Source organism: Xenopus laevis, chromosome 2L (assembly GCF_017654675.1).
Source record: "Xenopus laevis strain J_2021 chromosome 2L, Xenopus_laevis_v10.1, whole genome shotgun sequence".
Taxonomy (NCBI): Eukaryota; Metazoa; Chordata; class Amphibia; order Anura; family Pipidae; genus Xenopus; species Xenopus laevis.
Genome location: NC_054373.1, coordinates 150068914 through 150130144, shown reverse-complemented (window position 1 = coordinate 150130144; position 61231 = coordinate 150068914). Strand labels below are relative to the sequence as shown.

The following is a 61231-nucleotide window of genomic DNA, read 5'->3' as shown; positions in this document are numbered from 1 at the left end:
CTTCGATCTCTGCCTGTCTACGGATTCTTCTCTACTCTAACACGGCCTGCTACCACCACCTGTGAGCTCCTGCTGTACACTAAAGCAGTTTTAACTGCTAAGCTCTTCTCCAGTGGCTCCTACCCTCCTGGCATTCCTGACAGAATCACCAAGCCAGAATGGAGCCATCAGAAGAGTTGCCAACTCTAGTCGATCTGTCTCAACAGATTGCTGCTCTGACCCACGTTGTGAGGGATCTTCGGGGAGACTATCAGAATGTCCAAGAACAACTTCAAGACATTCGGATGTCCACTGCTGCCTCGCCTCCTTCCTCTTCAGGACAGTCGGATTCGGGAACTGCAGCTGCTAGTGCATCACATGGGGAACCCAAGGTAGCGATGCCCGACAAGTTTTCTGGCGATCCTAAGACTTTTAGAACTTTTATTAATGGTTGTCGCCTCCTCTTTACCCTCAAGCCCCACTCTCATGCCACAGATCAAATCCGAGTGGGGGTTATGATTTCCCTTTTGCAAGGACAACCACAAGCCTGGGCCCATCGTTTGTTGGAACAGAATAGCCCTCTTCTTGCCTCCACTGATTCCTTTATCCAGGCGTTATCCAAGATCTATGAGGATCCTCGTCAAGCTAGATGGGCACTCTTTTTCTCTCGTTTCCAATTTCATATAACTTACAAACCTGGGGCCAAAAATGCAAAGGCTGATGCCCTGTCCAGAGTTTTTCCGGTGGAGAAGGTGTCCATGGTTCCTGATACAATTCTTCAGTCTGGACATTTTTTACTTCTGCAGTCTTCTTTTATTGATCGTCTAAAGAAGGTTCCTCAAGCTCCAACAGATTATCCTGGTGTTGAAGATATTTTTGCTCAAGATGATTTACTTTTGAGGAACAATATGTTGGTGGTTCCACCAAATCTTCGGGTGGAGGCCTTGAGAATAGTTCACGATCATCCTTTAGCTGGGCACACTGGTATTCGAAAGACCTTAGAATTGGCCAGACGTCTTTTTTGGTGGCCCTCGTTAATAAAAGAATGCACTGCTTATGTGCGATCGTGTGAGTCCTGTGCTAGATCCAAGTCTTCTTGCAACAAACCTGTGGGTCTTCTCCGTCCCTTACCCCTTCCTGAGAGACCTTGGAGTTCTATTTCCATGGATTTTATCGTTGAACTGCCTCCATCCAATGGGTGTAATACTATTTTTGTGGTTGTCGATCGCCTTACCAAGATGGCACATTTTATCCCTCTTCCCCGGCTCCCCTCTGCTGCCATGACTGCGGATGTGTTCATTAAAGAAATAGTTAAATTACATGGTCTTCCTAAAGAAATTATTTCTGATCGTGGTACCCAATTCACATCTAGGTTTTGGACTGTGTTGTGTAAATCCCTTGGTATCTCTTTGTCTCGCTCTTCAGCCTATCACCCACAGACCAATGGGCAGACCGAGAGGACTAATCAGACGCTGGAGCAATACATTCGTACTTTTTCTTCCTATTTGCAGGACAATTGGGTGTCACTTCTTCCATGTGCTGAGTTCTGTTATAATAATTCTATGCACTCTTCTACTGGCCAGACTCCTTTCTTTTCTAATCTGGGTTTTCATCCTATCATGTTTCCAGATGTCCTTTCTGAGGTGACCCTTCCTGCATTACAAGATCGTTTGGAGTTTCTTAAACAAAATACGTCTTTTTTGAAGGAACAGATAAGTAAGGCTCAACAAAATTTCAAAACTTTCGCAGACAGAAAACGAGGGAAGGATCCTGAATTCAAGAGTGGTGACAAGGTTTGGCTCTCTTCTTTGAATCTTCGGCTCGCTACTCCTTCCAAGAAGTTGGCTCCAAAGTTTCTGGGTCCATTCGTTATCAAGAGGGTCATTAATCCTGTGTCCTTTGAATTAGAACTTCCTGACTCTCTTAAAGTATATCCTGTGTTTCATGCTGCTCTGCTTAAAAAATTTGTGCCTAACATCTTTCCAGGTCGTGTGTCTCCACCTCCTCCAGTTATCTCTTGTCAAGGCGAGGCTGAGTTTGAAGTGGAAAAGATCTTGGACTCCAGAGTTCGTGGCAGAAGGTTGCAGTACCTCGTCAAGTGGAAAGGTTTTCCAAATGAAGAGAATTCCTGGGAACCAAAGAACAATGTTCATGCTCCGAGGTTAACCACAGCCTTTCATAGGAAATATCCTGACAAGCCTGCTTTTGACGTCCTGAGGCCGCCCCTCAGGGGGGGGCAATGTAAGGTACCTTTGGTCGCAGCTCAGTCTTCTCGTGGGCGCAGGCGCAGGGGTGTGCAGGGTTCTGCGCATCCTTGGCGTCTCTTTCCGGCGCCCGCGTCTTTGCGCGGGCGCGCGTCCGTTCATTCGGGCGCGCGCGCGTCGCGACGGTCGCGGGCGCGCTAAAGTTGACGCACGGCGTCCTGACGCTGCGTCCTTACGTTTGGCGCCAATCTGTCCCTATTTATCCTATCGAAAAAAGCAAACAGCGCTTGGTGATTATTTTCCTTGCTCCTGAACCTTTGCTGTTGTACCTCTCTTTGAACTTGATTCCTGGATTTTGACCTCGGCCCGTTTCTGACCACCGCTTGACTTCTGCCTGCCTATCGACCCTGCTTGTTTTGACTACCGCTTGTACTCCGCCTGCCTTCTGACCTCGGCCTGTTTCTGGTTTGCTTGAACTCCGCCTGCCCTTCGATCTCTGCCTGTCTACGGATTCTTCTCTACTCTAACACGGCCTGCTACCACCACCTGTGAGCTCCTGCTGTACACTAAAGCAGTTTTAACTGCTAAGCTCTTCTCCAGTGGCTCCTACCCTCCTGGCATTCCTGACATCATCTGGAGTATGCAGTGCAGTTTTGGACTCCAGTCCTTAAAGGGATACTGTCATGGGAAAAAACTTTTTTTTCAAAATGAATCAGTAAATAGTGCTGCTCCAGCAGAATTCTGCACTGAAATCCATTTCTCAAAAGAGCAAACAGATTTTTTTATATTCAATTTTGAAATCTGACATGGGGCTAGACATATTGTCAATTTCCCAGCTGCCCCAAGTCATGTGACTTGTGCTCTGGTAAACTTCAATCACTCTTTACTGCTGTACTGCAAGTTGGAGTGATATCACCCCCTCCATTTTTCTCCCCAGCAACCAAACAAAAGAACAATGGGAAGGTAACCAGATAACAGCTCCCTAACACAAGATAACAGCTGCCTGGTAGATCTAAGAACAGCACTCAATAGTAAAAACCCATGTCCCACTGAGACACGTTCAGTTACATTGAGAAGGAAAAACAGCAGCCTGCCAGAAAGCATTTCTCTCCTAAAGTGCAGGCACAAGTCACATGACATGTCTTTTTTCAACCCGATTTAACTATGTAACTATAGTTATTGCAGATGAAAACAATGATGGCAGGTGTCCCTATTGCCCATCTGAAAAATATGCTCTGTACTACTATTGCAACCCCATTCATTTGTATAAAAGACAATTTTACTAAGAATATACTGCTTTTGCTCACAGCTTTTTAAGGTAATATCGGTGTATGTATTATTCCCTTAAATTCCATTTGAATCTGTCATCCATAGCATGCATAAGCATAAGGAAAATGAGCATGTCTCCTCTCCACCCAGCACCACAAGGCAGGTAAGATTACAGGTTCATATGGTTGATTAACATGCCTTGATTCATAGTCAACCTTTCCATTCATAGAAGCTTCAATTTGGAGACAGCATTAGAGGGTTTAGTGGTTCCTATGATATAATTAAGCAGCCAGAATATGGTAATTTGCCTGATAGATATGTTTAAGGCCAGATCAGGATTAAGGATTTCTGCAAACAGATAAACATCTTACTAACAGTGTTACTGGAGACAGCTGGATACCTGGGTAATTACAGTATGTGCCCTTTGCTTTCACTAACACATTAGTATTGCTATTCTGTGTGTCAGAGCAAGCAATGAAAATAACAACTACATGCGATGGACTCATGCACTAGCAAATACATTTTCTGGTTGTCCAAGGATTATCAGAAACATTACATTATTAATTTCTTACTATACGCTTATATAAATCACAAGTTCCTGTACATGTGAATACATAGTCTGTTCTTCTTTATAACATATATTGCTACTGATGCTGGGTCTCATATTTTACTAGTACCTATAATTCAGAAGATAAATCTGATTTATTTTTTTAATTCACATACAGTTATGGGATCTATTATCTGGAGAAATCTATTATCCAGAAAGCTCTGAATTATGGAAGGCCATCTCCCATAGACTCCATTTTATCAAAATAATCAACATTTTTAAAAATGATTTCCTTTTACTCTGTAATAATAAAACAGTACCTTGTACTTCATCCAAACTTAATTATAATTAATCCTTATTGGAAACAAAACCAGTATATTAGGTTTATTTAATGATTTTCTAGGACACTTGCGGTATGAAGATCCAAACTACACAAAAAGCCATTATACGGAAACCCCAGGTCCCAAGCATTCTGGATAACAGGTGCCATGCCTGTACAGTATATGCACAAAATGTATATCTGGAGTATCAGGGCCAGAGATTGAGTCAGAATCAGACTGGTGCATTGGCGGCCCACCATCATACTTAGGTTCCAAACTTCAGGGCCCCCTGAGCGGATGCGCAAACGCCGTGCCGCACATATTTCTCTTTTAGGGCCGGCAAATGGGGGGGGGGGTCGAGTCTGGGCCTGGATTGTCTGGGCCATTGCAACACATTAAGACTGGGAGCCAAGGCTTATTTAAAAAAATTTAAAGCAACAGGAATACTTTTGGCGTAAAAGCGCTTAGTTTTTTGGCAGAACAATATGTGCCTGGCTTCTAGCCAATCACATTTTTGTGCCTAGTTTCTGGCAGAATACCCCTTCATAGGTGCCTGACTTCTGGCAAAGTGCCCCTTCTGTATCCTTCTTGCTTTTGACCAAACATCCTCTTTGCATGCGCCTGACTTCAGATCAAAGGTGCCATTTGTATGAGTTTTGGCCAAAGGCCCTATATTTATGTATACAGCTTCTAACCAAATTACCCCTCTTTATGTGCCTTTTTCTGTATGTGCCTGGCCTCTGCCAAATGTCCCTTCTTGAAAAATGCCACCTCTGTATGTACCTGGCTCCTAGCCAAATGCCCCCTTTGTAGGTGCCTGACTTTTGGCTGTATGTCTCTGGTCAAAAGCTCTCACTGTATGTGCTCCTCTAAATGAACCCATCTACGTGTTTTTGGCTACAATGTCTAACAGGTGTTTGAAGACTGAAGGTGCGTGTGTTTGAAGAGATTTGTTAAATGAGAATTGATTAATGATCATGGCTTTGTGGTAGCCAACCTATTACCTCATCTAATGAATCACTCATCAACCCTGCCCTTGGTGGACAATTACATATGTTGACTAACCTGCCAAACTTATGTTGACTAATGTCTTTGGATTTCCCATGATATGTTATTTTATATGTTAAACATGTCACCTCTAATGCATTTAGGCATATTTGTACTGTATCGCTTGTCTTTTATATATTTATGGGCTCTGAAACTCTTTCCTGAAAGGTGTTCTTAGCAATCATACTAAACAAATCACTTGACTAAGAACTATGCACTGCTTATTATACCTTTGATCCAGTACTATACCCATAACTGTCAGGAAAAAGAACTTTTGTTGCTATATCTGTATATAATATACAAAAGCCATGAATATCTTGTAAATTATATCCTTATAAACGGTGAGTTCTGATGTCATCAGTTATAAACGGTGAGTTCTGATGTCATTTCTGTCACATGACTCACTAAAACTTGTGTATTATAATAAATAAAGTACCCCCTGCTGGAAAATATGAGGATATTATAAGTTACCTCGGAGTTCCATGACCTGTATAAAAACACTCGGCCTTCGGCCTCGTGTTTTTATATGGTCATGAAACTCCTCGGTAACTTATAATATCCTTATATTTTACAATAGGGGGTACTTTATTCACTATATAATACACAAAAGCCATGAATATCTTATATTATTATATCCTTATAAACGGTGAGTTCTGATGTCATCAGTTATAAACGTGAGTTCTGATGTCATTTCTGTCACATGACTCACTGAAATTTGTGTATTATAATAAATAAAGTACCCCCAGTTGTAAAATATGAGGATATTAGAAGTTACCTCGGAGTTCCATGACCTGTATAAAAACACTCGGCCTTCGGCCTCGTTTTTTTATATGGTCATGAAACTCCTCGTTAACTTCTAATATCCTTATATTTTACAAGAGGGGGTACTTTATTCACTATATACTGTATGCTTCTATAACCATACCAATTGTTTCTTTTTATTTGTATCTATTTATTTAAAGGGAATGTTCATCTTAAAACTAACTTTTAGTATGATGTAGAGAGTGATATTCTGAGACTATTTGCTATTGGTTTTCATTATTTATTATTTGTGGTTTTTGAGTTTGGAATCTCAGCAATCTGGTTGCTTGGGCCCAAATTACCCTAGCAACCATGCATTTATTTGAATAAGAGACAGGAATATGAATAGGAGAGGGCCTGAATAGAAAGATGAGTAAAAAAAAATTACAATAACTATAGATTTGTAAGCCTTACAGAACATTTGATTTTAGATAGAAAGCCATTGAAAAATGGAAACAGTCAGACGAATAAGGAAATAATTAAAATGCAATTTAATTCAAAATCTATAAAAAAGAAAAACTGAAGGCCAATTGAAAAGTTGCTTAGGATTAGCCATTCTATAGCATACTTAAAGTTAATTTAAAATTCCTCTTTTATTTTGATTATGTTTTTATTTTACTTTAGCCATTCTAAAATGTCAGTATTTTATAAGATAACATTTTATCTAACTGATATAGTTTTGTTTGCACAGAAAATGTACAGATTCATAAGCAGGTCTTTTATTTGTATGTTTGCTGGCAGCTTTATATTAAGCATGCTTCATATTATACCCCTGGGATTTATAATTAGAGGTCCAATTAAAAATGTTTTCTTAAAAGCAGAGATCCTGGTTTAATTACAATCTGTGTTCAGCACCAACCGGTCTGCTGAGTTCAATGGAGCCTGAGATAATACATATTTATCAACTGCTCCAATAGTTATGTTCATGAAACTACTTGTATTCTGAAAATTAGTATGTTTTCTACAGATCGTGCAGAATTTCAGTGCAGACTAAGTGATTGCCCTTAGTTATGTCATTGGGCAGTTTTATTTTCTGGTATTACTATATATCTAGGCATTCTGTTCTGTACACTGTTTCCACAAACCACATGTGTACAGGGCTGCAGTTTTGCACTCCTAGCTTCCTTGAAATTTCATCTATTAAGTGCTCAAGTTTCTAAGGCATACATGAGTACCAGTAGAGGATTCTATAAAGTTGCACTTATATTTGTTCTAGTTGGGATTTCCTGGGTATTTGTTGTTTCTTTATTGCCCTATTACGTTTGACATTTTGTAGTTCTTGTCTTGTGCTACTGTGTTTTTCTGTGCTTTTTTCAGTTCTGTAGGGTCACTGAGAAGCACCCTGCCTGGCCTTTGCATAATGTGGCACTTGGCTTAAAGGCTTTCCATTGGTTAGCAGCTTGAGTTTCCTGAAGTGCTAAGTTTGGTGCAGACTTCACACTTTGCACATTGCCCAGTGGTGGTCCAGCATGCGCATGTTGGAGCCGTCCTGTGCATCTCAATGTTTTAACACGTCCCACATGCATATGTCATGACACCAGGAGTTCTTACACATGCACTGAGCTAATTTAAGGACAGAAAAATCTTTGCTACTTTTTGTTTTTAAATTTGAAAATAAGTTTTAGTGGTGCTCATAGGCAAACTATACCCCCAAAATGCATTCTTAACCAACAGATCATATATTTATTTATTTATTTATATCATATTACATAGCTAGCCTATTGAAAAATCTTACCAAACTGCAATATAGATATCAGTAAATATTGCTCTTTTACATCTTTTACCTTGAGCCACCATTTTATGATATTCTCTGAGCTCCCTCTGAGGTCACCTGAGCAGAAATACTGCAGCTCTAACTGTAACAGGAAGAAGTATGAGAGTAAACAACTCATAATAAGTAATTGGCCTTACATGTGACCTAACATGTATGTGTACCCTTAGTTTGTTTGTGTGCCGAGGGGACAGCCCTTAGAACATAAAAGGGCAGTTGCACCCGTAAATTACAAAATGGCTCATAGCTGGTTTATTAACCACAGATATGACTCATTCAACACTATAAGGTGGGTTGTCCCATCATCAATTGGAAACCCTCTCTGGCAAAGGAATGGTTCCCTCCCCCCTTGGACTTGAATACCGTTCACCTCTGTGACTAGGAAATTGACTATGGGCCATCTTGCAACTTAAGTGTGTGCACCTTTCTATCAATCTGATTTATTTAAGGATATCAACTTAGTCATTCTGTTCTAGGAATTTATCAGCCTCTGCAACTCTAGCACTCCTGCTGTTCCCTGTGTTCCTTAACCCCTTGAACCTCACTTCCTCTTTGACCTCAACGTGTTGCTTTTGCTACAATCCTTGCTGTCTACCTCTGACAAAGCCTGCTGTAATTTATGCTGTTTGCTGCCTGCCCTGATTTACAACCTGTAAATAACAATCTCCATTTTTCCTGGCACTCCTTATTCTCTCTCAAGCCCTTGTCATGGACCACTGTGCTGTGGAATATGAAGGTGTTGCCCTTCAATAATTACCTCAGAAACAGGGAGCAGTAGAAATGAACATCCCCTCTGATGGTTTCACTTAGGCGGGATTTTCTAAGTTACTTATCGTTGATTAGTATGTGGCATACCCAGTGACCTCCTCCATCAAGTCAACTGCAGACCAGCCCACTAGATCCATGTCATTATCATTGTAGCTGGTGAATATTTGTTGCTCTTTGCCTGGTTAGAAATAGGCACTGCAAATAATTAAGCAGACATGAATATATTTTATAATCAATAATTCTGTGCATATATATTTATGTGTAATATGAGTTTTAGTTGTAGGAATTTAATGAAAAGGCTACGTCTTGTGTACTAATGATCTAAATAAACCAGTTTAAGGTATAAATAAACAATATACATTGTAAAATAACAGTTTACTTTTACTGTTTTACCAATAAATGTTCAGAAAAATGCAGGTTATTCAGTACACGTAGCCCTAGTTTTCTTTCACATTGTCTACGTCAGAATGAGTCAAAGCTGCAATACTGGTTCCTACCCTAATTACAATTACCACGAAACAATGTGGAACTAATATCATACTACAGCAAAAGAGTATTCAGAGTTTCTATTTTTTAACATATTATATATATATAACAGCTACATATTTATGGGAAACAATTTACATCTGGCAATTAAAAATATGAAAATAAGAGCTTGTGGAAACATTTCTGGAGCGACAAGATGCACCTAGAATGACCTGTTAAGCAGGAGTCAGACCTCACCCGACTATCATCAGGAGATCAGCGTAGGTTTTCTAAATAAAGGTTATTATCATAATTGCATTCCATTGCCTGCTATAATCAGCTATATCAGAGATGTACAATTAGTCACATAATTGTAAGGTCATCCGATGATAGGAAACTTTGGGGACAGTTTTAACTAAAAATCCATCTAGAAGAGCCAGCACAGACTGCATTTTATATAACATAAAAAGTTATTAGCATTTATATGTTTTGGCAACAATAAAACAATCTTTTGGTAGAATATCCTTTCTTGTATGTTGAATATAAAACATTGGTAATGTACTATACAAACATTGCTGTTTCAGCTACTCAGCTATTCAGCCACAGTTTCAATACTCTGCAGCACAGCAAATAAATATTCACCCCAAATCTCACTTCAAGCTTCGCTTCCAGGAGAGAAATCCTACTTTAAAGGAAAGGTATACCACCAGAATGAATACTTAAATTTATTTAGATAAAGTTTATATCATATTAAGTGGTCCCTGGTATGGCCAGTCCTACACTCAGCTTGCATCTGATTCATTAAGAATTCTATTGCTTCATTATACATTTTAGACAGGCACTAAGTTTTACCAGCAACGTACTTGCTGCTTTCAAGGTTAAAACTTGGTTGCCCTTTTATTAGCCACCACTGGGATCACCTGACTATAGCTGGGAAGGGTCTCAATGTCCTAAATATATTGATAATGGGTTGAGTGCAGAGGACTCTTGTATTTGTCTATATGTATTTTGTGGTCACAGCCTCATTGCACTCCCGCCTAATGGTTTTAAAAATTAGTGGAGAGCACAACTTTCCCTTGTTTGTTATAGTTATACAGGAGCAGTGGGCAGCTCCATGTTGTACCTCCCACCCTTCCCAGATATAGTCATATGATCCCAGTGGTGGTCAAGTTGTTTTAATGATAAAGTAAAATTGTGGATGTGAGCTTAGTCGAGCTTTGTTTAATTAAAAATTAATTATTATTAAAAATTTAAATTATATTTTAGTAAATAACCCCCTAAATAAACCTAGTTGGATTGTTTTGCCTCTAATAATGATTAATTATATATTAGTTTGGATCAAGTACAAGGTACTATTTCTTTGTTACAGAGAAACGTCTAAAAGTCTTATTTGATTAAAATGGAGTCTATGGGAGATGGCCTTCTTGTAAGTCAGAGCTTTCAGAACCAGGGGTTTCCAGATAACAGATCCATTACCTGTATCAGTAAATAGTTCCCTTTTTTCTCTTGAGCCACCATTTCGTAATGTCATCACTTACCAGAAATACTGCAGCTCTGATTGCTACAGGAAGAAGTGTGGGAATTAGGGTAGGACTACATGGACGTTTTCGGCGCGATCCGACGCACTGCGACAAATCGCATGCGACGGAAATAAGGTAAGTGAATGCATTGTCGGATTTCTATCTCCTACCTTATTTCCGTTGCATGTGTTTTGTTGCAGTGCGTCAGATCGTGCCAAAAACGTCCATGTAGTCCTACCCTTAATACTTGTCTTTTAACTGTCTGATGTGACCTTTTGTGTATATGTGCCCTTGGTCTGTTTGTGTGCACTGTGAATCATAGGATCATAGGAGCGATCCTTATTATTTAAAATTCCACACAATAATAGAGTGCTTAAATTAGTGCATAATCCTTAATGACCAGGTGCTCAGCAGTGATTAACCCAACCTGCCACGGATCAGGAGAGTCCAAAGCAAAGTCCAATAACTGCAGCACACTGTCAATTGTAGTATTATTTCAACAATGTGATTTTTTTAACTCAATTGTACAAGTAGACAAAAAGTGGCAATGTTTTGGGCCTCACAGGGCCCTTTCAAAAGCCTTTCTTTCTAGAGCTAATAAAATCACATAGTTGAAATAATACTACAATTGACAGTGTGCTGCAATTAAAGCATGTTGTACATTCATTCATTGATTCATGGAGGTAAGCCCAGAGCCTTGCAGTGTTGTGACCTTCATGCACATCTCCAGTGTTCATTGTCATACTTCCTTCCCGTGCTTCCTAAATTAAAAATACTTCCCATTTTCCTAGAGGAGAAACTCATAGCAAACTGCCATAACCTTTGTTCATTATATTTGAAAATATCTTGGCTGGATGCAGTGGAGACTCCCCTTATAAAAGCAAGTTATCTTGGGTGGAACTAATTGCACAGAATCTGCTAATTGGCCTCCACCTGTGTTGAACTTTGCTAAATTTCAAGATTTTGGTGAAAATGCATTAGTTGCTACTGGTTTCATGTTGAATAGAAAATTGCAGACTCACCCGTAAGTCTCTAATTACCTACACATTACAGGCCAATAAAGGAATGTGATCTGATTATTAAGAGGCAAATGTACCATGTGTGTAAGTAGTTTGTAAGTAAAACATTTGACTTCACAGCATAATAATTTAAATATATATATTTTTTGGACTCTAGTCCATAAGAGGGATATAAATGAGCTGGAGAGAGTGCAGAGACTAAGTGCAACTAAACTGGTCAGTTGGATGGAAGACTTAAATTATGAGGGTAGACTGTCAAGGTTGGGGATGTTTTCTCTGGAAAAAAGGCACTTGCGAGGGGACATGATTACACTTTACAAGTAAATTAGAGGACATTATAGACAAATAGCAGGGGACCTTTTTACCCATAAAGTGGATCACTGTACCAGAGGCCACCCCTTTAGACTAGAAGAAAAGAACTTTCATTTGAAGCAACGTAGGGGGTTCTTCACAGTCAGGACAGTGAGGTTGTGGAATGCACTGCTGGGTGATGTTGTGATGCTGATTCAGTTAATGCCTTTAAGAATGGCTTGGATGATTTCTTGGACAGACATAATATCAAAGGCTATTGTGATACTAAACTCTATAGTTAGTATAGGTATGGGTATATAGAATTGATGTGAAAGTAGGGAGGGGTGTGTGTATGGATGCTGGGTTTTCATTTGGAGGGGTTGGACTTGATGGACTTTTTTCAACCTGATTTAACTATGTAACTATGTAACATCAACCAGTGGAATTGTATGCATGGGGTCTGCATTCCAATTTATGATGGATCATTGTACAATTTCATGCTGGGGTCACTGTACCATTTTATGCTAAAGACACTGTGCCATTTAATGTGCAGTGGCACTGTACCAATATTTATATATGCCACTTTTACATTTAATGCTGGGAGATTGAATACAATTTTAGGTTGTGGGATCAATTAACCATTTTATACTATAGATCAGAGAAAGGAGAATTATGCGACAATGTGCAAAACATATACAGGTAAAGAATCAGAGAAAAGGAATTATTTTTGAAAAATGTAAATTATTTGCTTAAAATGAACATTATGAGAGATGGTTGTTATAATTTGGGGCTTACTGGATAACAAGGTTCCAGATAAGGGATTCCATACCTGTATTTAGTTTTTATGATATTGTATCAACAGCTGTCCACATTTTCTGTTTTAAATTTATGGCGGCCTATTTAACACATGGGGGCACATTTATCAAAACTCAGGTTGGTGAACATCAATATACATGCAAGTATTGATTGAGTTAAAAACATGATCACTTAAAGTTTGTCACTTCTTTTAACACAAACACACAGATGTTTTTTTCTCGACCATGGAAATTTATAAATAAGCCTTACAAAAAAAAAATGTTACATTTCCCAACTCTTAAAACTGTGGTATACTGAGTGAATATCTGTAGAAAACACTCAAGCCCAGGCTTCCAGACACTGCTGACTCTGATCTAAGCAAACTCACGTGAGTAACTGGCACGTTGGGCAAGAATGAGATTGCAAGGTGAGTCAGTAAAACCTTCAGAGAAATCAAACAAAAGGAAAATGATTATTCATACAGCTCTAGACAAGTATGGCACAAAATGTAACCCTGAAGGTACAGAGGCCTTTAAAAAGCTAGTAAGTTAAGAAGTTGCCTTAATATATTATACACACACATTTTGTGCAGCTATATTGCTGTAGTTTATGTTGCACATGGCTTTGTTTTGCTGGTTTTAGGATGTTCACCAAAAACATTTCAGAGGAAAAAAGTTTAAATTAATTTATTTGAAAATATTAATTCAGGCACCTAGTAGTTTTCAGATAGTTCACCAGAAATAAGGGCTTTTTCCAATTACTTTCTATTTTCTATTTGAAGTGTAAAATTAAATTTTTTACCTTCCTATGTCTTTGGGAAGCAGTTCTGGGAAGGGGGGTCACAGACTCTTTAACTTCTAAATTGATACATTAGTTGCTACATTTCTTGGAGTGGAATCCCAGAGTTTCATTACAGGAAGCTATTATAATTGATACAATAGTTGCTAATAATCCAAAGAAGCTGCTGCTGCTGCTGAGAAATGTATCAACTGAATGCATAAATTAATGTAGCAAATTATAACTGTTCAGAATCTGCACCGGAATAACTGAGCTGCAAGACTGAAACACCAAAGGCAGGAATATTACTACTTCAGTTCTGGAAAGACAGTAAAAAATAAAAGATGGAAAGCAACTGGTGAACAATCTGAAAACAACCCATTTATCTATCTAGTCTCATTTAACTCAATTGGTCAATTGATTTATCTCTATAATCTGTATTTCATCCATCTAGAATAAATTCCCTCCTTTCACACACTCCCATTCAAACTATATCCAACCCTTCTCTCTGTATCATATCATAATGTACAGCCCTTCTGACCGTCACCTCTATACACTGAACTCCCCCACACACTCTCATGTTAACCCCATTTCATTACCCCTATGAAAGCACAATCTCTTCGTTCCCGCACATAGTGGTGCTGGATTTATAACTTAGGTGCTAAAATGCTGATTAAAACTAATTGTTGATTAGGTGCTATTGGAAAATCCAAGGGAGAGATTTAGCACCCAGGTTAATAAATTAGCCCACGTATGTTTTTGCACCTTGACTCATCCTTTCATTATTTTCTCCCTTCACAGCATTCAACCCCCTTCAACCCCTTTCTCATCATCAATGCATTTTTCTCTAGTAAATGTATTTTTGTTCTCTTAAACCATGGGCCCCTGTCAAAAACACACTCGGGCCTTTGGGACCCTTTACATACAGGACTTACATTGGTTTGTTCTGAACAGTCCATTTTTACGCCCCCAGGATGACACAGCTGGCACGTTCCTAAAGGGTCCCTGCTTAACACCCTGTCATTATTTTGTTCATTCCTCACTTTCTCTGTTTTCACTATATTTCTAACCCCCACCCTTTTATTTAATTGTGAACTCCATTTGCTAATAATAATACATTAGCTAGCTGATCCCTTAGGCTTCCTGTACTAGGACATTTTGTAATTGTGCATAATTGGCATAAAAGCTGCATGTAAATTGCATTATTCATTTTCTCTGATTTAACTTTGTATTTTCTTTTTAATGTAGTTGCGTGTGCCTGTGTAGAGCATTTTGTTTATATACACACTTGCCTTGTATTGCCTTGCCTTGTATCCTGTATTCATCTGGGTATGAGAAGATGGAAAAGAAAAGAAGCCAAGTAGACTTACAAATACAAGGATTTTTGGCACAAAACTTCCAAAACAAATGTGTATGGTAACAAAGCAGAAATACTTATAAGCATTAAAAATAGCCTGCTCTTGCATTTTCCCACAATTATGCTGAATTGCCACAAGAATGTAATTTACTTCAGAAGATTGCAAGGTTAATGAACAGCAAGACATTTTCTTTTATAATTCTAAGGCACCTTGGTTGGGCCACTTTAGTGGGGTCACTGGTATAATGCTCTTCTATGGAAACTCGGTGGGGCCACTTTGAGTCTCTGAAACAGTGGGTCATTGCTCTGTCCTGCCTTTCCTTATTCCTTGTGTGGTTGTAGGGAGCTTAAAAAAACACAAGTGGAGGTCTAGCAAGGGTGGGATGTAGATAAGGGGTGGTGTCATGTCCTTTGGAACTAATTCATTTATATTATGTATGATAATATAAATATACTTGCCAGTGAAGTAAGGCAGTTACTATGGGCCCCTTCACATGGTCAGGCTCCATTTATTTAAGCTGCAAACAGTATTAATTTTTTACCAGTCAGAAGTCCTTTCCTCGCAGCTATCCAATAGCCGTATTTCACTGATATAGATACTGTTACTGTTAGTACAAGCGACTGACAAATCTGATCAGCCCGGGTTGTTTTACACACTGGGTCAGAGAGTAGTTGTTCTCTGTCTTGGTAATGTCTGTTGTACAGGGACTGTAAGTCCAATGCTAGATTCATTACAATAAGGCTGAGTTAAGGAAACGTCGCTTGATTTCTTCTGTTTCACTTAACCTTGGAATCCATTTACTACAGTTCTCTGCTTTACTCATTGCTTAAAGAGATACTCACACCAGAAAATAAACTTTTTTAAATATCTGTTATAACATTGTCTTTGAGTGACATTTATAATTTTGCATAAACGTATTTGCCTGATGCTTTTACATTACCTTTCTTACCCCCATGTTCCTCTATGAGGGGGCTGCCATATTTGCCCAGCAGTAGGCCGGTAGCATTAGAAATTCTAACTGACAGGTTAAGAAGGGACAGTCAGGTTGGCTAAATCAGGTTTAGGAACTTCAAGTAACAATTACTTACAAGTTACAAAAGCAGAACTATCAGCGAAAAATGATCAACGTGACCTACAGGTAACTTTTAATGTAGATTATAAAATGTTTAGTGTCAGTATCACTTTAAGAATGAATGTATCACTCATGTTTTACTAATCTGTGATGTGCCAAATGTATCTTGCGATAGCCAGTGTTATTTGTGTAAGTGTAACTACTATTTTTTGGCGTTATTTTAGGTGAATATGTTTTTGGTGCCTATTTAGGTTATGCTAAATATTTCTGAATTTATGGAACCACTGCAAGTAATATAAAAGCTCTGTATTAATGTATTGTTACATTTTATTGTGGCCAAGTAATATCAGTAATTAATAATTTTCATATTATAATTAGTGATGGGCGAATTTATTCGCCAGGTGCGAATTTGCTGCGAATTTCCTTGTAAATTCGAGAAATTGCCACAAAAATTCACCGGGGAAAATTCTGAAGCCAGCAACAATTCTAGGCACCCATTGACATTAATGGGCGTCAGAATTGTCGCCAGCGTCAAAAATATTTGGACGCTGGTGTCAAAATGCGTAATTCGTGTTTCTCGAGTTTTTCGCCGTCTCACGAATTTCGCGGGAAATTCACAAAACAGGAGAAATTAGCCCATCACAATTATAATCAATGAAATCACTATAAGGGGCACATTTATTAAGGGTCGAATATCAATGGTTAATTAACCCTCGAATTCGACCCTCGAAGTTAAATCCTTCGAATTCGAATATCGAATTCGAAGGATTTTGCGCAAATACTTCGATCGATTGAACTAAGTAAAAATCGTTCGATCGAATGATTAAATCCTTCGAAGAACGATTCGAAGGATTTTAATCGATCGAACGAACGATTTTTCTTATGGGAAAGGTCCCCATAGGCTAACATTGTAGCTCGGTAGGTTTAAAGTGGCAAAGTAGGTAGTCGAAGTTTTTTTTAAAGAGACAGTACTTCAACTATCGAATGGTCGAATAGTCGAACGATTTTTAATTCGAATCGAAGTCGTAGTCGAAGTAGCCTATTCGATGGTCGAAGTACCCAAAAAAACCTTAGAAATTCGAAGTTTTTTTACTACGAATCCTTCACTCGAGCTTAGTAAATGTGCCCCTAAGTGTTGGGGGGGGGGAATCATACATCTGCCTCTATACACTTTCTGGTGTTAATTTACCACTGTCTGGGTAGAAACTGACAATAATTTTGGCTTATTTCGGTGATCATTTTGGTGCTAGTCTTTAGTAAACAGTGCAAAACAGCTTACATAGCATGGATGCAATAACAGGCAATAATATATAGATGTGCCATGTCTGTTACAAACAGTGGCTTAAAGGACCAGTAACATCAAAAAAAAAAAAAAAATTCATCGGCATACATCGAAAAAAAACTCAAAGACAAATTAACTTACCGAAACACCACTTGCGCTACTCTTCAGAAAGCGATCGGGCGATCCATTGTGTGGCGCTCAATTTCTGCTCCCTGCCTTCCTTATAGGAGATGGCCAGGGAGGAGAAATCAAGCGCTGCACGATGGATCGTCGCCAGGTCGTCTTTTCTGAAGAGGAGCGGAAGTGGAGTTTCAGTGAGTTATTTCTTAATAAAGGTTTTGCGATCTTAAAGTTTAATTTGTCTTTTTGGGGGTTTTTTTCAATGTATACTAACGAATTCTTTTTTTAATTGATGTTACTGGTCCTTTAACTAGATATTACTGGGCCTCAGCAAATACATTTTTAGGGCCCCGAACATATCCAGAGGTTCTACCAATAGATATTGAAATTGTTCATTATTTGGGCCTCATGGGGCCCCCCTAAACCTCCTGGGGCCCCACTGCAACCACAGGTTCTGCTTCCTCTGTTAGTTACTCCCCTGGTTACAAAAGAAAATCTGATTTCATTGGCAGTGTTGTAATGGGCACAGTGGGCAGTGCAGCAACAGGTGCAGAGTCTGTGCCGTCTGAGAGGCCGTAGCAACCAATCAGACGTCCGCTTCCCTCAGTAACTGCTACGCGCTGATTGGCTGGCACATACTCCAGTCGCTACTATATCTCCAGAGTAATATTTTAGATAAACGTCTTCCTTTACTCATATCAGCGTTTAAGCAAGTTATTAATAAGTACTTTATATCTATTTAGCGCGTGTCTGCTTTGTGGAACTATTGTCACCCGCCCTCCCGAAACAACGGCTCCTATACTATCAATAAAACGATAGCGAAGACGATAAACTCGCTTTCTGCAGGCAGAGTAGGCATTGGTTCTCGGAGCAGGTTGATATCCGCTTCATTCGAGCACGGAGCGACACAATAGAGAACAACTGATCCAACCCGCGAACTGTAGGACCCAGCGGCGCCCTGGCCGGCCTCCCGCTAGGATACACCTGTTTGGCGGAGGAATTAGTGTCCCCGAGGCCCCGCCCTCTCTATGCAGGTAATTTGCGCTTTGGCCCTTTCCTGATCTGCGCCCTGCGAGAGCTGCACCCTCCTTCTCACATCATCAGATCATTTCCTGAATGAGTTCAGTGTGGTTACAGTCAGGAGCAGCAGTGACAGGGTTATAGGCTGCTGCTTCTAAAGGCAAGTGTCTCCTTCAGTTTCCTCGCCTACAGCTCAGTATTTGAGATTCACACTCCTCTCATCATCCATCATTAGGGGCCCTTGTATCAGTCAGTGCCATCAGATCAGCAGGAAAGGTAAGATGTGACCTGTCTAATGCTGGGACCTATAAACTGTGCCATGGTTTAACCCTGTGGTGCCTGGCTGAATTCTACTCTCTTGCTTTGTATTGTATGACTCAGGAATAGCTTCTTGTATTAGTGAGCTATAAAGTGTGCAAACCCCAGAGAATAATGAGTTGTTGTATTGTAGGTATGTCACACTGCCTGGCACCCTGTATTAAATGCAAGTATTCTACCAGCATGAAGTGCCCTCTGACTTTTATTTATTCTAATGACAGGCTGTGATAGTAGAACTGCAGCTCCCAGCTCTCTCAAATGCAGACACCCATGGGTTCTTGGATAGAAACTGTGAGGGCATTGAAGTTCCACAGCAGCCCCTAGAATTCTAGGAAAGTGAAGGTTTGCCACAGCCGTGATAGACTCATTATTTACAGTAAAGGCTGGAATAAAGGGCACAGGCTGATTTATTTATGTAAGTAGCAGTGTCACTTGTTCAGACATTTAAAAAGGTGATATTTCTGGCCATTGAGTGTGACAGTAGCGCTTCTGACATCCTGTTGTGGGTTGTAGTGTGAGATACACATCAATAGGGAGGTTGGGCATTTTCCTTATGGTTAACGGCCATCAGCCAACAAAAGGGACTGTCATTGTGTTTGGTTTGTGCAGAGCTGGATTTACTGGTGCTGTTCAGATTTGTAAATGAATGGGAGACACGTTGCATTCCACGGAGGGAGAAACTGCCCCGGCCAGTCCTGTGCCACTGCCCAGTGGCTCCCCATTCATTTAGCAGAAAATGAAGCAAATTAGTGTTTTATTAAACTGTAGACGTTTTCAGACTCGGGTTTCCCCCCTCTGGGGGCAAGGTGGGTGGCAATCGCATGAACGTGAACCGTTTTTGTATCACAAAAGGAAGGGAATTGGAGGTGAAATAAATTCTGAAAAGCTCTTTATTGCTGTTTTAAAGAGGATAATCAGTGAATGATAACCACTGCTTATTGAAAATACATTTAAAACACAAATTGTTGTACAGGTATGGGACCTGTTATAGAGAATGGGGTTTTCCACATAATGGATCTTTCCGTAATTAGGATCTTTGTATCTAAAGTCTATTAGAGAATCATGTAAACATGAAATAAACCCAACAGACTGGTTTTGCTTCCAATAAGGATTAATTATATCTTAGTTGGGGATCAAGTAAAAGGTGCTTTCTTATTATTACAGAGGGAAAAAGGAAATCGTTTTTAAAATTGGGGATTATCTGGATAAAATGGAGACTGTGGGAGACAGTCTTTCCATAATTTGGAGCTTTCTGGATAACAGGTTTCTGGATAATGAGTTTCTCTATAATGGATTAAATACTTGTACAGGGAACTCTTGCAGTTGGTACCCTTATCACCATCCGTTTAGATTGTAAGTCTTTATGGGCAGGGTGCCTGTTACACTTGCTGTACTGTATCAGTTATGCACTGAGCTGTTATGTACAGAGAATGGAATGAGGAGTTTATCTTGAGAGCTTCAGTGATGCCTAGACCTGTATAAAGCGCATGGCACATGTGGCCTTTTCCTCTGCTTACAGAAACATGTCATAAACTGGCTGTGCCCTGTGTCTTTGACTATAAAAGAAACCTGTTTGACACTGGCAGATTTCTCCTCCCTCCATTTTTCAGGCAGATTTACCTTATTGTAAATGGCAGGTGGAACAACAGGTTTCAGGAGATAACACATGTAGCATGTACATAATTGCATATTGACTTTTAGCAATGCTCCATGCTGTTGTATCTCTCTGCATTTCAGGTCTAACTTCTTTATGATTTGAATATGTAGTTCACCAACAGCTGTGAATGCCATTTCGGGCCCCTCCAAACATTTCTGGTGATAATTGGATTTTTTGTGTTTTGCACAAACACAAAGAACACACCCCCAGTGGGCTAAAATGTTTAGCCCAATAATCAGCTGAGCCTCTTGGGAAGTGGACCCTGTCAACAAATGGGCCCCCAATGAAAAAATATGCCTCTGTGTATAAATGGGCCTTCCCCTATTCGAGTCACACCCATTGTGCCAAAACCCCACCCATGATCCCCCAAAATCCTGCCCTTTCCCACACAACCCCTGCCCCCTTCACAATCCATGAATTGCACTGTTGCATCTCTTGCCTTGGGGCCCCTGACTTGAGTTCCCACATTATCTCCTGATGGTGGTCCTTACAGTCCGGGCTGTTCCTGCCACGAGGTGAGCACCTTGCCTCAGGCGGCAGTGGACGGCCAGTTACAAGGGGCGGCAAAAAGCCACCTCCTGTAACTTTAAGAGACTAATTTCCGGTTTTTAAATTGGAAATTCGGCTCTGCTAGTGCAGAAAGCGCAGTACGTGCTCGTTGCACTAGCAATACCGCCCCTTTTGACCCGCTCCGACGCTAAATTTTTAAGCGGGGAGCAGGAGAGGGGGGCGGCATCGGGGTTGCTGCCTCAGGTGGCATCAGCCCACGGATCACCCCTGCTTACTTTACATGATGTAGTGAGAATGTCAGATAAGCTATAGGCCTTAAAGGAGAATTCAACCAGTGATAAAAAAAAAAACCCTCCCCTCCTACCCTTGGTAGACCCCCCTCCTTCCTCCCCCCAGCCTACCTGCCCCCTGGGCAAATGCCCCTATTTTTTTTTTACTCACCCCTCCATGCAGATTCTGGCCTCGGCTTTCATGGCAGCCATCTTCTTTCTTCGGTCTTTTTCGGAAGTTTCGGCGCATGCGCTGTTGGAGTAAATTTCCGGTCCCGAACCACTGTGCATGCGCCGAAAGTCACAAAAATTTCCAAGATATTTTTCGAAAATGTCCGTGACATTCGGCCAGAAATTTACTCCAACTGTGTATGCGCCAAAAATGCCGTCAATACACGAAGATTACTGGAGAAGAAGAAGATGGGTGCCATGAACTCTGAGGCCAGAATCTGCACGGAGGGGTGAGTAAAAAAATTAGCGGCATTTTCCCGGGGGGCAGGTTGGCTGGAGGGAGGGGGGTCTACCCAAGGTAGGGGGGAGAGGGATTTTAAACTACGGGTTGAATTCTCCTTTAAAGCTTCTTTGGCAATAAAGTGATGGGTGAATTTCTTCCATTTTGCTTTGCCGAAAAATTTACGAATTTCCCACGAAATTCGCAAAACGGTGAAAGATTTACAAATTTCACAAATTTATTCGCCGGCTGCAAAACGCAGAAATTCTCTGCAAAGACCCTAAATATCACACAGAATCCTGTTTAAAGGGGTTGTTCACCTTTAAGTTAACTTTTAGTATGATGTAAAGAGTGATATTCTGAGACAATTTGCAATTGGTTTTCTTTTTTAATTTGTTGTTTTTGAGTTATTTAGCTTTTTATTCAGAAGCTCTCCAGTTTGCAGTTTCAGCAATTCGGTTACTAGGGTCCAAATTACCCTAGCAACCATGCATTGATTTGAATAAGAGGCTGGACTATGAATAGGAGAGGCCTGAATAGATAGATGAGTAATAAAAAGTAGCAATAACAATAAATGTGTAGACTTACCGAGAAAAAGTCAGAAGAGCAAGTCAAATAATTCAAAAACAAGAAAGTGAAGGCAAATTGCAAAGTTGCTTTGAATTGGCCATTCTATAACATACTAAAAGTTAACGTAAAGGTGAACCATCCCTTGCCCTGTATGTAGCTAGTAAAGTGTTTGACACATGAAAGACTTGTCCATATTGTGCCCCTGATTGGATACTTGGCGATACTCATCATGTTGATCCAATCTTTGCTGCCATCACAGCCCAACCCATGAACCACATTCAAATGTAAAAGAGTCAAGTTCCTCAGTTGGGTTTATGACTTAGTGCAAGCCAGTTCTTCCTCTCCCATCTCATCCCAACACACAATAACACAAATCCCACAGAAAAATAAAAAGTCCCACAATCCCTAAAAAGAGTTCTTGTTCTGACATTTTTTCTGATGACAGTTTTGAACTCAGTAGTGAGTGGTCCAACTGGTCCTCAGTGTCAATTTAGACAGATTGATCAGGTACTTTGGCTAAAAATATGCCTGATTAAATCTGGCTGTATAGTTTAAATGGATATTCTGATACTTTAACTAAAGATTACCATAGAGTACTGAATTTCCTTGCTTACAAATGACTCATTAGCCTGTTGACATCTAAGGAATAGGATTTAAATCAAACCATTTTGGTGTTCAGTGCTTATTATTTCTGCCAAACGAATACTGTACTTGGCTTCATAATGATTACTGTGATTACTGGAGAGCATGAGACTTAATACTTAACCAGTCCCGCTGCCCAGGTTTTTTTCTTTTTTGATATTCAGCAATTATTTCATTTTTCAGCTTGTATTTTGATAACATACTACGCTATTGTATATATTATGCCATCTGATGCTAGAATTCCATGAACAATTTATTGCGCTGGATCAACCGGGTTTCATGGCTGATTTATTACCGTTTCAGTGCCAACTGCTGGGGGGCATTAAGCATTATGTATTGTTCATTGTATTTACAGGAAATGTTGGCAAATATAATCAGCAAATATAATCAGTAAATAGAAGTGTGTCAGTTCATCTCGGTCATTTCAGCTGCCACGTCATAAAGAAATGTATTAAGCAGCAGAACACATGGGCGTTCCTGCAGTCTAAGGTGTGTGTGTGTATCTTTAGTGGGGTGGAGCTCATTGTATACACAAAACTGTACATTTTGTAATACATAAATAGTACAGACATCTGCAGTAATATCCCAGCAACAGAGGTGCAAAATGACACCATTCTGTCTCTAAAAGGTTATTTCATTTTTTTTTTTTTTTTTTTTTTTGCTTAGGGGAGATATTTTACCCAGTTGGTGAAAACATAATTATTTAAGATAGACGTTCGCTGTCAGATGATCCACGTAAGAATTGCTGTCATATCACTGTTTCTGGAGGGCTAGAGTTGTAAAACATTATTTGTCCATCAAGTCCAGCCCTGCAGTTCACCACCCATATACAATATAGATGCCTAGAATTACACAAGGAAACTTCAGGCAACTTCGGAAAACGAATCGATGCGTGTGATTAGTGGTTTTCGGGCAGAAAATCGTATGAATTTCATTATATCGGAATTTTTTGAGAAAATGGATTGATAAGGGGAAATAACCCGTGCAGATTTAATTGGAGTATATTTCAGAAAATTAGATGTTTTTAAATTTTGATAACCCCCATAGTGTTGATTAAAGGATTAGTTTCCAAATCACTTGGCACATGAGTTGTGGCTATGGACTCAATCCAAGGGAAACCTAAAATTACCATTAGGTTCAGGCTGCCTGTGATACCAGGGTTTCTGAGTCCATGAAGGCTATTGATTTAATTCGAATAAAGTGGGATCACTCTGATCAGAGGGCTAATTTTGGGATGTTGCATTTAGACTGTTGGAGGCCTGTATACAACCTAATGAAATATCAGGGTGTGGGAATCAGTAGTGTCTATACACAGCTACACTGAATTGCAGCATTGTAAGAAAGAAATGCAAATCCAGGATCATACGTGGATTTTGAAATTATGCAAATTGTGAAATGCATACTATTACACCTGCCCTATTTTATTAATATTTAGTACCATGTTTATAAAGTGGCAATGTATTCCTCAGCTCTATACAATAGAATAATGTTTACATCAAATATATAAATGACATAATCAATAGAAGAGGTGTGTGTCAGGGCCCTGCTCGTTTCAGTTTGCCATCTAAAAAATTAGAACTGACAATCCAAAAGACTTTTATTTAAAGGAGAAGGAAAGGTTAAAACTAAGTAAGCCTTATCAGAAAGGTCCACCTAAATATACCAGTAAACCCTCAAAGTAGTGCTGCTCCGAGTCCTCTGTCAAAAGAAACACTGCATTTCTTCTACTTTGGGTGTTTGGGAAAGGGGCAGAAAAAAATGTGGCACCACTCATATCATAGTCTTCCCAGTGTGTAAAATGCATTATTAAATCTAATAGGCTGTGTAAATGGCTCTGTTTAATTTACAGTATTGCTTTCTGGAAATTCCTTTGGCTGGTTCTGCAACGAAAGAGAAGAGATCAAAATGAATGTTACTAATAAATATTTGACACTGGAACCTTTAGTGCAGCGATCCACAACCCTTTTTACCTGTGAGTCACATTCAAATGTAAAAAGAGTAGGGGAGCAACACAAACATGAAAAAAGTCCCTGGGGTGCCAGATAAGGGCAGTGGTTGGCTATTTGGTAGCCCCTATATAGACTGGCAGCCTACAGGAGGCTCTATTTGTCAGTATACTTGGTTTTTACTCAACCAAAAGTTGTCTCCAAGCCTGGAATTAAAAAATAAGCACCTTAAACCACTAAGAGCAACATCCGAGTGGTTGGTGAGCAACATGTTGCTGCGAGCGACTGGTTGAGGATCTCTGCTTTAATGTGACAGGACAAAACATGATTGCTACTATTTGTGGGAAAATTCAAAACTAAAACGTTCTGTCGAGGCAGGGATTCATTGTGCCAGCAAGAATTGGTGTACATCCCTGCTTGTATTGTTTAACATTGCTTTCATTTAGGCCATTGTTATTTCAAAATAAATATATCTGTAATTATGGTGATGTGTAATCTACCTGGCTGCACAAGTAGTGCTAGCAGTATGAAAGGCCCTCCTTCACACTCGTGAATCACTTGTGGGTTCTAACCAGCAATTTTTAAGGCTAATGGAAAATGCGGCGATTGCGATCATGGAAAACAGAGTTTGTCATAACCCCTTCCTAAAGTTTCCTGGAAACCAAAGGTTCTGCTTGATCAAGCATAACGTTAAATGTCTAATGAAGGCTTTGATTTATCCAGGTCATGACTTACACATGGCAGTATCTAATAGTGATAAAAATTCATTAATTCAGGGCATGACTCCCAGTATCTATTAGTGATAATGTTAAGCTTTTTAATTATACAAGACATGGCCTATAGTATCTAGTAGTGATAATAGAAGGCTTTCATTAACACAGGATATAAAACACAGTATCTAGTAGTGGTGATAATTCTAAAACAAGTGAGAGTTTTATTGTTCAAACGAACTACTAAACTAACTACGATATCTTTATCCAAATTGTATATACCTGGACATAGATAGAGCAAATAAATAAGTAAAAACATAAAAGATGCAGTTGTAAAAACTTAATTCAGCATAATTGATCTGGGGGTTTGTGTGCAGGCCCGGACTGCCAATCTGTGGGTTCTGGCAAATGCCAGAGGGGCTGCTATAAGGTGCCATAGAAAGTGACCACTTAGTTGGATGGTGGGGGCTGTTTGTGCCTCTATGTGGGCTGATTGGGCCTCTGTGTTCCTATTTTAATTCTCAGTCCGGACCTGTTTGTGCAGTGATCCCCAACCAGTAGCTTGTGAGCAATATGTTGCTCTGCAACCCCTTGGATGTTGCTCCCAGTGGCCTTGAAGCAGGTGCTTAATTTTGAATTCCAGGCTTGGCAAGTTTTTGTTGCTTAAAAACTAGATGTACTGCCAAACAGAACTTCCTGTAGGCTGCCAGTCCACATAGGGGCTACCAATAGCCAATCACAGCCCTTATTTGGCACCACCCAGGAACATTTTTCGTGCTTGTGTCGCTCCCTAACTCTTTTTAAATCTGAATGTTGCTCACGGGTGAAAAAGGTTGGGGACCCCTGTGTTTGTGTGTCATGTTTCTTCTAAATAGAGGAGCAGCAGGGTTTAGGCCCAAGGTTCTATTGTGCTTCTCATTACCATAGTATGGAGTTGAATGTAATGGTTGAAGTCTGGACACACATATCTTATTATACTACATCTCTAGGGTGCCTGAATATTAGGTAAATAATTTTGATTATTGAATTTAATGCCACTGACAGTGACAAGGTTTAATTTTTACTATAGCCATGGTTTTGGAAGTTGTATGGCTTTTCAAGGTGTTTGAACCTGCTATTTCCGAGAATGTTTAATTTAAATATCAGTCTGGTCCGAGATGATGGTGCTGTTGCTGCCTATGGTAGATATTTTCCTCCCAGTACGACTAAGGTAATTCTGGCAATAATATATCGATTTAGACAAAATTACAACTGGAAATATTCTTAAAAAAGCCTATTCCTCATAGTAAGATGAATTCTTCCCCTTTTTGTTTTTCTTTGAAAATTGAGCAAGCAATACATTTTCCTACTTTCGCGGAAGTTCATGTGACTCACAGCTATGACATCTCATAGCCTTTAGACACTCCTTGTTCTGCTTGCAAAGGTTATAATAAAGGTGTGGTGCCAAGTGTTCGTCTTGTTGGAATCTTTATTGACTAGACCTTTGAGCTGCATATTTTTTTTTAAATAGCTGCTTCTAATAGATGAGCTTCTCAGTGAGGGTTTATTAAGCTGCCCACTTCCTGGATATTATTGTGATTATTTCTTTTCTTTTTTGAAGTGAATACTAAAAATATACAGACTGGACAATAACAATTAAATAATGCATTAACGCATTATTACTAATAGCATGTAATCACATGTTTTGAATTTTAACCATATACACCAAATATGATCAGCCAGAAAGCAAGGCGAACCTGTGACCAAATCCACTGCATTTAACTGCCGAACCAGTGGCTCACGAGCAACATGTTGTTCACCAACCCCTTGGACCTTGTTCCCAGTGGCCTCAAAGCAGGTGCTTATTTTTTTCATTCCAGGCTTGGAGGCAAGTTTTAATTGCCTAAAACTCAGGTGTACTGGCAAATAGTGCCACCTGTAGGCTGTGAGTCCACACAGAGGCTACCAGATAGCAAATCACAGCCCTTGTTTGGCACGCCAGGGCCTTTTTCATTCGTATGTTGCACTCCAACTCTTTTTTTACAATTGAATGTGGCTCATGAGTGAAAAAGATTGGGGACCCCTGAGCTAACCCATAATGCAATTTTACACATTTTAGAACCAGAGACCTGATTTATTGGCCTGCACCATGTTTATATCCAACTTATTGTGCCACATAGATACCCCACACATGCATTCCAAAGCAGCCCAAACATGGGCCAGTCTGGTACTCTCTGGTACTAGTTCATTCACTAAGATATTATAGAATACATTACATCAGATTCTGGGTTTTATGTGCTCCGTTACATGTCATAAGTAAGTGTGAGAGGTTTAGATACTCTGAGCATTTGGAGGACTTTTGGAATGCTGTGTTACATGCCCAAGGTGACATTGTATTGTTTGTGAGAAACAGGATGTGCAACACAAAGGTCCTGAAGCCACGTTGCACTTGATGACAAGGATGATAAGCGCTCTTTCTATTATGTGCTTTACTTAAGCAAAGTCATATAATGTGATTCATCATATACTGTAATCTTCTCTACTCTTAAAGCTTAGAAAGCAAAACGTTTGGTACATTGGCAAAACCCCCTTCCCCCGTGTTTGACGTTGGATATTCTCAAGTGTCTCCAAAAAGCATTGTTTAAAGAAACTCTGGGCAGTGCCGAACCAGAATAGATCAATTCAAAACCATTGGGCTGGTAAATAAGCAATGTGTTCCCAAACATGAATAAACATCGTATTGCTAGCTCACATTTGTGTCCATGATTTCTTGGAACAAACATTGGTTTCTTAAATGGATACTTCAATAGAAGAAGAAAAAATAGATTTGGTAGTGCACTTAGATGAAACAAAACAAGAGTGACATGATTGTGATGCCTTTTTAACCATTTACAGTGCAATCAGATTTCTGTTTTAAATGAATGAAGTCCAGAAAAATAGAATCTACAGTGCCAGCACTCTTACTTTGGTGTCATTAAAATTCAATTTGAGTTTTTAAAAACATTTGATTTTCTAAAATGTATCATGTATTTGCCCTTTAAGAATTCGAATTCGACTATTCGCAACCTTAAACCAGCCAAGTTGCTGTTTTCACCTATAGGGGACGTCCAGGGATCAATTTGGAGTTGTTTGCAGCGTTGCTGAAAATCTAGGTTTTTTTCGTCAAAAATATCTCAAATTCGATTCAAATTTGTTTAAAATTCGATTCGAATTCAATTCAAGTTTGTGTTTCATTCACCCAAGTTTTAAAGATTCGAATTAATTAATAAATTTCGATTGGTTGAATTTTGGTCGAATTTAGAGTTCATCTGAGTTCATGGGAGTTTATAAAAATCCCATGAACTCTAAATTCGACCCTTGATAAATCTGCCCCAAAGTGTTAATGGGTATAATGAGCTGCTGCTGCCTAGGAGTACTTTATACAGGTGGTTTATTTAGGAAGTGTTACTCGATTTAACCACACACAACTTCCCTAAAGAATCATGGAGATAAGGTCAAATGTAAAATGAAAGTACTTTCAATTTCACTTATCTTTATTTTTCTGACAAAAAATAACAAAGCCAATAGATATTTTTATTTTAACTAAAACAGGCAGATGCCTTTTTAGCAGATACCCTATTTACTGGCCTCATGTTGAACCGATGTGTATATTGCCCTCCTAGGAGGGCAATGCCATTTTGATGTGTGTATGCTTTTTAGATCTGTGTAAAAAGGATAAAAACTGTGTAACTAAAAAGAAGTGATAGTGTTCTTTTAAATAAAACTGTAGTCCAGTGTATGAATAAAGGTTTCAGGCAGCATAGTTACTATAGGGCAGTGCTGTCCAACTTCTGTGATACTGAGGGGCGGAATTTTTAAGGTCTACATGGTGGAGGGCCGATGATGGAGGCCAGTGTTCTCCACTCCCTGTTTTTAGACCACACCACTTTAAACCACACCCATGTTACCCCATGTCACGGACGCCATCTTCTGGGTCTTCGGTCTTCTTCAGGTCTTCTTCCTTCCATTTGGCAGTTATCAAATACCGGAAGACTGCTCCAAATCAAATAGTCGAATAGTAAATCCAATTCCCCAATTCAAATGTAAATTTGAATGTGAAATTCATCACGCCTCGACCATAGAAACAATTCTAATATTCGTCTCCTAAAACCTGACAAATTCCTTTACAAGTCAACGGCAGTCAATTGACCCATTTGAATATGTTTATAACTTTCCTGACATTCAGAGAAAAATTCTATTTGAGTTTCGTTCGTCATCGATTCAAATACGAAACTAATTTTCAGATCTTTCTCATTCGATTGAACTATAGACAATCAAATTTTTTCATAATTAACCTCCCGTTCAAGTTGTGAGTACATTCAAATTTATTAGAGTAAAAATAAATCACATCAATTCGAAATTCGACCTTTGATAAATCTGCCCATTAGTGTAGATATTGCTGTATATATAGTTTATGTGAGTGTGTGCATGTATGGATGGTAGGTTCCATTTGGAGGGGTTGAACTTGGTGGACTTTTATCAACCCAACTTAACTAGGTAATTGTAAAGATCATGCAAAATTATTTAAGACATTGCAGAATTAGACTTACGATTTATTATTCTTACTTTAGGTTATCATGTTAGTTTGTAGCACATTTCAGTTAATAAAGAACACAGCTGAAAAATAAGCCTGGTCTCCGACCCTTGGGGCACTTTGCCTTGCTGAAGTTTTCAGTGCAGCAGTGTGCACGGATACCAAGGCACTGTTGTGATCTGAATACAGGCACTGTTGAGTCTATGTGATATGCTAAGATTTTCCCAACAGAGAAACTTAACCGACGAATCTCATTTCAGATCAGTCAACAGACTCCTCCGTGGAGGTTACAGGAATTCTATTATATTGTTCAACTTTGTTACTGGAAATATAAACTTGATTGTGTTTAGCGGGTTTGGGAGTCCAGCTAAAAACATTCAAAATAATAACTCATAAAAAAGGAGCAATGAGGCAAATCAGAATATATTGTTTAAAGGTTACCTTTGGTAGAACTTTAGTATGCGCTGTTTAATTCTTAAACATTTTGAAGTTGGTTCTCCTTTTTTTATTTCTTTTATTCTATACATGCCACTTTTTGCTGTGCAGGGTAATGGTCGTGGTATGAAATAATTGGGAGCATATCTCCATTGCAAGGCAAAGAGCAATGCAAGTATAGGCATCCTCCCTATGCATAAGCAGGAAAAGTTGAGCTTCTGGTGACCCTTTAACGCACAGTGAGGCAATTTGTACCCAGATACCACATTTTAGCTCACGACAAGGTATTTTAATTTGAACACAAATCTCAGAGAAGACTGGAAACTGATATAAAAAGTCAGAATATCTCCCTCGTTCCCTTCAGTGTTCTGCATCTTTGAACAGAGTAGCTGGCTTTCACAAAGCTCTGAAGTGGAAACAGACACCATCCATTAATAATGCGTTTCCTGGCACGGCGCTAAGAGAAGGGAAGCACTTGGCCCTATCCACAGGCACTAGAGAATCCACTCTTTGTCTCCCTAAACCTGGAGGTCAGCCCCTTTATTGGTACAAGATGCCACACTGGATGGGGATCAGCCAGACAAACCACTTGCTGTGGGCAAGTTAACCTTTTTATCTTTCAAGGACAACAATGCCGGAGATAAGATTGTCTTGGGACTGGTAACACACAATGTTTCTGAAACAGAAGGATGAATAGGGGAGGCTAAAGTCAGGTTTAATAACATAATGTGACATGCCAAAATCCTTATACTCTGTGCATAGCTTATCCTTGTGCTCTACCAAAAGCTGTCACAGGTAGGACTAATCCATCCTGTTATCCCACTACACATTTAATAGATCAGATTTGAAGATAAAAAGAAAGCAAATCCTTATTCTGTATGACCCGGCCAAATGGCAAATTTTCTGCCATGTAACTTAATATATACATTCTGCTGTGTGGCCTGCTTACAGTGGGGTTTTAACTATTGCCTGTAACAAAATATTTATTTTTTTATGTTTGCAAAACCTTGCAGGTGTCTTCTTCTGTATGAGCTCAAATAGCATTGGCATTCACAAAACACATCATAATACCCCTTGTTTTCCATCCTACTCATTTTGCTGCCCCAAGTGTATTGTACTGGTCTCATTCTGTTGTGTTAAATACACTGGACACTTTTATTTAAACATTTATTATATTGATCAAGTTACCAGTAGAATCTTTTTCTCTTCAGAGTGCTCAACTGCTCATTTACTGCAATGGGACAATTTGTTGTAATGTTGGATGTTATGAAAAGTAGATGGCTTTCCAGTGCACACAATGAGTATTTTTGCTGTTGTATCTCACTTGTTTGGTTGTTACCTGACTGTGTGGATGGCTGGAGAAAATGTGTAAAGTTGTAATTGCTTTGAATTGCTTTAAATTACCCTAAAAGATTAACACTCCTAGATACAATGCACATTTTTAATTATACATTGATTTTTTTTTTTCTTTCTCCTCTAAGTAAAAAATGTGAATATGAATGAGTGTTTCAGTGGTTAGTGTGTATAGATGAACCGCACCTCTCTCCTGACGAAATCCCCCCGAAACGTTGATGCACAGGTGGTCACTTTAAATAAAAGGGGTAAGCTCCCCACCTGCAACATACACGGTGTTGTGCTATTCTCTTAAATCTTCTTTCAGTGGTTAGGCCATAAATGGTCTAAACTCCTATGGTATCTGGCCAAACAACTCAATGGCAAACAGACTAATATAGTTCACTGCATGCTCTTCGCTTCTTTATCTGACATGGCAACATACTCTGGCAGATATGACACATAGTCTACTGAAAATGTTCAAACCATGATCCACTGAGCAACCAATATTCATAGTTCATTTAGGAAAATATGATGAAACATTTGTGGTCACCTTAAGAGCACCTTAGGCCCTGCACTCACGTTCACCTTTCCAATAACATTGTTGGTGATTAGTAACTGAGCAGGCCTAGGAATCATAACTAATTATATTAATGTGTGTTAAAGGGGTGGTTCACCTTTAAGCTAACTTTTATTATGTTATAAAATGACCAATTCTAAGCAACTTTTCAATTGACCTTCATTATATTTATTAAAGTCTTTTTTTTTAAATTATTTGCCTTCTTTTTCGGTCTCTTTCCAGCTTTCAAATGGGGGTCACTGACCCCATCCAAAAAGTAAATGCTCTGTAAGGCTACAAATGTATTGGTATTGATAGTTTTGATGGTAGAAAATGTATACGGTTAGAGTCCCTTGGGTATTAGGCATAATGGAAGGGGATTAAGTATCTGCCCTTCACAAAAAACTTGAATCCTACACATATTGCATATCTGGAGGTACATGCTTAAAATATAAGCCTTTCCCCCCCCCCCGGTGTATTTGCTTGGTAAATACATACACCCACTCATATGAGTTTTCATAAAGCTAAGATAATGTACTTCACTTTTGTTCTCTATGTACTTCTCATATTTCTACTGTATATAAATATATATACAAATATAGTAAGAAATATTCTATATGCACACCTTTCCACTATAGAAATATATATATGTATAATAATATAGTAGAAATATGTATATAGTAAAGTTGAAATACATACATATAGAAAAGGCAGATATGAATGCAATTTTAAAATGTTTAGCATTTTGTAACCTTTGTGCTGGTAAATGCCAGAAGATATTAGTGAAGCAATTTTGGCCTTATTATTTAAGCTGTAGAGGGACACACCCAGTGTGACAGTTACGTTTGCTGGCAATAACCTGTTTGGAATTCATTTGTAAATTATGGGCTGCAGCTTCAACTTTCTTGTTTTTTATTTCCCATATTTCTAGGTCTATATGACTGCTGACTTATTTTGCATGGAGTTATAGAAGATTCAGTTCTCTTAAACTACTGTGATTGACACTTTATAACAATGAGGTTATTTCGAAGGAACTATGGACCCCTCAAGCTGGCTATGGTGGGCGTTGTTTTTGTGATATTTGTGTTCATGATGCACAAAGATGTTGGGAATGGAGCAAAAGATGACCCTTGGATAAAAAACATAGTTGTTAAAAAAGATCAAATGTTGGATATGATGATGGGGGCTGTGAACAATTTAAGGGATTCTATGCCAAAGCTCCAAATTATGCCCCCTGGTCAAGACGTAGCACCTGTAGAGGTGATAAAGTCATGCCTACCTGGATATTACACACCAGCAGAACTTAAACCATTTATGGAGAGACCTCCACAAGACCAAAATAGCCCTGGTGCTGATGGGAAAGGATTTAAAAAGGACAGCTGGACCAAAGAGGAGACTAAAGAAAAAGAAAAAGGATTTGACAAGCATTGCTTCAATGCATATGCCAGCGATAGGATTTCCCTTCATAGAGCCTTGGGCCCTGACACCAGACCTCCAGTGTAAGAATCATTCAAATTATCTTTTCACATTACCAAAACTTAACCAAAACAGCATGTACAGTGCACATTTTATACTATATATGTGAATGATACTCCTGCTGAATGGGATTGAATCAATACTTTATGTGACTTACTAAGATGCAAACTAAATTAGAAGTGCTCTAAATGAAGCTAAATGTGGCATTGTTATTTTCTAGAAGGAGATACTTTTACCTTTCTCAGCCAGTTTATTATTCTTATATGTTTGCATTTCCTTTCAGCACATATGTACTCGCCTCAGAAATACCACATCTTCAATATTTCTTGAGGGCTCTGTAACTAACAGACAAGCACAAAAATGCATGAATATAAACTCTGTCCACAAAGGACCGGACCAGTGTTTATTCTTGCTGCTTGTGGCTGCTGCTGTCACTATTCTGAATAAGGTGCATTGTGAAAAATACAGAGAATTGTGAAAAATACAGAGAATACATCTCACAACAGCTTATATGTAATAAACCATTTATATAGCGAATAAGGTAGCCCCGCTTGTAAAATATAATGATATTATAAGTTACCAAGGAGTTCCATAACAGTATTGAGTAGTGATGGGCAAATAAATTCGAAAAATCCGCCACGTCAAAAATATTTGGGCACATGCCAGAATAGCCACACACATAAAATTTGTTGCGCCTCAAAATTATTCGGACTTTAATGCATTTGGACAAAATAGGCGAGTGTATAAATATTGTCATGGGCGTCAAAATTGACGTGCGTTATATAATTTTGATGCCCATTGACTTCAATGCATTTCGAGAATTCTTTGCAGATTCGCAAATTTTGCGGTAAATTCGCAAATTTTTGGGTGAAACTGGACAAATTCGCCCATCACTACTCTTGTGTTTATCTAAATAAACGAATTTGTAAAGATATAAAAAAAAATTTGTGTTTGTATGCGGCATTCGTTAATCCTAAATCGAAAATTGCCATTTTAAGTACAAATTGCCACCCCTCCAGACCATATGATTCATGGTACTGTAAAACTGTAGTTTTTCTACTAAGGTGACTTCTTGAGGAGCACACAGACCATCACAAAATGCTGACTCAAAGTAAAATATGTAAAAGGGCAATATTTATGGATATTTACATTCCAGTTTGGCAAGTTTTTTTACTAGGTCACTTAATATGATATAAACTCAGTTAGTAAAGTATTTATCTTGCACCTGCTCACCAATTATACTTTCAGTGCTGTGAGCATTTGCCAAGCAAGAAAATCCACTATTAATTACTTTATTTAATGCGACTTGCAGCAAGTTATGTTGTGCCTCAGCTTAGCTTGGAATTCTGGTGAAAAAATACTGTAGTGGGAGTATATTATTGTGACTTCTTTGCACGTGGCAATTGTGTTGGTAAATGAACCATTTTGAGTTTACCAGTTTGCATAAGTAAAAACAAAAATTCTATCATCATAACTTGAGAGTAATAGAGGAAATTGTCTCTACAAACTCCAGTAGAATATTTCAGGCTGGAAACAAATTAACACTCTAGTTGAAAATTTGCGTTAAGGTCAATTAAGGCAGTCTATTAACATTATTAACTCCAACTTCTGTACTTTAACGGAGCCCTTTCAGTTGGATCGTCTAACTGCACTGTTGCATGCTACAGTGGGTCATCAGACTGAGTTTAACAATTGTTGTATCTGTGGGAGCGTTTCTGGTGTAGCTGAAAGATTTGGGAAAGCTCATATTCCACAGCGGGTGTCGATCCTTGCCTTGGCAGGTGTGTCCATGACAATAGGTCAGAAAAAGTGCCTTCCCTGGGGGGGCTGCTTTTCAGTAAAACCAAGGAGAAAAAAGAAGTGCCTAAATCAATTTAATTTCAAGTAGGGAAGCCACCCCCTTTCAGTAACTTCCCTTTCGAAAACTATTAACAGCAATAAAAAAAATCTGAAAACTGTAACAGCTGTCTCCATGGCTAGTCAGTAGGAAAAATGAAAGGAGCATCATTGTTTCATTTGAAGGCAGCAGGAAAACCTGAGCTCTCATGTGGAACATTTCCCCTGTTTGAAGTAGAACTGAGGTATGCGGCCTGTAAAGAACCATTCAGCCTGGTGTTGAAAAGCTAGAAATGAGCTTTATACAATGCAGCCGAATCCAAAAGACCCTTCCCTACATATTTCTAATTAATGTTTCAGACTGTGATTTAGAAGTTTGGCAAGCATCATCTCTCATAATGTGCTTAACAGTAGGCGACCGTATGCTTGGAATAAATAAAGGCTACAAAGCTTTATTGGGTCAGTTTGCTTTAAATATGATTTAATCAGCTGACTGATCCAATATGCTTTCAGTTACTGAATGCTAATGAGCTTCTTCATTTTTCCATGTTACAGGTGCATTGAGCAGAAGTTCAAGCGCTGCCCTTCACTGCCCACAACCAGTGTTATAATTGTCTTTCACAATGAGGCTTGGTCGACTCTTCTTCGTACAGTGTATAGTGTCTTATACACCTCACCAGCCATTCTACTGAAAGAGATCATTCTAGTAGATGACGCCAGTGAAGATGGTAAGTTATGTTTCCAGCAGTTCAAATGCATCTGGTGCCTGGTGTTTTGATTAACTGCCAATGTAATTCTTTTTATTGATATTGGATGTTTGGATGTGTTGTAATTGTTATAATACCCCTTGTTATGTATACCACTTATCACTAGTTTAGTAAGCAAAGCTGAAAATGAACAACCTAAATTCCCCATGGCCAATCCAACTTTGTGGGATCACAACAAAATAGCTGTCTTGACATAGGTGAAAGCTGAACAGTTATGGAAGTTTACTAAATTCTGAAGAACCATAGGTTGGATGTTCCTACTTTGTATAAATAATGGGGCCCTACAATGTACTGTATGTTGCTCAGGCCTCATCATGAGAGTGCATGATTGGTGCATAGCCTGACAAGTTCTGAGTACAAATGCACACACCCTCTTTCACATTAAAAGTGCTCGTACTTACTCTTTGTTCCTCACAATGTGCCCTCCAGTCTTTCAGAAGTAATACGTGATATAGATATCGTTCTTAATCAAATAGCTGACTCCATTGGGTCTGCTTGGGCCTCTGCAACGAGGCTTGTCTCTAAAGCTTGCAATGTATTTGAGATGATTAAAAGTATTTGGTTTCCAGAATGACATGCTTACAAAAGAGTTCATTTTCTATTAATGTTCTCCAGAGAATGGCATGAACAGAACATAGCTTGTGGGATTTTCCTTTTTTTTTTTTTTTCTTAAAGATTTTATCCTTTCATTAAATGAACGAATTCTACAGTGGATCATGCCAAAACTATTGTGTGTTTGTGCTTGCTTCCTGAAAACAAATTTGCCTTGCCATGAATTACAGTATATTTTGTGTTCATTTGGAATTAAATTATCACTAAAAATGAAGAGTATGCTTGTAGGGAAAGTAGTAAACATTTCCTCTTTTGGATGGTTGTTTTCTTTAAATGTGGTCTTCTCCTAGGATCCTGTATATAAAATGTTTGTATAATAGCTAGTGACATAATTCCTGGCTTTGTGACCCTGTATTTTAGCTGCATTTTAGAATCTCATTGAATTTCATTGAATTAGGTCTTTTATAAACATATATTGAAACAGGTTATCAGTAAGTGCCATACAGGGGCCTCCTAAACCAATCGGGCCTTCTTCCTCTAGAGTTAGACCCTTGGTAAAAGTCTTTTGGGGCAGGTTTACTAAAGGGCGAAGTGACTAACGTGAAAATTCGCCAGCGTGACATCATTTCGTTACTTCGGTGATTTTCTAGCGGTCGCTGGCGGAACTTCGCTAGCAAAGGAGATAGACTTAAGCGGTACTTAGCCAAGGAGAGAGACTTAAGCGGTACTTCGCTCCCTAACGCCTGGCGTTGTTGTGCTTTGGTGAATGGACGTAACTACGCAAATGCACTAAGATGTGGATTTTACTGAATGTTACCTCTTGCGCCAGACTTGCCTTCGCCACCTCAGACCAGACAAAGTGCAATAGATTAAATAGGAGTTCCTCAAAAAATAGTTGAAAATTTTTCTAAGTCCCAAAAAACGCTATCGTCTTTTCCTTTTTCAGGGTGATAGGCTTCAAAATAGAGTAAAATTTAGTGTAAATTTTTTTTGGGGTAACCGGCAAATTAGCCAACGCTAGCGCAACTTCGCTTCGCTTGGCACAGTAATGCTAGCGCAACTTCGCCAGCGTTCAGCGCCCTGGACGCAACTTTGGATTTTAGTGAGACACTGGTTCATTAGTTACCAAGTTGATTCTTCTGTGTCGGTATTGCTTTTAGTTGTTTTATTGATTTTAAATGTCTTGAGATGTTGTCAGTTCATAATGGAGATGTTAAGCAGGCATTTTAGACTGATGTGATTGATATCTAGTCATTTATGACCTACCTGCATAATAACTGATATGTATGGGAGGCTCTTTAAAACCCATTTTGGCCAATCCATCTGTTGATGAGATTAAACAGAATACAGGGCTCAATATTGACCCATTCTGTAGACTGTAGGGTTCAGTGGCTAACCCAGAGATGCATGGGTATACACCTCCAGGGTGTAAAGAGGCATGGGGGCAATTTCACTAACCGGCAAAGCTATTTTTGCCACTTCGCCAATTTACTAAAAGTGTCCCTAGCGAAGTAGATAGACTAGCGCAACTTCGCAGCCTAACGCGAAGGGGGCGAAACTACGCAAATTTACTAAATATTTTATTTTTCTGAACGTTACCTCTTTCGCCAGAGTTTACTTCGCCAGGACAGACCAGGCAAAGTGCAATAGAGTAGATAGGAGTTTGTAAAAAAAAATCTTTCTAAGTCCCAAAAAACGCTGGAGTTTTTTTCTTTTTATTGGGTGATAAGCTGAAAAAGATAGGAATTTTTTTTTAGGATACCCTCCTAAAAAACAAAAAAAAAACATTCTTATGGAGGTTAGATCATACAGTAAATGTGAATTTAGGGGTTCATTATCCTTTAAGACCCATTTGACTAATTTGGTACAATAGGCGCTTTTTGGCTGTAATTTAATAATCACAGAAAGATTTTTGTTTGTGTGTGCCATATTATGTTAGTAGAGGGAGAGTGGAGCAAACTATATCCTGCCTTAATTTTTCCACATGCCTTTTATTGTTATTTATCTGTCTTTACAGAATATCTGAAGGAAAAGCTGGACGACTATGTAAAGGCATTACAGATTGTGAAAATTGCAAGACAGAAAGAGAGAAAGGGATTAATCACAGCAAGGTTGCTGGGTGCCAGCATTGCCACGGGTGAAGTGTTGACCTTCCTGGATGCCCACTGTAAGTACTGAGACATTATAGGCAATAGTTTTAGTTGATCAATAGGATATGTGACACAGGGAGAGATGTTATCTTTCCTACATGGTGAACTATCAAGTATCTTGCCAACAAAAAGGCCCCTGTAGTAACATACAAGAGAGTTTCTCAACCATGTACAGGTATTTAAGAACTTTGAAGAGAAACTTCTTCTTACACCTAAATCAGTGTTTAAGGAGTTTTCTAAGAATATCAGAGGACATATTTCTAGAAATGTCACATTAGACCCTTCAATGCCAGAGCACATTACTACTGAACTGCTCCTTAATATAATGGTCAGAGCAGATGGGAGACATATCTTACTAAATGCACATTTAATTCACTGAGCATAATAACCCTTTAATTCCACTATTAACCAGGTGAATGTTTTCATGGTTGGCTGGAGCCTTTGTTGTCAAGAATTGCAGAAGATTACACCGCTGTTGTAAGTCCAGACATCACAACTATAGATCTTAACAGCTTTGAGTTTGCCAAACCGGTCCAATATGGCAAAACACACAGCCGTGGAAACTTTGACTGGAGTTTGACTTTTGGTTGGGAAGCAATCCCTGAAGCTGAGAAGTTGCGGAGAAAAAATGAAACCTATCCCATCAAGTAAGTAATACCGGTCTGGTAATGTGCAGGCAACCTCTTGGGCTTGGTCTGTTTTATAATCTTATAGACCACCAGGTAAATCCATACACATAGAGCACTTGTGATCTAAAGATATTACTTTTATCTCCAGTAAAATAAACAACCAGATTATAATTACACTAATCTAGGAGTTAACAATGAAACTTTCCTTTTTTTTCCTTAATTTACTAATATGTCCCACTTTTTGTCACCTGTACTGAGACTTCTTCTTCCTGGGAAATCATAGATTACTAAATTCTGTCTAGATAGCACTGAGTTGTCTTGCTTGATGCATAACCCAGTTTCCTTTCAAGAATGAATCCTAAAACAAAGAAACCCAATTTGCAGACAGATCTTCTAAGGTTAAAGACCTTAACAATAATTCATGAAAAATATTTTCTGTATGTCTACCTACTTGAGAGAATTTATCAGCAGTGCAGATTCGAACAGTGAATATATTTGCCCTGCATATGTCCAGATTGTGGTGCAAACAGAATTGCCAAATTTTATTCACCTTGCAAATGTCCTTAAAGGAGAAGGAAAGTGATTTATCACTTGGGGGTCCCAGATGTTAGGCACCCCAAATGATTGTATTAACCTACCTGACACCCTGGGCTCCTATCAGCAAAAAACTGCACCGACCCGGGGTTCTGCCAGCGAGCAACACGGAGCAATAGTATTCCTGCTTCTTCTTTCTTCAAATTTCCCAGGGCAGATGTATGCGCAGTAGAACTCAACTCGCCTGATTGCCGGCGCGCCCCTGACTAGAATACATATATTGGTGTCAATATATTGGGTTGGTGATCTAAATTACAGAAAAAAACCTTATTTGGAAAAGTCAAGCCATCAGGCATTCCAGATAATAGATCTTATACCTACCTAATATTTGCAACAGAAGAAGGAAATGTTAGAAGAGGTGGAAACAAGAACAGTTGGAATACATTTTTGGCCCATTAAATGGGCTCTATGTAAAAGCAGCTGTAATGAGATACAGTATGTGGGAGATAGATAGCCGGATATCCATAGCTGCTTCCCATTTGTTTGCAATTTCTCAGGTTAGATTGGCCTTACAATTTGAGTATAGTAGATACACCCAATTGCCTTTTGCTGGCAATCTGATTTAATGCATTTCAACAGGAGAGTAGAGAGAGTTACGTTTTTATGTGTTCTACTGTTAGTTCTCTTGCTCCGACCCCATTGCTTCTGGACTTTTAAATTGAAGCCCTTTCTTTAAAGGGGAACTATCGCGACAATGAAAATTTAATATAAGCTTCATCATACGGAAATAAGAAACTTTCTAAATACAACTAAATATTCTGCATTGTTTCTGAAATAATCAAGTTTATCTTCACTCTCCTTCTCTCAGCATCTGTTTCTCTTCATTCTGTATTCATGGAGCAGTCTTCTGCTCTACCCAAACCCACTGGCTGACAACTGACTCCTGATCACTTAGCCTCTTAGACTTGTCCTCTTACAGTCACACACTGATGAATATACATTTCCAGCAAAACCGGTAATTTCAACAGTGCTGATAGAAAAGTACTAGCGCATTTTGCATCTTTATTATTGTACAGAACATAAACACTAGAAATATGAACTTAACAGGGGGTCAAAACTGGACAAACTGTAAAGTCAGGTCAACTTTTTTGGGATTTGATTGCCTATCAATGTGAATAAAGCACTTTTCCAAAAGTAAATATGCAGAAAGTTCTCCTCTGAACACTTATGCAGTTATTTGTTTGAGAAATGCCTCTTTGAAGGTGAAGTTTAAAGCTGATGTCCACAAGATATTCTGACTGCCATCAACACAACACAGAGTCACTGGCCATGTGACTGAGCAGCATCTTACTACATCCTTCATCTTTTCTAACCCAAGGACAGAAGATAAAATAATAAAGAAATGGAGCTTTGAATGAAAATGCTCACTTTAGTTAACTGTATATTGATTGCTAACAATGGCCTCTCACTATTCTAGGACTCCTACGTTTGCCGGAGGTCTCTTCTCCATTTCCAAAGCCTACTTTGAACACATTGGCTCCTATGATGAAGACATGGAAATCTGGGGAGGAGAAAATGTGGAAATGTCTTTCAGGGTAATTATTATTATTATGCTATTTATGTCAGTTTTAAGGAAGGCTTCACATGCTACTGCATAATGATTCTCTGGATGAGAGTGACTGTTACATGCTGGGCCTGTGACTCAGCTCCTGACTCATGTCTGCACTTTGCTAATGGCACATACCAATATTCCTCCAGGTCTGGCAGTGCGGTGGGCAGCTGGAAATCATTCCCTGCTCTGTGGTTGGTCATGTTTTTCGCACAAAGAGTCCTCATAGTTTCCCTAAGGGTACCCAGGTGATCTCCAGGAACCAGGTGCGCCTGGCAGAGGTGTGGATGGATGACTACAAAATCATATACTACAGGAGGAATGATCAGGCTGCAAAAATGGTTAAAGAGGTAGGTCATATACATGCATCGTTTTTTTTCTTTTATGTATGTATGTGTATACGTGTATGTTTTATTGGAACGTTTTCATATGATTATAATTTTAACATTATTTTTCTGCTTGCCCTTGTATAGTTAGAACCCCTCACAAAGCCCAATTGCAGTGGGATTCTAGATCTCAAGCAACATTTGTGGCTTTAGGACCACTACAGACATTGCTGATTGTTAGGGGGTTTGTTGCCATATAGATAGCAAAACCATCTGTAGAAGTCCCTTAAAAGGACAAGGACATTTTGAGTCAGTGTGCAGTGCCAAACTGTTAGGCACCCTTTCCCCAGGACTCTAATAATCGCTTACGCTAAAACAGCGTATCCCCTGAGCCCTTGAGCATTACAGAGTCCGAGTGCTTCAGAACAATTCTGCACTGCGCATGGACCAAGTCTGAAAGTCTGCCAAAGGCACAGGAGGTTAACGTGCTTTTATCTTAAGTTTATACTTATTGTGCTTCACCCAGAAATCTTGTATAAGAGCTACTAAGGACTGTTTCTACTGTGTAGGAGGCGTGTGAATTGCATCTCTTCGCAAGGCACAATTCATACATTCAGTTTGCAGTATTTTCAGAACTTATATTTGCATGATCAAAGAGCTTGGAATCCTAATCTGCCATCTCGTGGTAGGAAAATAGAACAGTTGCATACAGCTTAATAAACAAAGTCAATTGAATATCTCTGTCAGTGCTAGTGTCAGGGCAGACTGGCTGGTTTGTTCCTTTGTAACCATGCTTTCCAATATTTTATTTCATTGATATTGTAGAAATCCTTCGGGGACGTTTCTAAAAGACTCAAGCTGAAGGCAGACTTGCACTGTAAGAACTTCACATGGTACCTTGAAAATATCTATCCTGAATTGTTTGTACCTGACCGGGATCCAACATATTCCGGTGCGGTAAGTAATGTACCCTCGTTTGTCTAAAATGTAGTTTGATCTCTTCTACAGGTATTTAGATTGTAAGCTCTTGTTTACAGGGTCTGGTCCTACATATTTATATTATGTAACCCTGGTTGGTTAGAGCATTGTAAGATCCCTTCTTGCTATAAATGACTGTAAAGCATTTGCTGGTCCTATATTAATGAATGAATGATGATGAGATATATAACAGACTAGCACACCAGAAAATGCCCTTTTTTCTACAGAATTGGGTAGTGTGCAATGTGTGCCAGATGCATCAGAAAGATTTGATGAATCTGTAAGCTGGTAAATGTGTATTGTGCAGCATTTCTACATACTTATTGACCTAACTATGCTTGCTCATTGATAATGTAGGAAGCCCACATTTGGGATTTAATACTCTGTTATATACATTTAGGAAAACAAATATACGTAAACGCACGTGAGATGTAATTATTTGACGCTTTTTATAACAGCATATAAATGAGTTTAATGTTAAAACATCATAACAATTAGAAATGTTGCTTTGATCTCCTCTTTGTTTGAGTCCCTGACTCGAACTTCTAGTAAAGTGTAGTAGCATATGATAATAATATTACAACAGTATGGCTGCAATTGCAGCTTTGTTAACACTAAGCTTATGTCTTTAGTACCATGCAAAGTTCTTCTTTGCAAATATGACACTTTTTTGCCTAGATTAGCTTTTTCCGTACCCACCAGAGGGAGCTATGCTCAACCATTTTTGCCAAAAACCTTATTGACTGCACTGTTTTCTGATGTGTATCTATGAATTGTAACCTGGACTAATAAATGCATGTTGATCAGTACCACCCGTCTAGTTGAAAAATGTCCCTCAATTTTTAAGTGATCTGCTTTCTTACAGTGCTGTGATTCTGACTCATTCTCACTTATTATAGTCCATTAACTGTCCCCATTCACCAGCAAAATAAGATACAGATGTCATGCATATGGAATTATGCTCGAAGTGTTCCTTGATGAACCTTATTTTTTCTTACAGGTTAAAAATGAAGGAGCACAGAAGTGCCTTGATGTAGGGGAGAACAATCATGGTGGAAAGCCGCTGATAATGTATCCATGCCATGGAATGGGTGGCAACCAGGTACTTTTTAGCTGCACCACTACTTGTAAGAAACAAAATTTTATGATGGGCATGGCCAGCTAAGAGTAAGTTCAATGCAGCAATATCAAGGTTCCCAATTTGGAAAAATACTTAAATAGAACCTATTTCTCTCTAGCCTTTAACTGTCAAGGGTTAGGGGGAAAGTAGATCCAAAACGTTGCAGCGCACTCCTGGGGTCAATGATCACTCAGGTTCGTATTCACTTAAAAGGTCTTTATTAGTTACATCAGTTAAAAAGGAATGTTAGCTCAGGGTCTGACGTGTTTCATAACTATGTACTTCATTAGGGGGAAAGTAGTTCAATAATAGCTTGAGCAAATATCCAACAGTTATTATGAAATAGTATAATCTGTCATTTGTAAAAGGCTGGTAACATTATTTCTGTTCTCTATTCTAAAGCCAGTGCTGGAATGAAAAAAAACATCAGGTCACTTACACTGTATGCAGTTTGGCACAACATATTTTATACAGCTCACTCTGTATTGAGATTTATAATATGTGACATGAGGGATAACTTTAGCCATTACAGTATGTGCTGTGTACACGGCATTTTGTCAGCTGGTCGATTTTGGCTCAAAAATCCATTTGTACTCCGCACAATATTAACATTTTCCAATGCTGTTTCTCTGCCAGCAGTGAAAAATGCTGTGTGTGACATAACCCTATGGGCTGTATTTTGTAAAGTTAGAAATGTAAGTCTAAAGGGAATGTCAACCTAATAAGAGACCCTAATTCTAATCAACTTTGCAATATACATTCATTCCAATTTTTCTATGGTTGTTAAGTTATTTGTATATGTATTTCTATTGAAAGCAGTCTGTGTGTCCCTTTCTATTCTCTGCCCTGGTGACTGTTGATACAATGTAAGACAAGGCCTGTCTTTGCTGGGGAACTAAGACTTATGCAACATTGTTTAAAAAGTAACAATCAGGAGTTAAGTAAATAGCAATTGTTTTTACAAATAACTTTAAAAGTACTGAAAATGCTTAATAATGTATGTATATTGGAAAGTTGCTTAGAATTATGTTTTCTTTTAATATAATTTTTTTTATTGTGGGTTTGATACCCTGGGTTGGCTGTTTCAATTAAAATGCATGTTCTGTATTAATACAGTCATCCTATGCAGCCAGGATACTATGCAGTAAAGATACTATATTTCTGATTGCATACACTAAACCTTAACTTGGTAGCAAATCATAAACTGTATATATGTATTAATGTAGTGCTCCGATTGATCTGTCAGAGAATGTAGTCCATTGTTATTTAGCAAAAAATATGATCATATATAATATATCAATGCATATTGTGCTCATTGTGCAACTGTTATTGCATTGCGAATTTTAATTGTGCATTGCCAACTTTTAAGAAGTGTTTGAAGGTGTCGTAATTTTTTTTTGAGCAAACAACGACTTTTTCAGTAAGAAGTTTTATTAAACAGTCTTCCACTGTCGGAAGTGGTCGCTAAACAGTTTCCGGATTCGCAAAAGCTATATTAAATTCACGCAAAACAAAATTTGTTCGCGCAAAGGCATAACTTTTCACATTGCAAATAGTTTTTCTGTTAGCGATTTTTATTACATTCCCTCGTAAGAGTGCTGAGAACACATTGTGGAATTATATGTGGATATATATATATATATATATCTGCATGTCACAGTACTGTAGTGTACCCAAAATACGTGGTGCACTCTAATTAATACATTTACCCATATACTGTAGTTTACTGCACCTATTAATGCAAATACAGTACTTCTTAGAATTCCTGACTCTCCTAGAACTACTACCCAATTTATAACCAAGGTTGCTCTAATATGCAGCTAAAAATAAAAAGCTGTGTGTTTCTCACTCCCCACTGAATTGTTTCTATCGCCGTTCATATAAACTGTTGTTATAATAATTTTTATTAAGCAAGATGTTTCTGTTGCTCTGCAGTATTTCGAATATAGTACACACAAGGAACTGCGCCACAACATCGCAAAGCAACTATGTTTGCGTTCTAAATATGGTCCGGGGCAAGTGGAGCTTGGCGAGTGCCAGTACAAGGGAAAGAAGACAACTGTGCCGGGCAATGAAGAATGGGAATTTACGAAGGTAAGGGACTTATTTATCAAAAATGCACTCTGCAAAGTGTAAAATGTTATTGTATGCCTTTTACCCCCAATTCTCACACAATAGCAGCCATCTGAAACTTAGAAACAAATCAGTATCTACGTTGCACAAAAGTTGAGCTGCATGTTTTGTGTCCAAATGGCACTTACAGTAAGTCCAGCAGCCTTAAAGACCTAAGCATATTATTCACTGAACACAAGCAGGAGTTGGTGCCACTATCTAAGGCAGTGGTTCCCAAACTGTGGGGCTTGTAGCAGGGGAGGCTCTTTCTGAAGGTCAGTTAATGTCATTAGCAGGGGAGAATGTCCATTTCTAGATACACCAAACTTGAAGGTCAGGGCGAACATGTCTTTGTTGCCAAAGACATTCTTAGGGGCAGATTTACTAAGCTCAAGTGAATACTTCGAATAAAAAATAAAGTGTTATTTCAACATTGCAACATTGCAATTTTGAAGTATTTTTTTGGGTACTTCGACCATCGAATTGGTCATATTGGATCGAATCGAAGTAAAAATCGTTCGACTATTTGACCATTCGATAATCGAAGTACTGTCTCTTTAAAAAATACTTCGACATCATACTTCGCCACTTTAAACCTACCGAGGTGCAATGTTAGGCTATGGGGACCTTCCCCAGCACTTTTCTACGTTTTTTTTTTTTGGTTGAATAAAAATCCTTCGATCGAATGATTTCATCGTTCGATCGATCGATCGATTTTTATTCGATCTAAGCTTTTGCGCAAAATACTTTGAATTCGATATTCTAATTCAAAGGATTTTTACATCGAGGGTCAAATTTGAGGGTTTTTTAACCCTCGAAATTCGACCCTTGATAAATCTGCCCCTTAAAGTTATGAATATGACTACTATTTTGACAAATATTTTCCTATATCTGTATTTGCCTCAAGAGCTAAGGCAGCCATAATCAAGGGTTGGACATTCCAGAGAGGTCCGGGCCAAGGGTTAGATCTTTAAAGGGGGCTTGAACTGAAAAAGTTTGGCAACCACTGCTTTAAGTGAACCCTTGAAATAACACTTTCTCCAAGATTGTATCCTTAAAGGGGAACTATCACAAAAATGAAAATTTAATAAAAGCTTCATTATACTAAAATAAGACATTTTTTAAATATAATCAATGAAATATTCTGCATCGTTTCCTTCGTTCTCTTCATTCTCCCTTCATTCAGGAGTTTGGTGTCTGACTTTGATAGACAGTTAAATCAAATATATCTTTTAGGGGCGGGCTACTTTTGCCTAGAAGATATTAAAATCAACAGAAATCCTGTTCCTCAACATGCAGAATTTGTGCCAAAGTCAGTTATTTTGTTAGATTTTGATTGCACTGGAATCCATTATTTGAGTGAGCCCTAATATATCTGCTAGGAAAGGGAGTTCCCCCTATAATATATATATTGGGGAAACTTCACTAAGATCTGAAGTTACCCCCAAAAAAAATTTAGATCTTTTTCAGCCTAGCGCCCTTAAAAAAGTAAAAGACGCCAGCAACTTTTTTTGAAGCAATCCCTATCTACTCTATTGCACTTCGCCTGGTCTGAGCTCGCAAAGGCAAGTCTGGCGCAAAAAGGTAACGTTCAGTAAAAGGCGCAAGTTAGTGAATTAGCGTAGTTACGTCCCTTCGCCATATCGCATGTCTGGCGTAAGGGTTCGAAGTAGTGCTAGAGTAGGTCCACTTCGCTAGCGAATTTACACCAGCACTCGTTAGTAAGTCGGCAAAGTAACGAAATGATGTCACGCTGTCAATGAAAATCTGACACCCAACTGCTGCACGAAGACAGAATGAAGAAAAACAGACGCTGAGAGAGGGATAGTGAAGAATTCTAAATAGAAAGTTTATTTCAGTGTGATTAAGCTTATATTTAAATTTTAATTTTCATGCTAGTTCCCCTTGAAGCCTTGCACTTTACACGTTGTTCACAATTGCTTGCAAGGTGTTTGGATAGGCATAAGTATATTTATATATCATGTTAAAGCATGCGAAACTGTGTCGCCATTTAAACTCTGTACACCTGTGCATGCTTTCATAAAAGAGCCATATAATCACCAGTGGTGTTATTCATCACTAACCATAGCTTAGTCTTTGAAATGCAACAGTCTTTAATACAAAGCCTTGTAAAGACCTGCGACTTCTCCAATCCCCTTCATCTATTAAGCAAGTTGACAGGTTCTAAACAGGAGTATTTCTTACCTTTACTGTTACACCCAGGATCCAATACAGTATTCTTTGCACTCAACCATTTACAGTTCTAGCCATGATGTAATTACATGTATGATACAATGTGCTTGACCTGCGTCTATATACATATAAATACATTTGAAATTCTTTCTCCATACAGGACCGTTTACTTAGAAATGTGGGTTCCAACATGTGTTTGACAGCACGAGGTGAACACCCATCCACTGCAGAATGCAACCCTGCAGACATTCACCAACGCTGGGGTTTCAGCTAAATGTGAAATGGTAGCTGGCGGGTACTAGTAGTTTCAGCTACCACTATGCCTCAAGTGCCTTTTTAATGCACTGGACCTTAGGAAAGGATCCATCAATGACCAAAGTGACCTATTTTGGATTTCATCGAAAATACAAGAATTCTCATTTTGTCCTCCACAGATGTTATTTTTTACAAATGTGCCTTACGTAACTAATGTAAAACAAGATAAACCTAAAACCAGGCAGATAATATGAACACAGGGCTGCACCAAAATGCTAGTGTCTTGAGCCAAATGGAAATTGTGGATTCAAATCTGCAGTCTCTCTCCATCATCTACTCGTTTTTACAGATTAAATCAAACAATTATGAGTGCAGTCAATGACGTTTTCCTTGTTTCCTTACAAATATTGGATCAGTTTCTCCATAGAAATATTCTTGGGTCTTGCCAGCAGAACATTAGAAATCAACTGACATCTTTACATTTAGACATTTTTTTTGCAGATCGCTTTTTTTAAATGCATCTTGATATTTTGGAACACTGACTTCAAACATTTTAACCGTAAGAAGACAAACCAGCCCAAACTGTATGGCACTGGTGCTATAAGACCCTAACCCCAAGGGAGCAAACTTTGGGATAAATTAGCTGAAGAAGTGCCCTTCAAAGACACAATCTCTTGTGATACCTTCAACTTGCTGGACTGAGTTACATAGGGATAAGAAGTCATTTATCTGGCTATTTATCAGTGCGGAATATTAAATGCACAGTCTGCTTTTAATAAGAGAAACATTTTACTGATTGTATTTGTTTTTTATTAATATGAAGGGGTTTTTTTGTTTTGTTTTCCGTCCATAAAAGGCATTATGGAGCACAATACAAGACTAAATCACTGTGACACATTTAGTATTTATTTGTTCCATAAAAAATCCTACTTCTTTGTTATTTTATGTTTACTTTAATAGCATTTTCAGGAAGATTATTTGTTATTATCAGTCTATTTGTTTTAAAGAACAATGCTACACTACATAGTGATAAGTATGTGTCTGTCTAACATCTCACTGAAAATCCAAGGGTATTAATGTGAAGTTGGTCCTCCCTTTGCTGCTAAAAGAGTCTTTACCCTCTACTCTTCTAGAAAGGCTTCCACCATTGAGGTTGGGTACTGATGTGGGAAGAGCATGCCTTCCAATTTATGACACTGGTGTTCAGTTGGGTTGAGGTCAGGGCTTTGTACAGGCCACTCAATTTTCTCTACTGCCATGTCTACAAACTAATTGTGTATGGACCTTGCACAGGGCTATTATCCTTCTGAAACAGGAACGTGCCTTTCCCAAACTGTTGCCACAAAGCAGGAAGCATAAGTGTGATGTCTTCAATTAGGCAATTCTAATAAGTAGAAGTGGTGTCCACATACTTTTGGCTATATAGTGTACATTCCATAATTTTCATACCTAATGATAATCACGTACATCTGATATGAATTAATAACACACAAAAGCTAGAAGTTCTCTTCTGTTCCCTTTGTTTGGTCTTCCTTACATATTGGCAGCAGCAGCCTTTCCCCACCAATTTATTTATTCCTCTTATTAGATATGCTGCATCGTCACTCAAACAACAAGATGCATAAACCACAGTTTTATACAAGAAATAGCAATTACTGTACTAAAATACATTCCACTGGGCCTGAGTTATAGTTCACTCTACTACATGTCTTAAGATGTGGCTTGTAGGCTCTTTGCTAGAAGGCTATAAAATGATTTGGATGAACTGGATATTTGGTGACACATCTCAGTGGCTAAAAAGGAGTATATAAACTTAAAACACAACATTTCAAAATGATGCTGTTTTATTAGCAGAGGTTTATTTCTACTTATTTTTATTTAATTGTCATATGTTTTGTTGCATGCATAATTTATTCTCTGCTTTGCAAGAAACCCTGTGCTGTTCTGTATCTCGCGGCACATGTAGAACCACAAAATACAGCCAATATAGTTAAAATCAGGTGCATTTTATACAATGACATGAGGGGGGTTATTTATTAAAGTCCGAATGCCAAAAAAGAAATTCTAGGTTTTTTTACTATAAAATCTGAATTTTTTGTGGAAAAACAAAAAGTACTCCAACTCAGACCTGCTGAGTTCATGTAGAAGTCAATGGGAGAAGTCCCAAAGATATCCTGATCTGTGCTGAGTTGCATGCAATAATCCGAAGATCTTGTTGTTTTCGGGCGTCAAATCCGAAAAGTTTGTAGGATTCAAATTTTTTCACGAGTTTTTTTTCTGCACAGGAGATTTTCTAAAAAATATAGTCATAAATAAGAGGAAAAAACCTGTGCGGATTTGATTGGAGTAAAGGTGGCCATACACGGGCCGATAAAAGCTGCCGACAGACTGATCGATATCTGGCCGAAAGTCGGGCAGATGTCGATCGGACGGGTCTAAAAATCCCATCGGATCGCGGCTGCATCAGTTCGTTGATGCGTTCCCGTTAGCCATCATTAGGGCCCATGATCGGATCAGCGCCAGATATTGCCCACTTCAAGGTGGGCATATCGGGGAGAGATCCGCTTGTTTGGCGACTGCCAAACGAGCGAATCTCTCCGTGTATGGCCACCTTAACTTTCAGAAAATAATTCATTATTTTCGGATTTCGATAAATAACCCACCAAGTCTCGAATGGTTCCAGTTTAAAGCCTAAGGCTTCCAAGGTCAGCATGTATGCTATGTTCTAACACCCTGTGCTTCATTTCTTTTTGTAGATATAACCGTGAGCTGCTCAATTGTTACTGTTGGCCTCTGCTGCACAATATACTTTAAAGTAACAGTGCCTTTATCACTCCATGGACCATTTTTCCTGTCTGACTATTCCTGTCCATACGAAAGTATGTTCTGAACCCCTATGTCTTAAAGGAGACGTAAACCCCTTATTAAAAAACCACCTACCCCCTACCCTACATAGACCAAGCTCTGGTCCTTAACATATACAATTTCCCAGGTAAGTACATCATTAATCATGCCACCTCCACATAAAAAAAAACACACTAAAAACGAATTTCCACTTTTATTTATGACCTTTAGGTACAATTATATCTTTAGTTTGACAGCAGCATCATATAGCAGCAGCATATAGACCTAAACAGTGTATATGTAAATTTATAGGATTACGATATGCACTTTAAATAACGTTGATAAGCACTGGCTAATATGCATGTGCATAAAAAAAGCGTAAAGAATTACTCATGCGTCCGCTGATCACCAATGGATAATCCTTGCAAATACAAAGAAAAATATATCACTGAGCTAATTCAATATGTATGAAGGTTTTCAATACAAACCTGAAAAATTTTCCTGAATTCTTGCTTGCTTTTTGTATCTGGGATTAATGAATCCAAGAATTGTTTATTGCTCAATGCAGACACCTTTAAGCTACCTTTTAGTATGTTGTAGAATGGCTAATTCTTTCTTATGGTTTTTGAATTATTTGCCTTTCTTATGACTCTTCAGCTTTAACGTGGGGGTCACTGACCCCATCTAAAAGCAAATGCTCAGTAAGGCTACCAATGTACTGTTATTGCTTCTTTTATTATTGATCTTTCTATTCAGACCCTCTCCTATTCATATACCATTCTCTTATGCAAATCAGTGCATGATTGCTAGGGTAATTTGCACCCTAGCCACCACATTGTTGAAATTGCAAACTGGAGAGCTGCAAAATAACTGGAAAAGCACAAATAATAAAAAACAATAACCAATTGAATATCACTCTCTACATCATACTAAAAGTTACTTTAAAGGTGAACAACCCCTTTAACACCCTATTCAAAGTTTCAAACACATTCTGACAAATTGAAAAATAATAAATAAAGGTGTGATATTAAACTTTTTTACATAACATTCTGGTTATTGTTTAACGATGAGCATTGTTAAGTCAGTATTTTGGGGCATATAATGGCCAGTCTCTGGACGGTTATCTGGCCCCTTCTCTACAACCATGGTGAACTACAACACCAATAAATGCATTTACAGAAGGTTATAGTTCACATTAAGCAGATAGCTAATAAAGTAGACTTGTGCTTAACAACTGCAAAAGAGAATAGCAAATAATTCATAAACTGAAAAAACAAAAGCCAACTGAAAATTTGCTAATGATAAGACATTGTATAACATACAGAAAAATAACTTTAGTTGTGGTTAACTATAAAACAGTCATATATTGTATGAGCTACAAACATTCACCTTATAGTAAACCTGGAGGTGGAATCTGACATAAAAGTTGCACAGTCCATTGTGTTTAAAGAAAAAAAGTGTCCGATTATAAGGTGCCAGGAAAACGAGTTTGTTTTTCGATTCCATTACGATCTATGGGCTTCTTGGGAATGATATTTTCATTTTGTCTTACCTTGTTCTTTGTATTATTTTTGTTAAATCATCTTATTTTAAATTATTCAATTCGGTATGAATGTTAGAACGGGGAATCCTTCTGATGTGCAGAAGTAGCAATGTTACTGTATTCATGAGTTTTTCACAATACATCGGCAGCTTTGTCTGCTGAGTTCTGGGTGAAATAAAAACACGAGCTCTGTGCAAAGCTAAAGGGGTGTATGTGGTGAGGGCAGGATAAAGTAATTGAATCAATGTATAGTGATATTTATTTTTTTATTTCTTTCACTTCTCAAATTCATTGTTGCTGTGACATGTTGTCTTATGTCACAGGTCCTTTTATCTGCTAATTAGATATAAGTGGCAGTTATTGATCTTTGCTGAATGTCAATGTATAAGTATACTTGAGCATGCAACACAATTTGCAATTTTCTTGTTTTTTTGGAAGGGGTTCAACTGAGAAATATGCTCTCTCTTCCCACTAATTCAGCAATAAAAAAAAATACAAATGAAACATTTTCAAGTTTTGTGAATACGACTTTGCTCCTTGTATATGAGTCCATTTGGGTGGCAGGCTACCGGGTGCCTGGTCATGTTTTGATGATACCTGCTCTTATCTGAAAGGTCATTAAATGTTAAAAAATGGTTTCATGCGTTCTCAAATGTATCTGAAGGAGTTTACACCTTGATGGAACCTGGATTAAAATGACCAGTCAAGAGAGGACTGCACTCTAGACTAGAAACTATAATATTGGACATGACATTTTAAAATGTTGGTGCGCTATACAAAATAAAGTGCCTTTGGCTTGTTCTCTTTCCAACACATGGAGGAATGCACAACAACAAGATTCTGTGGGGCAAATTCACTAAGCGCCGAACGCTAGCGTTACTTCGCTAGCGTTTGGCATTTTCGTTACTGCGCAAATTCACTAACGAACGCTGGCGTAGATTCGCTAGTGTTACTTCGCACCCTTACGGACGTAACTACGCAAATTCACTAACGCGCACAGTGTACTGAACGCTACCTTTTACGCTAGACTTCCTTCGCCACCTCAGACCAGGCGAAGCGCAATAGAGTAGATAGGGATTGCTTAAAAAAAAGTCAAAATTTTTTCTAAGTCCCAAAAAACGCTGGCGTGTTTTCTACATTATGGGTGATAGGCTGAAAAAGATCGAAAAAATTTTTGGGGCTCCCCTCCTTCCCCCCTACATTTCCTGACTCATGGCAACTTACCTAGACAGTGGGCACATGTGTAGGGCAAAATAAAAATTTTATTTGATGTTTTGAAGGTTTTCTAGGCATTTGTAGTGCTGATACGTATTCCTCCATTGAAATTTGAATTTGGCGTCGTATGCAAATTAACCTTCGCTAGCGTAACTTTGCTTCACTTAGCGAATCAATGCTAGCGCAACTTCGCAATCTTACGCTACCCCTGTGCGCAACTTCGGATTTTAGTGAATTTGCGGAGCGCTGGCGAAACTACGAATCTTAGTGAATTTGCCCCCGTGTTTCTAGCCCTTGTACACAAAATCAGGCTGGCACACAGAGCGAATTAAACCGGGGTCCTACCCCTGGTGTGTTTATTGTGTGATGCAATAAATACACCATGGGTAGGACCCCGGTTTAATTCGCTCTGTGTGCCAGCCTGATTTTGTGTATATCGGATTGTTGGGAATGCTGTCTCCCTTGGGCCTTGTGCACCAGCAGAAATTGTTCGAAGGCTCTGAGTGTGCATCTGACCTTTCTACATTTCTAGCCCTTGTCACATTCCTGATTAGATCTTAAATCATAAGATAAAAAGGCTAGACGCAGAGATACCCTTCTAAACCGCTTTATGCACGAGCCCAATGTTAAAATATCGGAGCCATGTTCAAATAAGGGAGTAAAATACTCCATCTTTACATGCCTGACTCTGGACAAATGAATCCTTCTGTTCTTATCGTTCTCTTTGAGAAGGTAACTCCTTTAAAGGACATTTCCTCTGCACTATCCTAGTGCTCAGTTGAAGATATTGTTACATTGTTGTTTTATACATATTGTTAATGTTACCTTTTAAGCACCCATTTAGTGGTAAATCCATCTCTGCTACAGAAGAGTTAATAATTTCCCTTGATCTGGTTGTTCTTCTCTGACTTTTGTACAACCGCTGTACTCACTCACTTGTGTGTAAATATTAGATGGTGCTGCTCCCTGGAAGCCTGGCTCACACCCTATCTCTGTCAATATTGCACACACCAAAGATCTTTGCAGGTGCTTAATCCTTTTATTAAGTCATAAGCAAATCTTGTTTTCTCTTATGCCATCTGAATATTCTTGCACCATTTTTATCTAAACAATCTACACTTGATCTTTGTGCTGTTCTGCTTCCAGCTTTGTTCCAAAGCTGTTCCATTAAGAAACAATCCTAGCTGTTTGCAATCCATTCCCCTTGCCCAGTCTCTTCATTTTACAATGCAGTCTGCTTTATGGACCAGTGTGTAAACCTGTGATTAAATCCAAATATATCCGCTGACTTGTTGTGATCCAATCATTAAAGTGATACTGACACACTATCTGCCAAATCCTTAGCCGCCCTTTTGGAGTTCCCACCATATATCTTGTATAGGCCGTATTAACTCAGTCAAAATGACACTTACCAAAGCTGTTGTATTTATTTAGAACACTACCTATTCCAATCACGGCTGGGCATTTAGAAAAATTTGAATCAACTATTCTAAGATTCGTCTGGGCAGGGAAAACACCAAGGGGCAAATTCACTAATGTCTGGAAATTCACCAGCGATGGCTTCTCTCACACTGGCACACTTCGCCAGGCGAAAATTTGCCAGGACAAAGCTAATTCACTAAAATGCAAAGTTGCGTCCAGGGCGCTGAACAATGGCGAAGTTTCGCTAGCGTTAATTTGGCAAGCAAAGCAAAGTTGCGCCAGCGTTGGCTAATTTACATACAGCGGGAAGTTAAATTTCAATAGACGTATATGTTGCAGCAAATACACAAGCCCAGGGAACCCTAATAAAATAAAATAGAGTTGTTATATTGCCCTACACATGAGCCCAGTGTATAGTTTATGTGCCATATGTTATCAAATGTAGGGGGGAAGCCGGTTACCCTAAAAAAATTTACAATCTTTTGCAGCCTATCACCCTGAAAAACTGAAAAGTCGCCAGCATTTTTTGGGACTTTTTTTTAGGAACTCCTATCTACTCTATTGCACTTCACCTGGTCTGAGGTGGCGAAGGCAAGTCTGGTGCAAGAGGTAACTTTCATTAAAATCTGCAACTTAGTGAATTTGCGTAGTTACGTCCATTCGCCAGAGCGAAAATTCGCCCGGTGTGAAGTAGCGCTAGAGTCTATCTCCTTCGCTAGCGAATTTACGCCAGCGCCCGTTAGTAAATTGGCGAATTTTCACCAGTGTTAGTCACTTCCCCTTTAGTAAATTTGCCCATAAGATTGAATAAACTCACTCTATATCAGCCAAAAAATAGGGGTGGCCTGGGTCTCCCTAAACTTTCTCTCTATTATAGAGCCGCCCAACTGGCACAGGTCTTAACCCTGCACACCTTAGAAGATAGCACTCATTTGGGTTTCCTTGGAGGCCACCTTTAACCAGCCATATTCTCCTATTGCTCTAATCGATTGCCCTCCAGAGAAGAGGCTCAAAAAGGCCAGCAGATGCCTTCAACATACCTTGAAACTTTGGGATGCCTTACACAAGAAACTAAATTTGGGTTCCCACAGCCCCGCAATTTATTCCAGGTCTCCAAACTTCACAATTTAAGTGGTGGTCTGAACAAAACATCTGGGCAGTAGGCCAGTTATGCCCAAGGATCCAGTAATAGCCTTATAAGGCACAAAACCCTGGGAGAACTCAATAATGCCCAGTTCTGTCTATTTACTATGATGGCAGCTAAGAGGACTCTAGCTTGAACTGGAAACAAAAACAAATCTCAATTGACCCAGTAAAATCCAGATTGGACTGGATTATGGTCCAAGAAAAAATTACTAGCATTTTACTCGACACCCATGAAAAAATTGTATTAACTTGAAGTCCCTGGGTTGAATATAGATACAGACCTGTGGTGCCCAACATCCTTTTGTCACTATAGTTGCTCCTCGTTTTCCAATTTAGAGACAGTGTAGATGAGGTATTACTTAATTTATATTATTTTATATTCTTATTATAAAAGAATTCCTTATGTAAACTTAAATGTTTATTAAATAATTGTCTGTACACATACTCTGTTGAAAAAAAATACTTTTTAAAACATGAATGTACATTAAGGGGCAAATTCACCAAGGGTCGAATATCGAGGGTTAATTACCCCTCAATATTCGACTGGGAATTAAAATCCTTCGACTTCGAATATCGAAATCGAAGGATTGTATCGCAAATAGTTTGATCGAACGATCAAAGGAATAATCCTTCGATCGAACGATTAAATCCTTCGAATCGATCGATTCGAAGGATTTTAATCCAAGATCGAAGGATTATCCTTCGACCAAAAAAACTTAGGCAAGCCTATGGGGACCTTCCCCATAGGCTAACATTGGGTTCGGTAGATTTTAGATGGCGAACTATGGGGTCGAAGTTTTTTCTTTAAGAGACAGTACTTCGACTATCAAATGGTCGAATAGTCGAACGATTTTTAGTTCGAATCCCTCGATTCGAAGTCGTAGTCGAAGGTCGAAGTAGCCCAAAAAACACTTCGAAATTCGAATCCTTCACTCGAGCTTGTTGAATTGGCCCCTAAAACTTACCAATAGGTCATGTCGACGTTTTTTTGCTGAGAGGTTTGTTTTTGTAAGTTATTGTTCGTTGAAGTTCCTAAACCTGACTGTTTTGCCAACCTGACTGTCCCATCTCAGCCTGTCAGTTACAGTTTCTAATGCTAACAGACTCCTGCTGCACAAATATGGCAGCCCCCTCATACAGGGACATGGGGGATCAGACAGATAATGTAAAAGCTTTGTGTAAATACTTTATGACAAAGTTATAAGTAGCTTTCAAAGGCAATATTATGATAGATGCAAAAAAGAGTTTAATTATCTCTGGTGTCAGTATCTCTTTAATTCTTCTTAAATCCAACCCAGGCTTAATCTGGATTTATTTTCAGTAAGGTATTTTGGAATATCTCTCAATATCATTTGGAAAAGTTTCCTGGTACTAGCGTACTAAACCACTCTTAAAGAATAAGATGTGCTTGTTTGGCAATTACACCAATATAGAAACTCTTTAAAAAGCTGTAATCACACAGATAATATAAATTAACAATAAAAATGGTCTTCATTAGACCGTTGGATTGCAGATTTTAGTTGTTTGGTGGTGCCATATATTTTTGTAGTAAAGTAACTGACTTTGTTTTAAAGTGTTTTATTGCATACACTGCTCTTTTTATTTTTACATTTGTGCCAAATTATTTCTGCCTTCGGGTCAGTGGTTACCACTGCAGGTTTGCAAAACTTAAATAAATGTAAATATGAGCAAATAGTTTAACAACTATTTCCGATGATGATTTTTTTCCGCCATTTAACAAGAAGTTGCTGCAAAGATTGAACCAGTGTCTATGAAGGCAGATTTATAACATTTTTAAATTCAAGTTCAAATTCGCTGTGAACAGGAAAAACGTGATAAATTAATTAGTGGAAAAAACTAGAATTAACATAAATCACATTGTTCCGTTCATTTTTTTTTTATTCAACTGTTTAAAAAAACTTGAAAAAGAAAATTGCTTGATTGTTGAAAATCCACCTCCCAAACGTTATCATTTAAAATTTCAAGATTTTTTTCAACTGGTTTCAAATCTGAGTTCGAAAAACTTGAATTCAAAAAATTTGAGATTTGAGAACGCTTATTACCAAGTTTTTGTAGATTGCATCGAAAACCACATTGTTTCATTCATTTTTACCAATTCTGAAAATAAAATGCTTTAAATGTTCAAATATATCTTGCATTGCCTTCTATCCAGGTTTGATAAAATAAATGTAATGTTTCTGAGATCTCTGTATTCTTGCTTTGCGGGCTCTCAAGAAACCCATTCTCCTCCAGATCAAGGTCTGCCAGTAGCCAAAAAATTTAGACAAAAGACAGAGCCAGTGCGCCACAGCTCAGAAATAGACAATGACAAAAAAATGATAACATAGTGTAGTATTTCTCAAAGAATAAAGACACACCCTTAAATCTTCTCTCTATCAAATGACATGGTGTAGGTTTCACAGTAACCCTGCTTTACTTTCACCAAGTGTGATCCCTTTATTCCAATCTGGGTAAATTATCTGAAAATGACGTGTGAATTATAGGCACCTCAGGGAGTGAAGGTGGGTACTTACAGACATTTGTTATAAAGTTAGACTGCCTCCGTTCCAAATATGCACTAATCGCAGGAACTAGAGGACAGCTACGCTCCAATAGTATTGTTAAAGAAGAAGTAAACCCTAAAAATGAATGTGGCTAAAAATGCCATATTTTCAGGCACGTTTCAGGGGCTGCTGCCGCCTGAGGCAGCAGCCCCAATGCTGCATCGCTAGTGCAGTGAGCGCTATTGCGCTCGCTGCGCTAGAAGAGCCGAATTTCCGTTTTAAAAAACGGAAATTCGGCTCTTAAAGTTACCAGAGGCGGCTTTTTGCCGCCCCTGGTAACTGGCCGCTCCGTGCCGCCGGAGGCAAGATTCTCACCTTGCCTCATGGCCGGAGCGGCCCTGCATATTTTATATACTACACTTACTGCACCAGCCTAAAGTTTCAGCTTGTCAATAGCAGCAATGATCCAGGACTTCAAACTTGTCACAGGGGAAAAGGAAAGTGTCTGTGACACTCACATGCTCAGTGGGCTCTGAGCAGCTGTTGAGAAGCTAAGCTTAGGGGTCGTCACTACTTATCCAGCAGAAAATGAGGTTGGTCTGTAATATAAGATGATGCTACAGGGCTGATTATTAAATTCTGATGCTAGTTGCACTAGTTTTCTGTGCTGCTATGTAGTAATTATCTGTATTAATTACTAATCAGCCTTATATTGTGCCATTTCTATTATATGTGTTCTGTATATTGTGAGTGGGTCCCTGTAAGTGTAGTATATAAAATATGGCATTTTAAGCCACATTTTTAGGGTGTACTTCTCCTTTAAGTGTGTTTGTCAGGTGGGAGATAGATATGGTCCAGGGGAGCCTGTTTTCTTATATGCCTTTTTGGGGCCCTGAGTTATCTGCTGATAAAACAGATTTATTCACAAGAGTAACAAATGCCTAAATGGGATCTATTATCCGGAAACCCTTTATCCAAAAGGTTCTGAATTGCTGAAATGCTCTCTCCAATAGGGGGTTATTTATTAAAGTCTGAATGCCAAAAACTCAAAAGATTTATTACAGATGAATCAGAATCCGAAAATCCAGCATCTCAGACCTGCCGAGGTTGTATATAAGTGAATGGGAGAAGTAGCGAAGATATCCTGATCTGTGATGGGTTTCGAAGATTTTGTGTAAAAATTTGAAAAAAATCAAATTTGTTTGGCAGAAAATCCGAAAAATTCTTACAATTCAAATTTTCGGACATTTTCACCATTTTTTCACATTTTTCCCCGAACTGGAATTTGTACGGAAAATAACCTGTACGGATTTGGTTGCAGGATATTTAAGAAAATAATGAGATAAATTCAGATTGTGATAAATAACCCCCAAAGACTCCATTTTTTCAAAATAATCCAGATTTATAAAAGGATTTCCTTTTTCTCTGTAGTAATAAGACAGTAGCTTGTACATGACCCAAACTAAGATATAATTAATCCTCATTGGAAGCAAAAACCAGCCTATTGGGTTTATGTAATGTTTACATGATTTTCTAGAAGACCTAAGGTATGAAGATCCTAATTACGGAAAGATCTGTTATCCGGAAAACCCCAGGTTCTGAGCATTCTGGGTCCCATACCTGTACCTACTGTACATCAGTAAG

At 38.6% G+C, this 61231-nt stretch overlaps 1 protein-coding gene across 4 annotated transcripts; it reads left to right on the top strand.

The window, feature by feature from the left end:
- The first annotated feature begins 18045 nt into the window (after positions 1 to 18045).
- galnt6.2.L (UDP-N-acetyl-alpha-D-galactosamine:polypeptide N-acetylgalactosaminyltransferase 6 (GalNAc-T6), gene 2 L homeolog) lies at positions 18046 to 49806 on the top strand. Of its 4 annotated transcripts, none has more exon segments than NM_001174036.1 (11): positions 18046 to 18441; positions 33318 to 33875; positions 36244 to 36416; positions 39025 to 39174; positions 39570 to 39804; positions 41798 to 41915; positions 42079 to 42279; positions 43081 to 43212; positions 44234 to 44335; positions 46289 to 46447; positions 48819 to 49694. In NM_001174036.1, coding segments are annotated over 10 exon segments (1869 nt in total). In that variant the 5' UTR covers positions 18046 to 18441; positions 33318 to 33390; the 3' UTR covers positions 48933 to 49694.
- The last annotated feature ends 11425 nt before the right edge of the window (positions 49807 to 61231 follow it).

What these genes read in the sequence shown, in the direction of transcription:
- galnt6.2.L (XM_041580819.1), top strand. Translation starts at nt 33,391, where the DNA reads ATGAGGTTATTTCGAAGGAACTATGGACCCCTCAAGCTGGCTATGGTG. An exon ending in GACCTTCCTGGATGCCCACT is followed by an intron (nt 39,175 to 39,569) that starts GTAAGTACTGAG and finishes ACTATTAACCAG; the next exon opens with GTGAATGTTTTCATGGTTGG. An exon ending in AAGAATGGGAATTTACGAAG is followed by an intron (nt 46,448 to 48,818) that starts GTAAGGGACTTA and finishes TTCTCCATACAG; the next exon opens with GACCGTTTACTTAGAAATGT.